Here is a 52197-nt window from a genome sequence, read left to right as displayed (position 1 = left end):
TAATTTGCTTCAATATCCATATATATAATCCACCACTGCCAAAGTATGGTTAAAAATTACTTTGCATTTATAATGTTCGTTGTACAATGTAGAAATTAGCTAACTGAACTTCTAAAGTGAAACTTGTGATGGTAGTTTCGTTTCGTTGATTATATCATTGACCTTATCTCGGGCAGCGCTATATGAACCTGTAACGCTCAGTTTTAGCCGACAACTCGAAACCAATGCTCGCTATTACTTAGAAGGTGGAACAATGAGGTTTGCGAGCGGTAGACGTGCAGTGTGCCCGCGCCCGTGAGGTGAGCTCTGAGGTCACTGCTCTGACCTGCGCGTGGGCGCGCCCGTTTCCGCCCGCGAAACCAAATCATGGAGCCTCACAATCCTAATCTTCGATATAAAGTACTCATCTCACGAACTCTTAACTATTAACCGCTACCGTTTACACTCGACGATAATAAGCTTAAGCAAGTAGATAGGTAGGGTTTTGATTATTATCTTATACGAGCCTCTTGGTACACAGTGGATGAAGAAAGTAGGAGTATTATAAATGCCTTAGAATTTAATACCAGAAATTTTCATTGCATTCTTGATTAATACATTTTTTGTGTTGAGAGTTGAGACAAGATACATGAAAATAAAATTTTCCAGGAAGATTAAATAGCCTATTAGGAAAAAGCCTTCTGACGGGTCGTTAAAAGTTTTACATACCTATAGTGATTATTTAACTGCTCCTTTTTAGGGTTCCGTAGCCAAAATGGCAAAAACGGAACCCTTATAGTTTCGTCATGTCCGTCTGTCCGTCTGTCCGTCTGTCCGTCTGTCACAGCCGATTTACTCGGAAACTATAAGTACTACAGTGATGAAATTTGATGGGAATATGTGTTGTATGAACCGCTACAAAAATATGACACTAAATAGTAAAAAAAAGAATTGGGGGTGGGGCCCCCCATACATGTAACTGAGGGATGAAATTTTTTTTTTCGATGTACATACCCGTGTGGGGTATCAATGGAAAGGTCTTTTAAAATGATATAAAGTTTTCTAAAAAACATTTTTCTTAAAGTGAACGGTTTTTGAGATATCAGCTCTCAAAGTCGTAAAAAGTATGTCCCCCCCCTCTATTTTTATAACTACGGGGTATAAAATTCTAAAAAAAATAGAGGTGATGCATGCTAATTAACTCTTTCAACGATTTTTGGTTTGATCAAAGTATCTCTTATAGTTTTTGAGATAGGTTGATTTAACTGTAATTTATTATATTTGCTGCTACGGAACCCTTTGTGCGCGAGCCCGACTCGCACTTGGCCGGTTTTTCTAAAAAAGGTTCACAAATTATCAATTGTTTTCAAACAAAGTACTTTGTTACAATAAATAGTTCATGGGTTATTTAATTATCTTCAGCTTAGATAAATAATAGCGTTAATATTATGAAGCGCTATAGGATTTTAATACGTTATAGCTGGTATACGACTGACTTTTTAGTAGATATTATTTTGCAACTCCCAATATCTAATACTAGCTGCTCCGCGCGGTTTCACCCTCATGGCTCCACTCCTGTTGGCCGTAGCGTGATGTTAATATAGACTATAACATTCCTCGATAAATGGGCTATCTAAACCGAAAGAATTTTTCAAATCGGACCAGTACCTAGTTCCCGAGATTAGCGCGTTCAAACAAACAAACAAACAAACAAACTCTTCAGCTTTATAATATTATTATAGATTATTAAGAAAAACAGGTATAATAACCTAATCTGACTTATCAGTTACCTACATTAATAATAGGTCACGATGTCTTACATGAATCAAAATGATTTTTCCGGTTTCATTGTTAATGTATGCATTGTTCTTAGTGGTACAATTAATAGTTTAAAACAATTGACTTGAGAAGCGCCGTTAGTCCATTTTATCTGCGTCAAGACCACGCCGAAATTTTATCAAATTCATTAAGGTTTAAATGGTTTGGTCCAATTTTATGCAATGTTTTAAATAATTAAGGTGACATCAAGCTACTAAAAGGAATTGAAGACAAAGGGGAAAGGAAACTGGTGCAAATATTATTCATATTATCATAGTTATTTCATAAATTATAATACAGAACTCTTTCTAATTATGCAAATTTATCGCAATATATATTCAGTTACATCAGCGATGAATCCACATAATATAAAATGAGTACATATATTGCAATTTATAAAGAATCTCTTAAACATTGTATTTGCATTTCCGTCCTATAAATAAATAAACCCTCCGTGAACTGCAAAGGTGGTATGAGCTTATAGCTTAAAAGAACTTTCATATGCCTTCACAGTAAGCGTTTATACTCCCAATATTTTTTGGCACCGGACTATTGTATGCAAATGAAGAAATGAATGTTTTCACTGCAACAAATCACGAGTAACGGTTCCTTAAGTGAAGATTTGTCGGCCAATAATAATTATCAGTCTCCTCGGTACTTACGGCCATGAAATATTTACGAAATGTTGGTACTGTAAGCTCTATCGATAAAAAATATGTACAGTAAATATACAATTATACAGCCCATACAATATAAGTCCCATTATTTGGAAATTGTAAGAGAAATTACGTGAAAATTATATTTAGGGAGTTTCATTATCACAGTGTTACTAATTTTATATATTAGAGGGTAGAAATGATTATCAAACGTGCTGATTTTTTTATTTGTTTCATGCGAATTTGTAATCCCGAGACTTTTACGAACTCAGCAGATATAATGTAATTTAAAATGTGATATTTGAGAAAGAACGTTATCTACATATTAAAATTGATACAACTGTATTACTAATATAGATGTAAGATGTAAATAGCAAATCCATATTATGTAGGTATATAAATAATCACCGATAATGTTGAACAGTTACAGCTAAAGCACTCCAATCTGAAGCTTAAAATTTGCTGCCTTTAAAAATACAGATAAAGATATTCTTTGCAAGTAATTGATTGATACTCCCGTATCGCGGTTTCATCAGAGATTCTTTAGCGTCAGATGGGGCGATAGCGTGGAGGAAACCATAATTTCGTCAACGAAAAGTGATGTTATGGAGGCGGTATTCTGGTAGCAGTGAGACAGTGACTAGCAACTGATTCAATTAGCGATTGTGCTCACTTGTCGCCGGTCGGAGCGGAGAAGAGCCGACTGTCCCTGTCACGCCACTCTGCGCCACTCACCTCTCGAGATGATATGATCTACTTCACAGTCGACACAATGTCACGATGCTTTAAGCTGCGATCTAAAAACTAAATGGAAGCTGTTTAGGAATCCATTAGTTGGTTTTATTGTTTAGGCTCTGCGGTTACGAGAATGTCTCTATTGTGGCCTGTGTTTTTCATGTTACCTCGTAAATTACCGGCACGACCTTACCGAGAATGGTAAAAGTATGTACATTATCAACTTACGCCTTAAATTTTTCGTTTTTGTTTTACATTTAAACAGTAGGTAATGTTTTGAACCTAATACTTATTTTATTAAAAAAACAAAATACAAACGAGACTTAACAAAAAACATCCGTATAACCTGACACCATGTTACCATTCTGATTTCGTGTGGCATTTAATAGAGTTTAATCGTTCTTTGTGTATTTATATAATGCTTAGAATATTTAACGGTTTTGAGATTATAAGGCATCTGTCGCTATTATCCGATTAAATGTTCACTCTTTGTGATGGAGTGGTACAGTGCGGCCGGTGAATGTAAAATGGTCTACTCATTACAGTTACAGTTAATTGCATGAAGCTTTAAACAAAGCTATAAATAGCAACGAAGCTTTATTCCCTTTTGCTAAAATAGACTTTTAGCAAGTTAGTTCCTAATGTTTCAAGGCAAAAATCCTTATTTTTACTACCTTTAATATTAAAGTGAACGAATAAAAAATGAATTTATTGTCCTAAAAATACAAAGCTTTCGATGCCACATCTTATATTTAAAAATGCAGATAATTGTATGTTGTTAATTTGAAGATCCATCTTTCCTCGTAGAAAAAAATACACTACATATAAATACTGTACAAATATAAGATCACAACCAACATACAAGTTGATATTTATAAAATATAAACACGAGTCGTTAAATCTCCGACACACACAATTCAAAGTAGGTAATGTCTTTATTGATTGATTACCTTTCTAACCATTTGAACGTTTATTACCAATACTGACAAAAATAAGTTATTACAAACCTATAATAAAGATAATAGCTGAAGAGTACAACACAAAGAATGATCGTGTAATTTAGTTTTGTATGCAGGTTGCTGGAGACTGATACCACGCAAGAGCACTCGTGGGCGGGACTGCTCTGACTTTTGGTAATTACATTCGGACACCTTAGACGAACATTTAGACGAAATAGGCAATTATGTTTCATCATAGTTTGTACAAATTTCACATATGACTGGTGTTGCTTTTTTATTGTTCTGACTAAACCAACTAAACGTTACTATTGTATTTATTTTTACATTACAACTTCAAAATACCGTTTCTGATGATCAAACAGCCTTATACTCAATAACAAAGTAATGAAAACCAATTATTTTCATATAACGTATCGTTATGTAGTGTTAATAGGGCAATAAAGTAGTTAAATATGATAATTATCAATTCAATGTGTTCGGCAACGGTGAGGCATGTGGCCAGATGTTGATGAAATCAGACTCGAACAGTAGCTCAAAAGCATAAAGCCGGTTTACGGTGATTACTTTGCTACCGGTTGCTTCGATAATTCTTTCAGCTCAAAATACACTAAGTTCGAAAAAGTTTAAATTATCGCGAAATATTGGCATTGATTTAATGTCTATTATAGGTACCTATTAATTGCACGTATTGGAAGAAACATATTCTGAGAATGAGAATTTAAGATAGCATCGCAACACAAATATAACAAAATTTATTGCATGTGTAAGGGTTCCGAAATTCCAATTCCAATATAATTTTAAAAAGTAGTCGGCGGGAATTCGGGTCACGATAAAGCTTTTGTTTGATTCAATAATGATCTCTTTGTTGAGCGATATGAGCATAGAAAGGTCATTGGGTAAGAATTTTTAGATTTTTTGATACACTTTCACTCAGAACAATGTCGTAAGACAAAAAAAAACTAGGGATTTATTGTTTTCAAGACATAAACAAGATTCAATGGAAAATAATTATTAAATTATAGGTTGATAATGTACGAAGAAGAGTGTCATAAACAGGTAGGTATACATAATTTCGTATTTTTTATTTAAATTAATGACAATATTAGCGCAAAGGCTTTACCATAAGTGCAATATTTACGAGCAAATAATAGATTACAATTTACACGATGATTACAAGTTAACTTCATTATGGCGCGGCGCGGCGCGCTGTCGGCATCTGATAGAGGTAGGTCTATTAGAAACTAGTTTCTTCATTTTTCCAAGAACTGAAATTGGATCTAACGAAACACATATATCTTTTTTACTAATTTGGTATCTTAGAGACATTAGAAACGGGTTACATTGTAAAACACATCGTCTACAAATAGCGAAAACAATATATTACTAAGTTTTACGTAATGATTAATATATTAAAATTCTTAAAGCGGACCGCCGTCACATGGCTTTGTCGGCTCTAGTACTATATAACGTAATATTTTATTAATGACTAATATATTCCAAAATACTCCGAATGTCTTTGTTAAAAATTATTACTATCTACGTTATGTGTGGTTATTTTAATGAAGGAGTTAATTTAATATTTCCTATCAAATGCAGTCATTTGTATTGAAGATCATTTATTTTACAGAGCCAAAGCTCATGTTGAAATATTAAATGAATATATTTACAATCTAATGAACGAATATATGATTTCGTGGTTATGATTTCGTAAATTAAAAATAAATATAAATCAACAGCTTTTAGCGGGATTTTATTCAACTACCTATCTTTTTAGAGAATTTTACAGGGCATCTGTCACCGTCCACCGATTAAAAGGAAGGAAGGAAACAACAATAATATTAAAACACGTTTTACCTTATAAATATTTTTGCATAAATCGAGATGAATAAGCTAAGCTTTTAATCGTTACCCATCGTAAGTCCCAAGCTCTCCTCTTTAGCTAGCTATTTTTGCCAATAAATAATGGAAAGACGTATTTATTGAAGGGCTATGAATTTACGAGGCATGTAAGCAATACAAGCAATGGTCAGTTATCACATTACGTTCCGGCTTCGGCCGCAGGTAACCGTTGCAGATTGCGGTCGCGAGCGCGCTGCCGGTGCCCGGTGCCCGGTGCCCGCAGTCCGCTAGCTCATACGACACCCTACACTAATTGAACAAACGACACGTGTCGGGTTCGCGGCGAACGCACAGCTTTCTCCTGCCGCCTTACTTCCACTCCGTTTTCTTGTTAAATTATATAATAAATAGTTCCTGCTACTTCAGGGAATATTGGACTGCTGAAGAATCGCGATGAATGTGGATTCTATTGAAAATACGAGTAAATTACGAAAGAAAGGCCGAAGTTATAATTAAATTATATTTATAATGTATAATTTTCAAATTCCATTACCAGTAAATTTCCATTACCAATTTCACAGGGCCTACGTCTACAGCCAGCAGCGGGCAGCCGTTTCAAGGCTTTTGATCTAAATCTTCGATTAGATTAAATGTTGAATAGAGCTCTTACTTTCGGGTCTAATTCACATATTTATATTATTAAATTATTAAATATCGCACAAACCCTAGTAGGTAGATATATTAGTGAATAATTATAACCATTAAATAGCACATTTTTAGGCATCCACAAAAGAAAAATTGTTAAGAAGTAAGAAATTGAGAACTTTCCGTCGTTTATGGAAATGTTACTTTAATGCAAGAGCAGCCGCACGGATACAGTTAGTAATTAATAAAAGTTAGTAACAATATGCATTTAAAAAGTTGCTGTAGACTTTATTGTGTCAAGTGAACACCTACAAAAACGACATGGAACTACCGGTTCATCAATTAAAAAAATCAGATGAGCTGTCTCATTAAATCTGGAATTAGCTTCTTAAAGTTCGAAACGCTGTGATATAACTGACCCATCGATCACAGTGTCAGGCGCAATTACGTTATGGGGGAAATATGTACATCAGTTCATTTACATGAAATATTTTATTCTCAGAAAATAAAGCTACGCATTCATTGATATTTAAAAGATGGCCGTTACATCACGGCAATTTCGTTGTTATTATAAACAGGACACGAGGAAAATATTGCAATACTAACAAGTATGTAGGTATCAATATTCTTGCGTGCTTGTTGAACACATTTTAACAAATAATATTATAATGTAGGTAGGCACAATATACCTGTATATTCTCATAAAAGTTTACAATGTAAATACCTACCTAAGTCGAAAGTGAATTATGATAATGTATCTAGGTTCATATTTTCCGAGACATAAAAACGACGCTTCATTGAAATACGTATACCTACGGTAGGTAGCTAACCGGGGAAGGCAATAAAAACTTAAGAATTAAAGTATAAAGACGTACAATCGTTATCTTTCATATGAATATCAAATACATAATTTATTCTCTACTCTCTATTAATGCAAAACATAATTAAAGAAAAAGTCAATAAAGTAGAACTTTATACAAAAACACATTTAAATAATTTTTAAATTAGATTTAGAATCTACATCAAATCAAAATTTCCGATTCTTGATTTTATGGTTATCATTTTTTTACGTCTTTGGATATTACATACTTTAATTAATGTTTTATCAAATAATGATTTAACGGTAATAATAATGTTACACATAAAATATTGTGTGGTCGCATAATGTCAATAAACGTAACATTACATTATAAAATACCTGTTTCAGTATCGTTTACGATTATCGTAGGTCGTATCGATATAAAATACGATTCGAAAAAGTATGTTTTACCAATAAATCACAGCCATAAATAACATCATACCAACAGATGTATTACGTCGTATCAACTCACATTCAAAAAGATAGAGGTAGGATTTTTATGTTTACATCTGTGTTACCAATCTGTACCACCCAAGATTTAATCTTAAATGCAACATAGTATGCTTTTATACGAGGAAAATATTGTAGTGAAAAGTTAATATTAAATCTATAGCCAGGATTCAACACATAACTATTTAATATTCAATAGATATTATGCTGTTTCCACAATTTACGTTAAAAGCATCAACTTGTAACCCTTTAATCTGTATGCAGTGAGTAACAACACCCATAATTAATCTTATTTAAGCCTATAATTTTGTGGTTTAGCGAAATGTTCCGGTCAGTTTAACAGCGGAATTAATACTCTACAAATCTTGATTGTGTTCAGTAAATCATGGTGTTTATGAGTCATTCAAGTCAACGCTGCAAGACTGCGACCTGCACATTGATTTGCTATCTCTAGTGCAAATATCGAACGTTAATAATTTTATTTTTATCAACATTAAAAATTATAGTGTGAATAAATAATTAAAAAGCGCGAAACACATCATATATTATTTAAACATACATTTATCGACTATCACATGTTATTGACTTAAAATAATTAACATTCTATTCCATCGGCGATTTTTTTACAGCTTCTTTCAGTTTTTTTTTAAGAACAATTCGCAAGTGTTGATATATATAAAGAATTTGATGTGTAATGCTTCCAGTCAAGAATCGAGCAAGCACGTTGATTTACTTCATGAATATTTAGATGGGCCGGGCTTTATTATTCACTTGTTCGTTGTAGGAAACAGGCGTGTTCGAATAATATATTTTACCACATGCTGTATAAGAATGATGACCGAAATTAATAATTTCATAATAATTTATTTCACTCAAATTAACAATGAACACTTCAAAGGAACTTATATTTTAAAATATAAAAATTTAGAAAAATGAATACTTCTAGTCTTCTAGTTAATTATGATAACTTACGGAGTTTTTTCCAGTCATCAATTATTATTACTCATATGAACTTTCACACTATTAAAATTCATCATCTGCCGCTAATAGGCAAACCCCCACGAAATCAGCACCATTGTTCCGGCATCGAAATGAAAGTTCTTTATTTGCATATTCGGTATTCAGTACTTGCACTATCTTGATCCATATTATGTGTGGTATCACCTTAGATTACAAAATAAAAGACAGATGGAGCGTTGCCGAACTAAACCGAATAATTTATCGTCATTTTCAATAAAGCTATGTGTGCTGTCATTTCGCCGCTGCACAGTACGTACACGGTGCTTCTGTGTGCGTGTAATGTTACCGGATATTGAAAAATTTCCCAAATTTTTCCCCGACTACGCAAAAAAGAGGGTTATGTTTTTCGAGTTTATGGATGTATGTATAATATTTCTTTGACACGCCCTGCAGTATAAACCGTTGGACCGATTTTGAGTTGCGAGGTTTCATTGCAATGATCTGAATTATTATGTTAGTGGCGGTAGTTACGTAGGCTATATACATAAATGAGAAGTCAAGTTTTAATTTTTATTTAAATTCTTTTATTACATAAAGTACCTGCCTACTAAAGTTATATATGTACAAAAAAATTGTATTCAATTTTTTATTAAATAAATTATATAAAAAAAGTTTCAATATTAACTATAATAAATAATAATTATATTATTTTTTATTTTTCATAATATATGAATACGAATAGCGGTAGTTTTTAGTCGAGAATACGGGACACTTTATTTTCATCATATCCATCATGGAGTTCACATAAATTAAATCGCTAGCGAAAACGACGTTTTTAAGCTTAAAAGCAAAATAATGTAGTATGCTTATTAAAATAATCTAATAATTATTATCATGAACCTTTGGTGCACTTTACAAATAATCACATTCACGATCGAAAAATCCAACAGAATTACCCTGAAGATCCTTTAACCATTTTACCAATAAAAATGGCAAATTCATTTTCAAAATACTGGCAACATACGTTGAAGTTTTGTATTCCTTCATATCTGTAAAATTATTATTCGTATTAAAGAAATAAATCAGCCAAATAATCTACAGAAAACCTGTGAAACGATGTTTTATCTTTTTTTTTGTTTTCGGGAACAAATTTTACAGCGTTTTATTATCACAAGACGGCATTTTTTTACTAAAATTGCAAACCCTTTTTGACGTATTGCATGACACTATATGCGCTATAGCACTGGTGCAGCGACGTATTTGTTTTTGATTTCGTATTTTCTTTGACAAGGGCGACGGGCGGTTGTCATGCTCCATCTGTACTTTATTTTGTAATCTAAGGGTATCACGAATAGATCGCTTCTACGAACCTACATTTTTAATGTCATGTTGCGTCTTAGTTTTTATATAAAGTTTCTAAAAATATGATACGGTTTACAAGTTACATATGGGTAGCGCAGCAAACACTGTGATCTTTTACAGAAAAACACACTCATATATGTTTTGATTATAGAAGTTGGCAAAAATAATACATGATCCCGCAAGCGATTTTACAATTTCAATTTTCAGCTCTACATTGTAAAATGTAATCACATTATGTAGGCCTCATGTAGAAATATAAAATAATGTCTCTAACATAAGAATCTTGACTACACAAATGGCTATGGAGTATTTGATAATAGTCTAAATTATTTGAAAGCGACATTCTCTAAGATGGCTATAATTAAAACATTTCCGTGAGTAATTTAACAGTTTTTCTATCGACCAGAACTATAAAAAGTGTGTACAAATAATTTGTTTATTTCAACAATTACAAAAATATGTCTGTTATATTCGATCATCACTATGGAGAATAGAAATTTAATTAATAAACACGTATTGCGCTCGGTACAGCGACGCGTGCCTTATTGTTGTTGAACATGATGAGCTCTTGACGTTTGCTTATTACAATTGTGAAAGTAAGATATTTAAACGGCTGTATGTTGTACTGTTGACATGGACAAGACGCGAAGAGATGCGTGGGCGCGCGGCTCCCGAACGCCGCCCCGACGATAGCCGACCGCGCCTTACGCGAGTCGCGACTGCTGCTTGCCATTGCCCACTTAACATTGATTAACTTTGTTATTTCTGAATTATTTTTATAGAACAAAAAAAATATTAATTTAAAAAAATGTGGAATAAAGTAATTGATTTTCATTGAAATCTCTCTACTCTACTACTCGCGTAGGTCACTACAGTAAATTTATGAAAAATGTGTATGAATCGTTAATTACAAAGCTAATATCTATTGCTTCTAATTATTATACGTAATGTAAAGAAACGTAAGGTAAAGAATTTAAATAAAATAGCACCAAAGAGTATAAGTTGCAATACAAAGCGTAGGTATGGTTCATCAGACGCGGAGCCATAAAAAGAGCCCTAAAATATTGAACGACTGCTCAGAATTGGTGGTAAAAAGAAATTACAAAATAAAAGAATGGGATTACGGTACCTTGAATGATTTTTCTGAGAGAGTCCGTCTTAACCTATATTTCACTTTATTGGTGAACGATTTTACAGCCTCCTTTCGTACAATCCAAATGTACGCTGTAGAAAGTTGAGATAATTTTGCAATGATCAATCAATGCACTAAACCTACTTTTTCTTTAACAATACCTCTTAAGTTGTATGCACACAATAAGCGGTTGTTAATAATCTGTCCCTTTCACATATTATTGTCTAATCAAATGTCAGATTCGAGCGTATTAATGAAAGCTAGTCGTAGGAGGCACCGACTCCTATGTCATATTGCATCTCGATACGCATCTGATTCTAGTTCATATGGAGCGTTTAAAAGCTATCGCAGGTATGTGGAGCAATTGATTGGAAGGTACACAAATCGGGGCTACGTTTGACAAAGCGTGTCGGTCGGTGATCGACGCGTTGTCGTCTTGTCGCGGCTCTATGACAAACGCCACGCTATGAGTGATTGTGTCCGTCGGTCGCGGCACTCGCTCTCTTTGTGCTCTCAAATAATCCGCCGAGTCGTGATCTGGAGTCTAACGGTGCAGGTCTCTGTGTCTATTGAAACTGCTTTCTGTAATAGGCACAATTTTTCAAGCTTTCACATAGGAACTCATCTCTTGTTAATATTTAATGTATCAATAATATAACACGCATCCAAACCTGTAACGTATTATTGAAATCAAAGTAAAAGAAGAACTTTACTTATCGTTCCGATTATTATTAGTATGAGCTTTGATATCTATAGAGATTATAGAGACAGTAATGGAAGGCTCCATCAAAATGTATGAAAATCCTAATGTCTTTACTGAGAGCTTATATATTTTCTGTAATGTATAATGCATAATTTAAATATATAAATATTGAATATATTTCATTAGTATACATACAGTATACACGCAGCTTCAATGTAAAATCAGCTCTTTATTATTGTTGAGCTCCACCAAAACAAATATACGGTCTAAAATTTTAGTGATTGTTACTTTTAATGTATAGGTACTAAAGGTTTACACTTTACCTATACCATTAAACCGCATTTAATAAATGTTGAGATAACAAACACACTCTATTAATTAGGTTATCGTTATTTATAGGTCTGTCTACCTGCTCTACGATTTTTTTTAGCTGGATCCTGCAACCATTTGTAAACATTTGATCTTATCCTATATCTCTTAGATTATTTGTGTTACAAGTAGCACGCGTGAATTTCCCACTGAGGTTAACTTAATTTAAATCTCAGGTCTCACCTGCACACAGCCAGCCACCTGTTAACTGCAACTTGGCAATATAAAAAAAAAGAAAAGGATCGAGCGCCAGTCAATGCAAAAAACAAGAATCCAAGACGACACGTTTGGAAAATAAAAAAAAAAATTCTCGCCCACCAGATGGTTGCCCCGACGCGGACGCGCCGAGAAACTCGCTTTTGAGCAGGTTGTGCTTTACCACGCACATATTCATATGTGATTTTTTCAGAAAATTGATTGAGGAAACTTATTTAGGTGTTTTATTTTGGATGGTTTTTTTTTACATTTCATTTTATTTAACTAAACGATGCTGTTCTAACTCTGGAATATTGTGCTATTCAAGCTAGACAGATACGCTTTAGTAGCCTAAAGGGATAACAAAAGGTCAGCAAACACAAGGACCACAGCGTTACGCTCCTTAAATTAGTTATCTGATTAAAAAAGCTCCACAAAAAATGCGGAGAATCAACAAGGATCTAACGTTTTATTACACCTTTCGAAACTCATTTAGCAAAGCTAGCAGAAAATAATTGGCCATATGTTTTCGTTACAATATCATTAAACAGTCTTTTATAAGATATGATACCCCATATGGTGCAATATTTTTTGTGTTGCAAAAACAAGTTGGAAATGTTCAAGCCGACAAAACAATTAAATTACGAAAAAAAGGATCGGACGTACGAACCTGTTTTAAATTTAAATAATGTGTCAAGTCATCTCATCACCTTAGTTCCTGTTGATTCTTTTATCTTATAACTGCATGTTTATATGTCGTTTATTTTAGTCATAATTCATAAAGGTTAGTGTTGTATTCCAAAATATAATCAGAAAATTAATGATATTAATTCAAAATATTGACTAGTTTATAATCTCGGAAACTGTACGTCTTTTTTTGGGAATTAAATCAATAACATTTCACTCTAGTATTTGAAATGATTCTTAACTGAAAATATATGAACTTTAACCTCTTTTTGAAGTATTTATTCCTTGCTGATTAATCTAAAGAGGTTTTTACGGTTAAATTTTTACCTTTGAAAAATAATGTTATTCAAACTACTACAAGTGAACCATTAAAGCCTACAACTGTGCTACAATGCTGTCAAATACTCGTATCTAAATAATGACTATAGCTAAGCTAAGACAATTCTAACTATTTGATTTAATCATGTTGTGACAATTAATAGCTTCAGCACTGTCTGGGAAATTGGACCGCCTCCGCAATTAGTTCCTAGCTTTACTAATGCCGGTGTAACTTATGGCCGGCGATAGCGCGCGTCTCATGTCGCTCATTAATGGATTGTTTCCATTTATAATCGACATTAAACATTTCATTCTGTGATTTAGTGACTAATAGCCGTGTTTACAAAGGTTACAGTACAATAAATTTGCAGATTAAATATTATAGTATCTATCATTTAAAAATGTAGGTAATTCCGATGAAAAAAAGATTGATTATATATGTCAAGCCAGTTTAACTAAATACAGGTGATACGTGCCAGTTTGTTAGATACCTGCGTGCTTGTACTCACCTGTGCCCGCATGATTCTTAACGTAAATGGAGACACACATCCACCCACTACGATTACATCCTTGTGGCATTTCAGAGATTTCTAGATAAGGTTCATTTCAACTCGGCTGCATAAATAAACCCGTCGATATTGCAATTACTAACCCATGATTCTATTTTTGCGACGCCTATAAAAACAACTCTACATATAAGTCACTAGCATATTTAATTGAAATCATGCACGCTCAATAACGAGTATACTCAGATTATTTAAAAGTTGTACTGTGACTGCATGGAACGCATCAAAAAACAAGATTTAATCATATGATAAAATAATAAATGATCCCACTCGAACATATCAACACTTAAGTCGTTAAGAGCACTTCGCATAATACTGCGCACGCGCTATTGACATACACTTACGTATCACAGTGGAATCGCAATATTTTTTCTCAGGAATGTTCAGGCACTAATTGATTTCAACGATTTACAATTAAGTGTAAGCTTATACAGTTTGCGGAGACTCTATTTGCATTTCCAATCCTTTTCTCGATTAGTCTGTTGGTATAGTTTAGATAGGTAGAGAATAATATGTAGTGCGATGAAGACATCGTTTGTAAAGTTAGCCCGAGGCGCGGCGTGGCGCGTTCCGGCAGAGATGGCGACGAGGTTCCGATGGATCTTATCGCATTATCTGCTATATTGATTGCGCCCGTGTCGAAAGCTTCGCTCGGTCAAAAGCGACGTAAACGCAGATTGAAACCTGTACATAAGCGATGATTGATTGCTGCGTAATGGACACTGACACTCGGCAGCACGATTCACTTGGAATATCAATGTGACACCATAATATACAAAGTAGAACTTATTTGAGAACTTTCTTAATGTGTCATATCATAATTGCTACGCTGGTTTATGTATTAATATCCTTTTAATACTGCCATTGGCCTACTTAAAGATTATTTTTCAAAATGGAAAAATATTTTAGGGTTTCTATATTTTCCACGAATTAAATGCGCATCAATAATTAATTATCGTTTTAATTTTGGAACCTTTCCGACACCTCCTATAAAATTACCAATTACCAAAATTTCACGCCCTTATTGACCCATAACGGAGATGTAATGAGCTTTAAAAAGTCTGATCCAAGAAAAAAAGATGAGATTTCAGTTTATAAACGCGAAAATGGAATCTCTTAATATTACCTATATACTGTTCTATATAAAAATCAATCATTATTAATTTGTTTATTCCTGAAACATACATAAAAAAATTAAGTACAATCGTACTTAAAAAAGATTATATTTAAATATCACTTATTTCAAACAGCTAAAATTATTCCAACATCAAATTATGAATAATGATAATGCTCGTGAAAGGCTCGTCGTTTTCGCTAAGAGGATTGTGTAGTAGAAAGAATATTCAAAAATCAGTTATCACATTTTAAACTTTTAAGTTGCATTAAAATTTATAAAAATCAGAGAATTTTGATGAGGTTTAATGCGTCGTTGGAGAGAGCGTGTTATTAAGAATAATAACGGGTGATAAAGATGTAAATTGCGAGTGCGTGAGGTCGAAGCTCTCAAACGTCTCCGCGGCTCCCGGGTGCCGCTGAACACCAATTGATTGATAATGCAGCCCATCAAATCGCTAAAATACTTCCCGCAAATGTACTTGTCAGAAAAATTCACGATTTATTTCACGCCCATATTCATATTATATTTATATACCGAGTTATTTGTGCTCATTTTGCGAGGTTAATGGATCCTTCTTTATGCACCTAAAGATGTGCAGTTTTGTATTGATTTATCGTTTTTCGTAGAAGTACAGTTAATGTTTTAAATGTTGTGAATATTTTCGATTCTTATTGTACTTAAATACGATTTTACCAACACAGCATTTTTCATGTGTTTTCTCAATGTATTATTTATCTTAAATCTGAACAGGAATATGTAGATAAAGACGATGTAACTTGAAAGTGTTGGATTTCCATAATAATTGGACCAAAATGCAATTCAGTTGGATTCATTGCGAGTGGGTGGTTAATTCGAGGAAATATCACTCTCCTCTAGATGATCGGTAAATAATATCGTAAATGCAAAGAGATCTATCATACTTAGGCGTTTATTTTATGCTATTAATTTACAAGTATCTGAATATCGGAAATGTACATTATGGTTGATCCATTCCGATTTAACCATTAACTAATTTATTTGCCGAAAAAGCTCGTATTGCGGTTTGTGTGAGTAGACTACTCAATAAAATGGGAATTGGGAAATACTATATTGTTTTGATTGTATCTATTAGGAAATTATTATGATGTCTTAGAATAGACATACACGGGTGTAAAGTAACGGCGCGTGACGTCCACCTGTCGCTCGTGCGGGCGCGTGCGCAGCAACTGCCAACCGCTTGCACGGTCAACCGTGGCCGCACTTGCTTGAGGAACCACGGAGCGTGGCTGCCCACCTGACGCCCACACCATAGTGTTCGGTTGCTATGACAACGTCACCCCGCTGTGGACGGAAGCTATATGCGAATACACGGTACCTACCATACGTTTAATGGTCAATTCTATAAATTTTGATAGCTACTCGGGCTATGCAGTTCCACTAACTTCCAGACAAGTATAGTACAAAGGCACGAGGTAAAAGGTGATAGTTCATAAAGTTATAATTAAAATGGAGATACTGATGAATTCAAAAATAAATAAATAATCATCTAAAGCACAATTCACTTCGTTTCATTCGGACATTTCGCAATTCAAGCATTGGAATTTTCCAAGATAAGGTTGACACATTTCTTTATTTATTACATTTATGTATTTATCAAAATAAAACAGGAATTTAATAAATGATCATATGGATTTCAAAATAACGAATAGACCATAGGCATATTTCAAGTATATAGTTAAGGAAGTCAATGAGTGTATATTGTCCCTATTGGGATAGATCATGTAAGACATAAAAGTATTAGTTCAACGTTTAATAATAACAAATTGAAACTGATATAAAAATATAGGATAATATAAACCTTCTGGGTGGCCGCAGTGAACAAACAACTAGATCGCCTACGCGGAGTGCAGGCAAAGGTTATCATAGACCTCGACAGATTATACGCAAGTCACTGTTTAGGATGTCTATGTCTATGACTTTTGTCTGTGAGAATGGCACAGAATATATACGGCACGTGCAGTAAGTGTGTCGGTACGTTGGCAGAGCACTCGAGCTGGCACCCGCCACGCTCTGCTGCATACCACCCTCTACCCCTATCAATTCAACATTACCACTTTTTACAATAATGCTACTAACACGCTTCTAACCGTCATGTGCACGCGACAGTTGGCCCAAAAGAGATAAGACAATTGGATGGTCATGTTGATAATTAAAATTTAAATAAGTACAAACATTTTAATGACCAATTTGTGGAGACATGTGTACGAGTATATGGATGTACTTCCTTGTTTAGGAGTTCGAGCATTGTCGTAGGAATAAGTGAAAAGTATATCTCAATCTAGTAAAGTCCCAATTAGTAGATGTTACTCAATCACGCCTAAACTACTGAACCAATTTGCATGAAATTTGGTATGGAGATATTTTGATACTCGAGAAAGGACATAGGCTACCTTTTATTGCAAAATATGTACCACGAGCGAAGCCGGGGCGGACCACTAGTAATTTTATAAAAAATACGACCTGCTCTCGATCAGCTCTGTTGTATTAACCGGCTGAAAATTTGTGAATAATTTCTAAAAGAGAAGAAAGTGTGTATTATTTTGATAAATTCTAAAGTCGACATTAAAAACTATATATCCAAACTATTTTTAAGTAAAAAAAAAATACGTCGATATCAACCTATCATTTTTCTTCAGCGAATAAAAATTCTTAGTAAAATAAAAACAAATACTTACGCTCATATATTATGTATTTGTTTTTATTTAGAATACCGTCTTACCTTCGACTAAAGCAAAAAACGGGTTTCAAATAAAATAAAATGTATTAAAAACATAACTTAGTGTTATGAATAGCTATTTAGCAGCAAGCATGCGGGTAGTGAGCAGCTATGTAACGCGAGGACGCCGTGAATACGCACGCGGACGTTCTGCGTAGTCGCCGTATTTTATTTATAATTACGGACGACGACCCGAGACCCGGACCTGTCGCGATTTCACCTGCTATTATTGCCATTTTTATTCATTGTTATTGCATTTATTACGTAGCTTGTTACAGATTTTACTGTCTGTAGGCTTTAACGAATGACTTTAACGACAGGCGCTGATTTCTCCTAATAAACACGACTCGGTAACGATCGCATCTCTGCGCGCTGGTGGCGATTTAATTGATATGATTAAGTCTTAAAACTTCTACTGGTACACAATATGAAAAGAAAGTAAAACGGAATGTAACATAACGCGTAACTTTCATGTAATAAACGCTGCACTCGTTTAATTCGGTCATATCCTTCGTTGTTGATGAGCGCGGGCAATCGAATCAATCGTTGTTATATTAAAATTTAAAACAAAGTAAATGAACAGGTTTCTTTTTGTATAATCATAATCACAATGTTATACAACATTAAATAAAACACACACCTATTGCAAAACATTGGAAATCGCTAACAATAAAATCTTACTTCAAAATTGGATAAACACAATACCTAAGTCGAACAAGCACTTAATATCCAATTCCATTTACAAGAAAACACTGACAGGAATTCGTAATTATAAAATACCTTTTATATCAATAATTGATTCCTCATAATCGTCTGAAATGTAATAAATATACTGTTATTGTAATGTAGCACTGGGTGATCGGTCGGAGGTGAGGGTCGGAGCACACGAGGCATGCCTCCTACGCCATGCACCGTTATACCGGTTAATTTTTATACTCGAGGATTATTGTATTAACGCCCGCGCCCGTCGCTCAACAGGTAACAATTCTTGTACGAATACCGATATGGTAAGTAACGAGAATTTAATTTTATTACCCTCAGCTTTTGTAAGACATTGACTCTTACGTTACAGAGGAGATCATAAATAACGCGAGTTTTATATTAATTTTATTTCCAATGGCTAAGGTTTAACGAAGATGAAAGTTTTTTAATGTTCAATTTAATAATCCTACCAAAGAAAGCTTCATTTTATATGTAATTAAATTTCCACTCTTCCTTTAACATATAATTTTTCATTTAAAAATAATATAGAAGCTTATGTGCATAAGTTGAATATATTGCCAGTATTTATGTTCACCTTTATGCTTTAACGAACCCGAACTACAAAGACAACATAAACAATCTTCATCATAACTTACAATGCTTAGAATACAAAACCTTTAATTGAAAATTGTGTCCAACATTTTGCCTTGTATTTTCAATGAAAACTCGGTACATAGTTCGTTGAAGTCTTTTCTATGTAGTGTTTATAATGAGACGCGGTTATCGTGAAGCTATTATTTCTTTAATCTCGGTAGCTGCTATTAAAGTACAGCAATAAAGTATTCGCCGGTAAGTTTATTGAAACATAGCAAGAAGCTTAGACGCATAAAGTATCGAAATCCATTTACGCGATCCTGCAAACCATCGCTACTAGTGAATAATCTTTTCAAAGGCGTTGAAGCGCGTCCTGCGTCGCCCACGCAGCATCGAGCGCCCCATACCTTACTCAGTTGCTGTAGTTATTGGCGCAGGATTATGCGATTTATCTGACCGAGTCCAGACGCCGTCGCGGTGCCCGGGCCACTCTCCCATTGACCAAAGTCAACTTGGTCCAGAGTGAAGTGGGCAGAACTAAACTGTCGGTTGATAATAATGGTAATGATTTGTCAAAAGCTAGTGATAAGTTTATAAAGAAAGGCCCCTACATTGTATATATTTTAAATTTAAATACATTTATCTTATACTTCTACAGAAATTTATTTCGTTCTCAATTCTCATTTTATGCACACAGATAAATTGAGATGGTAAAATTATTATTATAAAATATAACAAGGAAATTTAGAAATTTAAATCACTTTCACAAACAGAAATTTCAATAAATTTATAAGTTGGCAGTACTACTTGCTATGTGCTGCTAAACGTCATAGTATCTTAAGGTGTAGGTGAACGGTAAAGTTAAGAACATTTGGGAACTTCATGTGTATTTTGGAATACTAACGTAGCCACGTAGTAGGTGCCAACATTTTTTTTTATTGCGCTTGGCGCTTGGCCCCGAACTCGTCTGCTGGTAAATTGGTAAATTCTGGGAATATGTATTTATGAGGAATGTATAAAATAAGATATTATACAGTAGGTATGTCTCGTAAGTCGTAAATATAGGTAGCCGTGTACTGATATCACGTTTAGGATGTTCACTGATGTAAGTAATGAGCACACGTGACTATAAGTTCTCTTGTAATTGGCTTCTTGGCACTAACTTGTCAAAAACAAATAGTGAAACATAGTTTACATTTATATATTATTCTATTTATTTTTTTATTTAAATGTTTATTAAAAATCACACATTGGAGCTCAAAAGAAGACCAATATTTACAGAACGCAAACAATGGTTTTCTTTTTAAGAAGAATTGTTACATTGTCATAATATCAAGAGTGGGTTAGGTAATATATTGAAAGGTGCGCATTGAAATCACGTTTATTTGTGCGCACGCGCCGACGTGCGACGTTACAAATCATGCTTATCGACCGGGCTCGACTCGGTCCATTGCTGCTGCCGGTCCTAAATCTAGATATAGGTACCTCACGTCACAAATCATAATAGGTACGTATATGTACGCGTTGACATGAGCTTTTTAATTTTGCAAACAATACAATTGGAACTCAACCCATTAAATATTGCTAATCTTAGACTAATTTTAAAGACAGGTAATAATTAAATATAACAATAACAAAGCTATTTGCGATCGAGGTCGAATTAGTGTCGAAATCCGTTCATATTATCTCGATGTCGATCGATAATACGTAATAGAAAAGTTCAAAGTTCTATTAGGCTGAAGTGTGAATTCTAATTGGTACGGCATATCGGTGGTCAATCTCGGATAAGATAATCACGATGCAAATAGAAACAGAATTAATTAATGAGAATACATTGGATTGGCCGCAGTGTTGGGACGCAGCGCACGCGTTGCGCCGCTGGCGGTGGTCCGCGGAGACCAATCGCGGCGAGCGCAGACGCGGCCGCTCTGCGCAACAACTTCACTGGCTATTTCTAATTGGCACTCGTGTAGGCTGATGTGGATATTCAGTCTGTTAGCACGTTTACAAGCTAACGTAATCTCACAACGCATTAGTAACACCTTCCGCGTCTGCCGATGAATTACTAATGGCTTTGCTTTAATTAGTGATTAATATAGATATCTTTGAAGATAAACATCGTTAGTGGATTTGTATTAGATGTGATGAATATTGAGATAACTAATTGTGTTTTTTTTTCTAAACGATAGTAAATAAACAATACTGAGAGAATTTAGTAAAGTAAGGTATCCCTTATACCTAAGTACTTTTCGTCTCTGACTATAATGAAGGATTTAGGTAAATTTCAGCAAATATAAACGCGTATAATCAATCGCCTGCCTTGATATACTGTTGATGAAAGTTTTATTTTTTACATTATAGAAGATTTTCAGAACTTAGTAGGCAAGTATACATTTACATCAATCTCTTGCTTGTCATGGAGTAGCACTTCTGCGGTGAAATCAGATTGCATACCATATTGCTTTACCCGAGTTATCTAATTGGACCCTTGTTAAATTATAGATCGTATAGGTATATTAAGCAACTTGTAGGTACGTTAAAAGAGATAACATCTAATTGCGGCACATTTCGATTAAGTATTATTGAACTGGGTATATCTTAAGCTTAGAAAAACGTGCACTTGCCTGACAGGGTCAGAGGTTAATACAGACCAGATCCTTATCTTATTGGACCACTTTCTTATTAGTCAATGATATTTTAAAGTAGAAGTTCACGTTCCTGAACTAACTGACGATAAAAACGTTTAAGTGTGCAACTGTTTAAAAAAGATCACATATCCATAATCAGAAAAAATAATAATATTCTTGAATTGAAATTTCTTCGCAGACATTTTACGTGCTTTGTAATATCGTAATATGAGGAGTGCAATTTAAAGCATTATTGTATATTATATCTGTTCGGCCTTTTAAGTCTTACTTATATTAATTATTTATTTTTGATCTTAGTTCCTAACTAGGTACTTTGATTTGATCTATTCACTTTGATAACTTTGAATCACTAAAACTGTGATGTGAGTATGAGGGTGAATAATTTTTTCATCTTTTGTATGTTCAATCCTACTTTCACTTATTTTTGTCGTGTCATTAGGTATAGAATTAAAATGAAATACATATGTGTAAAATAACTTTTTTTAATTTTCTGCTGGCGGAGGTAACAGAAAGGAACAAATCGGCAACAATTTACATCATTATAGCCTCATAAGTTTTCAATAAATCTTATAAATTAATAGCATCTAACACAAACAAACTTTTTAATATATTAATAATTTATAATTAAGGCACTTTGTACACGGCTTAGGATACAAATATAGGTATACATCTAATTTTGTGTATGACACTTGGCAAATGCCATATGACTAGCGACGTCGCTAATATGCGACACAAAGACTGTACAATTACTTAATCTTAATTAAATCTTATTTTACATTGGTCCCTGAAACACACATTCTTACCAATACTACATTAGTTGCACACAATTATATCTAGATGGTTATTCATTTACAAAAATAATTTAAGCTTAAATTAGCGGTAGTTTAAACAGCAGTTCTTGTTCATTCAGCTAGTAATAATTCGAGATCAAGGACTAATTGAACTCAGTCTTCTCAATAGGCGTGGACAGCGGCTGTGGGTGATAGCGTCGGGTGTCCCGTAGGAAGTGTTTCAGGGCGGTATTCATACGGAGAGGAGCCGGGCGCTCCACAACCACTCTCCAAGTGCTTACTCAGGAGGGACATACGGGAAAATGTCTTACCGCAGCCCGAACATGAATACTTCTTAACATCTGAGTGCGTTTGCAGATGCGCTCTTAGATTTGAACGGTCGGCAAACGCACGACGGCAATGATGGCACGAAAAAGGTTTCTCGCCGGTGTGAGTGCGAATATGTCCTTGCAATAGCCATGGTCGGGAGAATGCTTTTCCACACAGGTGACATTTGCAGGGTAGTGTGTGAGTTCTTATGTGCATCTTCAGTGCACCGAGAGATGTGTATACTTTTGCACAGTACTTGCAGCTAAACGACTTTCTGGCTAAACTTCCTTCAGCTGCAGCACAATGATACTGTTGATGTTTCGAGAGCCCAGAATAGGTCGAATATGACTTTGCACAATCTGGGCATTGGTAACGTGGCCGACGTGGTGCGGATACTGAGACGCCTGAGTCAGATGAGACGGATCCAGGCGAACGTAAATCTTCCGGGCAGGGTGGTGGTGAACAAGAGGAAGGCGGAGAGGCTGGCGAGTAACGGGCGTACATTTGAGGATGCGTAGGGGGTGATAGTGCCGGCGCCGCAGGATAAAATTCTTCCAAAGGGTATGATGGATAAAGTGTGGGCAGATAAGCGTACTGTGGCGTGGGTCGAGCGAGTTCAGTGGTAGGTTCGAGGCGGGCGCGACACGCAGCGAGATAGTCTAGCTGTTGTTGAGGCCATTCCCTTGGTTCTATTTTCACCGCGGCAGTTGCTACTGGCGATGAAGCTTTGTTTGGGTAATTTCCGGTTTTTGACAGATCTTCGGGTTTCGTACTGAGGTTTTCTGGTTCGTCATGTTCCATATCACCTGTAGACAACAGAAGCAGATATTTAATACATTGAATTTTAAAATAAGTTTTTTTCATGTGATTTTGTAGGAAAAATAGAAAATTTTCTTTTATATTTATTATTGTAGTGGCTTTGGAGAGATGTTATGTACTATGTATTTGAAATTTACATGTAACGAAAATATAGGTATATCATTGGTATCTATAATTAAAAAAAATTATTTAAAATATTAACTTACAATTAAAATCAGAATAAAATCGTGTAGACATGTGGGCGGGATGAGGCGGCGTAGTGGGCGGTGTCGCTGGTCGCTCCTCCCGCACCAGTACGGGCCGCTTCTTCAACGGACAATGTGCGTACTTCTTCGTTATCATCGCACGAGCGGTCTGAGAGTCTTCTACAAGCATCTTCACACAATATTCACTGACACTTAACTTCAATAAATAATAAAGAAAGTTCGATACGATCAAATCACAAGTTCACAATAGTTCATAAATAGTCCAATCATCACAATGTTGCGCGGGAGTCGTGAACGGTTCCGAGTTCGAAACGCGAGTGACGTACATGCACTGTTCAGTGTTGAACACGAAGTGATGCGGTGAGGGAAGGACCGCCGCTTATATGCGCTCCCCGTCAGCGTCGACCAGGTGGCAGCGGGTAGGCTGCGCACGTGCGCCGTACCCAATCGGCGGAGGGCGCGGGGCCCGGCCAATGGGGGCGCGGCGCGGCGCGGGGCGGCGGCGGCACCTGCGCCTCCGCACCCGGCGCGGGCACCCGGCAACATCGCTCTTCTGTGCGATATGCCCAGCTTCACCAACTTTCCGGTCGGAGCCGTAGTCGCAGCGATCGCGATCTAATTTTTTGCGCAATTCTTGGGGTTAAGCACCTTTGAACTGAGCTATGCGTCTTTATGAAACGGTCCCGTCAGCATAATAATACCGACGCAAGAGCCGCAGCGCTGCATTTATTATTCAAAACGATTTCAATTCATTTAACGAATGACGTATTACATCCGTACATGCAATTATTATTTAAAATTAAGAACTATTCTATTCATTCATAATCATACCATAGGTAGGTATACAAAGCTAGTTGATATACTTTAAGTAAAAATATTAGTCAATTATGAGTAAACTTATATAAAGTTTACTCATAATTGACCTACTCAACAAAAAAGGTAACTTCTCAAATAACAGTGATGACACATGAATATAGGACATGATGATAATAATAACATATCTTAGACTTAAAAGAAAGTAGCATTATGGTAAATGACCTTGACTTAAGAAAAAACATAATTTAATAGATTTTTAACCGTGAATTATAATTACTGTATAGATAACAACATGCCCATCGTTGATTTGCATTTAATTTAAACAACATTTATTGTCCGTGACCGTGACAAGTGATCAAGTACAGTTATTTGACAAGTCGCACTATAAATTAGCTGAATCTGCAATAAACTCTACGCCTCATATGTCATACAGACGTGTCAGTTGAATGTTGGGATCGTGTGCTACATTCCAAGTTTATTGTGCCTAAGTATGTGTTACAATTAGAAATTATTATCGTACGTAGGTACCTAATCATAATTATAAAATCGATCTTCATTCATCTGTCAAGTCATAAAACATGCGGATCTTAGATGCGGATTTTTACTTTATATTTTTCATACTTTTTCATTTTCCTATCCAAAAAGTCTGTTTTTGAAATCAGGAAATAAAAACTAGTTTCGTGGGGAACGTTTGAAAGCTTCCTTGTGTGCAGGTTTGTATAATGAAGGAAGGAACATTCGCAACCCCTTTCCAACGCGGAAGTATACCTAACGTCCAGAATGCTTTGTTATTATTCACTCTGTGACCAGTGTTAATTCCCACAGAGCTTGTTGTTCCGTGGGTTATTTGTGGATTCTCATTGAAACAAGTTTTGGTTTCTTCTCAACTTATAGTAAGGGTTGCAAAATAAAAAATGCATACGAAGACATTATGCATTCAATTTCATAAAGTGGATATTCACTTGTATTTAGGTACCTACATACAAATAAGGAAGATCCTATCCTAAAATTAAAAAGACATCATAATTTAGACATTGGAAGAAATTGTGTAATTTTGATTGAACTATCCATTTCTAGTTTAAAATGGTTTTCTTTGTTAACATTCACAACACGACAAACGCTGCATCGGTTACATTGTGTTAGTAAGTTGCCAACATTGCAAGAACAAGGTCCAAGCTGATAATCCACATCACGATGACGAGGGCCATATGTGGTGAAATGCATGTAATGACTCAGCCTATATATGTGTCAAGGGATCGACATGGACATCAAATGCTCGATTAATACACAACTGTGACTAATCGCGTTGATCGGCGCTCAATAACAATACCTTAAACCACTATGTCATTACTTGATTATGATGTTATTCTTAGCTTTCATCACTCGGGGAGACATCGAATGTAATGTAATCAGTGAGGCAAATGCCAGTCATTACTTAATTATTATCTTCGGATGTTATGAATGAACTGTTATCGCTTTCGCGCTTGGGAAACGTAAACATTTTAGTGTAATGTAAATAAACTAATATAAACATTTAGTTATTTGTTGAAATAAATGATATGGTGATAAAAGGCATGTTTATCACTTTCAATTAATTGCGTATTTCTAATTGAAATTGGAATCACAGTTGGAATTTATTCCAGAAACCATTCCTGATCTCGAATGTGTGTAATTCGTTTGCCTATTTTAAACAAATATCCTCAATTTCGGAATTGGCTCAAATAAATAAATTTTAGGTAGGTAATTGTATTTTTTTAATGTGTTGAGAAAATGTTCTTGTGATAATAATTATTACAGTCGACATAATAGTAGTCTAATTGAATAGGTACCTACTTAACACACTTATTTTTTTACATTAAAAAATTTAAAATTTCAGTACCTACAATAAAATTAGACAAAAATATATACATAAGTATAAATGTTTGGTTTGTGTACGATTATTTATCTATACCCACTATCAGGATATGTAGACCATACGAGCAGAGACGAGTACATATACTAAAATAAAATAAAAATCTTGAATTGATTCAAATTATGTAGCTATTACTGAAGTATATAAAATGGCAAACCGTGAATTGCGACATATAATTAAAGTTTGACAGGTGTCAAATGGAGTGTCATCAAAGCGGCGGCTGTGTCGGGGTGTGTCGGGTGTGTCGGCCAGGTGTGATGCGCGGGGGCCGGGGCGCGTGCGTAACGGTTCGGCACGAGCGCCTGCTAGGGGACGTGCGCTATGGCGGAAATACCGATGGACAGGGGCGCCGCGGGCAGGTGGTGCGCTATGCCCGGGCCCGCTCAATGTCACACGATTGGCGGTTAATTCCGCGCACTGTAATCACAGCTATAATTTATAACGTGATTTAACAACATTTTGATTTTCTTCAGTTACTGTATGAAGTTTGTGGGTATTTATCGATGTATCAGTGTCGAAAGTTTGGAACGCTCTTTTATAGTTTATATTTTATAATCAAATTATAAGCCATATTGATTATTCCTATAAAATAATTTATTTGCGTTTTATATTTTAGTTACACAACATAATATATCTAATAGGTAGTTTAAAAATATATTTACACTTCGATGCAAAAAATATTTGAAATAAATGTGATTAAATTGAGATTTAACTTCATATTAAAAACTGAAATTCAAAATTACTTTTAGAAGAAGCAGTGTCAATTCAATATTTTAAATAATAATTAAAACGAATATAAATTACTCACACAATAAATTCTTGAACACAAACTATGAAATAGCACTTTCTTTTTTTACGTCCTACAAAGATATTAATATGTTACCTAGTACCTACCTACCTACATTCAGACAGTATTGATAATGATAATCGCGAACTATAATCAACCAAGTTACTTATTAATTTTATAAGATACTATATTTTTTTTAATTTATTAGGTCAGACTTGTGGTCAGACTGATATACAAGATGAAAACGTATCATCTTCCTAAAACAATTGAGTTACCTAACATTTTATGTTTAGAGTTGAGTTGTTGTTAGGTGAAATTTGGAAAGGTGGGAGGAATTCATCATGATACAATATGCACTAATAAAGGTAAATTAAAGACATTCAGTAGGTACAGGAATTCTTTGAGTTTATACCTATACGTCGGTACATTGCATGAATAATAATTTCTTATCTGCAACCGGATATTGTTACGAGTAAATTGGTACATATTTAACAAATAAGTAGGTACTTAGTTCGACGTTGAACAGTACTTACGACGTTTTAGTAGGTATGTATATTTAACAATGAATGAGGGAGACTCTCGTTCTTGCACATTCGAGAAAGGCACAAGCGTTTAGGATTTGTTTGAGTTTGGTAAGGGTTTGTTTGGCGCTTACGCCATTTCGTTCAGAGGGGGTAGCGTGATGCAGATGTGCGATTCGAGTAGAGTAAACTTATTGAACTAACTTTTTTTTTTTGTAAAATCATATTATGTAGTAAGTTACAAGTAATGTGGCACAAGAACCTTGCAAGATTTATTAAGCTTACAGTTTTGAAAAAAATGTCACTAATAGCTTAAAAACATAACGATCAGCTAAACTGTTTATAATTACGAATTACGATACACCTAGTGATTAGCATTATTTGATAAATCGGCACCTACAATTATGGTTTATGAATATAATCAGTTTTTTTTTTCTGAAATAATATTTTAATATAAAATCTGATTCTGTCATATTATACACAATATATTCGTCAGTATATTTCTAAGAAAAAGCTATCCGAAGCCAAAAGTCGTAAAAATATCTATAATTTTTTACTTTGATACGTTACGAACCAACCTTTGCACACCTGAGCTGTATCTGCCATTGTTATTGTATCTATATCATTGTTTGTTGAGCTTACCTTCATATATAAAACTACACAAAGCGGTAGGTACGCGACCGTAGACCCTGCAATGAATTGAATCAGTGCACAGCTATGCCAGCAGCTGGTTGCGCGTGCAGAATCACATGTCTCTACTCGAATCGCACATCTGCATCACGCTACCCCCTCTGAACGAAATGGCGTAAGCGCCAAACAAACCCTTACCAAACTCAAACAAATCCTAAACGCTTGTGCCTTTCTCGAATGTGCAAGAACGAGAGTCTCCCTCATTCATTGTTAAATATACATACCTACTAAAACGTCGTAAGTACTGTTCAACGTCGAACTAAGTGTGTTCAGTAAAATTAACTTTAAATGAGGGTGATAAGTCTCGTTCTGAGTTATCAACCAAAAATACACAGTGAAATAGAGTCTCTTTTCGTTTAAATAAATTAATTTGTAGATATTTCATTTTCATTCAACAACCCCAAGCTTGCAGGTAGGTGAGTAGTTTAATTTTGAATAATGGCATTGCTGTAGAGTTCTATATAAAGCGCACAGCGCCATTCAACGCTTTTATAAACACTTTTAATACAGACGGATTGAATATTTTATACAGGGTGTTTGAATTTTCTTTAACATATGCAATCTCATATATTTTCTCCAAAAGATACACCTGAAGAAAGAGATATGTTTAATCAAGCTAATTATTTTGCATTATACTTATTTATATTTTAAGTTCAAAATGAGTTTTACCCAAGTGTCCTAGTTGCAAAAAAAAATCTTCCGCATTAACATTATTTTTATAACATATTTCGTTTGACCCATTTAGACCCATTAACTATAAACCTTAATGTTTATCTATATCGAAAGCTTGTAAGAATTTATGTTATTTTTAATTGTTCAACGTAACAAAATAGAACACTCTGTATACACAGCGAGAACGGAGAAACAGCTGAGATTTCGGCACACGCTATAGAGCGCGGCCGGTGCGTCACCGCGCCACCGGCCACCTTTCACCCTCACGAATTCCCTAAGAGCTTTTTCATATTGCCCAGCTATGTATAGACACTTATAAATACATTCGACGGTTATGTTATATATTTAGACGGTGGGTACACAATGCTGCGTATTTATTTATGCTAATGTTTAATTGTAAATACAACTTTAATGACAACACCAAATACAAATATACCTATGGTTATAGGTAGTGGTTGTACAAAGAATAATATATTTTTTTCTCTATAACTATGAAACCTTATAAAATTATTAATTAAAACAAATGGTGGTCTTATCGTTAAATAGAAATTTCATCCAGACAAACACTAACCAGACGTACAGAAAGAAATTAGGTGGAGAATAGGAGTAGAGCAGAGCATAAAATATTTAATACGCGAAGAGTGTATGTTATTTAATTACGCATTAACTTAATAACTTTGATTCTAAGTTATTAGCTATCCGCTCGCGACTTCGCCTGTTCTCTAAAACTTAAAAATTATACAAACTATAAGCCTTTCCTCTTAGGTCTAGTCAATCATGCCTCGCATTCAAGAAATCATAATCAAAATCGGTGCATAGTTCATAAGTTTATCAGACGCACGGCCGGGAAAAATTTCTTTTCTAATAAAATGTTGTGTTGCCTTATAATTTTATAAGCAATCGGTACATGTTGGTCTTTCTGTAATTTTGATAGTAATATTTTCATTTCGTACCTATCGCATAAAATAAATAATTAATGCGTCTTTGTGATATAATTACGTGACATACAGACAGATTAGTTATTATTTTCTTTATATTTATTGACTAGATAGGTATGATTATATCCTATTTTTTTTTATAAATTTACCAAATATCAACACGTATATTCTACAAAAGAGTAGAGACACTTACGTATCGAAAATAATAATTATAATTTTACTCCTCTTATATTGGGTGTTTATTTAATTTATAAACTGCAAGAATTCATAAACTCATTGCGCTTTTCGTTTCTTTAGTAGGTAATATTATAATTTTTTACATTCTATATAACTTTAAATTATCTAATAGATAGCAAATCCCATCGAAAAAGATTCTATTCATGCAGAATTTTGATAAAAACACAAAAAACTGCATTGCAAAAAATTTATAGATACAGTACAAATTTACCGTAGGGAAACGGAAAAAAGATTGTTCCCACATTTAAATGTATTTTTTCCGAAACTAACCGTTATTTGGATTTTTTGCTTTTCTTAGCCAAAGGTATTTACCTATAGTGTACTGGGACGAAGGGGAAAGTCCTGGGGTCGGAGCGGGGCAGCTGCATCCAATGAAGCCCTTACAGATCTCTCGCCAACGGATTATCACAAGCATAAATGAGTAACGGTTCCGTTACTATTTAAACCCAATTGTTTATCTAATGAAATCCTATCCATAATGTTTGCGTAGACATTAAAGTTTGTTGCAGGTTGCGTCGTTCAGAATGTGTAACAGAAGCATAATATTGAATATTGATAAGTTGGCAAGTCTAGCTATTTTTAACAGTTCATAAAACACTTGTCGTTTATAATAATTCAAACTATCACTTCACTCCCTTATTAATTTTAATTTCGTTATTTCCATGAGATTTTAATTTTTATTTAGTGGCTATCACTTTGCACAATTTTCTTAGATATAGTTACTTACTCATTTTATATTTTGCAATATTATGATGATGATTATTATTTTTAATACGTTTTCATTATTTTATTAAAATTTGAATATTAATAATATAGATACTTAAGATTCATGCAAGAATACAGTTTGTTAATTATAAATTTCAACAAAAGTAAAATTGATACATTGCATCAAATCTGTGTACCGCCTATTTCCTATCTAACCCCATGTCGCCGGTAAACCCAACCACTCATTTGAATATTAAAATTTAGTTATTGAATAAATCGTAATTACTTAGAGCAACTGGCGGACACACCCGTTGGGACACCTTTAAATTTAATTGAAACTTGTTTGCACACCCAACAAACGGTGTTTTGTTCGCCGCGACCTATCCGCGCTAGAAGAGCAACGCGCTGCACCCGAACACCAACACCGGTTTATTTTGCGTCGCCAGCTTTTGATAGATCTTTTTTATGTGTATTGAAATTTATTAAAAGCACAGTGAGGGTGCGCGTGCCCGACGTCGAATGTACAGATTGCTGCACCTGGCCCACGCGCACACCGGAGCTCTTGCCGCCTGCGTGTAATGATAATACGTTCAAATTATTTCTACATATGAAATGATCTATTGTTGCTTAAATTATATACATGGTACCTACTTTAAATATACAATTTCGTTTGGGGTTTCATTTTATTACTATGAATGGAACTTGCAAGTTTTTCAAACAAAATGTAATTTTATACTAAGCTTCTTCCACTTTCGTTTCATACTTTGCGAAATTTTTAAATTTCTATTTTTACAAACGAACATCATAAAAGCTCTAAGTTCGATAGTCAGTCATTTGTACAATAATATCGCATGAGATATCCATATAAACCTGCCAATGATCGGCTGCAATGAATAACATGTAGTTAGCGGTGATTAGCAATATTGGTCGCAACGCCGAGACCACACGGCCGAGCATCTAGACCACGACATGTAAGCGGTAAATCTGAACAACGTCGGAGTGCTCAGTGGATCGCGTGCGTGAACAGTGAGGCTGCGTTGCTGTGGTCCCCGTGTAACACAACTTTGATACGTGTCACACTATCGACCGCCCACTGTGACCGCTACAGCCATATACCTACTAACAACCTGTATTTCAGATCAATTTTTAGCCCAAACATTTCGCTCAAATCCTTTGTCAACATCCGCGTCTGTATCTATCCTGTATGTTTAGATAACTGTGGCTTTCATTGTATGGTCATGATTGATGTCTATAATTTCATTATAACCAACACACACAAAACACTTTGTAGCAATAATTGTTGATATCTACGGATTCGTATATTTTGTAGTAATTAATATTCCTATTTCCTCAAAATAATTTTATTAAAAAAAAATCCTTAAACACGTTTTTCATACATTTCATTGAGACACTCAACGTACCAGAAAAGTGAGATGTTTTTATAAATTGGATCTTAGAAAAAATACGAAAATCATTGCTGCATCGTTTAATCACTTTCGTTTTATTGAACTTACATCTGGGGAATATTACCTGCAAACAGGAAGTAAAGCGATTGCCGGCAAACGAATCGGTTCTAAGAATCAAATCGAATGTCAGATAAGGTCGCCATCGGCAAATCGACTGTTGCAGGGACCTTTGTCCGCGAAACATCAATGTCGCTCTCGATGGCGCAGCATAATGCGGAAACAATGCAGACCACATTCGTGCATCGCGACCGCGCCGCGTCGTGTTCTCGCAGTTCGATGTTTGCGCTCGTAAAGTGTCATTATGGTAACAGTACTTCATTGTTGTTTTCGGCAATGCCCGTCTCCCTATATTTCTTGATGACTCGCGCTTTGTTAAACCTGAACGTCACGGTTATAACTAAAATGGGTTACGACCGATGTTGCGAAATTTTTACGGGCCCGCGTCTCGAACAAAATCTTGTTTCGTTTAATAATGCCCGACTGTAAAGAACTAAAGAAAAGTAAATCATTTCGACGTATTTTAACTCTCAAGAATTTATTTTCATAACTTATTTCGTAAAAATATAGTACAAATGTCAGAATCTTATTCAATTAGTACTGGTCCGCTTTATATTGCTATTGATAATCTTATTAAATAAAGCTGAGGCTAGATTTTACTGAATCTGATTGAATGTGGCGAAATAAAAAAGTTAAGTTCCTCAAGTTTGAAATAATCATCCTAATCACATCCATCCACAACTTATCGTTAGAATAGAATATAAGTACAAAGCGGTGTGTGCTCGACGTTATAGTGCTCACATTAGAATAAAAATAAATATTAATTTCTGCTCATCGAGATATATGTAAGTAGGTACATATATCTCGATGTTTCTGCTATGATATGTTTCGGAAGTATTTTCTGAGTGACAGCATACACAACAAATAAGTTAAAAAAACAAGTATGTAACAAACATTAAACTATGTGTCGCTGACACCTTCAGTAGGTACCTACACATGCATACCTATAGGATATTGTTTCTCATAGTCATGTAACGAAGTCAAACTTGTGCGAGGATGAGTGTCCTATGTCTGCCTCATTGCATAAAAATTATGTCAATAATGTGCGACAAAATATTACATATACGTGTTTACTAAATTATGCAATAAAAATATTTTACGTCGGAGAAAACTCGTAGCGCTGACGTAGTCTATTTTTATAAATAAGTTTGAAATTTTAAAAATATAGAATATATCGTTATTTCAAAAAATATAACTAAGTACATAATATGTATATATATTATATTCAGTAAGTTGTTACTTCTTGATTAACTCAGATAATATAAATAGATCCGTAGAAAGTGCACAAGTACTTCCCTGCTACCTACGTTTAACAATTTGTATCGCTTTCAGTTTAGTTTGGATTATTATGGACTGTTTTCATTAACATTATAATTATTATGCTATTGTTTGTGACTCACGATTATAACAAAGATGTCAGACAGTGATCAAAGTTTAATATGAACATAGTATAATGAATGTACGCTTCAATAAGCAAGTATAATGGCTCTAATGATAATATGAAGACAATACCAATATCCTTTGGGTGCAGCACTAAGTGGAACCCAAGCATGTTACACGCCACCACCGCTTCCATTCGATACGCTTTGATGAAATCTTATTATTCAAGAATTCATTGTCTTCAACTCAAAATATATTGTACTGTCTATTTTATTCATATTTATTTACTATCAAAGAACAAAATCAAAGTTTAACCAAATAACTATAAGTTTATATTTTGCATCACTGTTGTATAATCTCTGTGACTCTTTTAAAGCAACAACAAAAACAAAATGTTTTCTTTCTAGTTATTTAAACCCTTTGTTAAAACGGATTGAGCAGGTTGACCAGTTTGTGAACAATGATGTTGAATAGAATTTTGAAGTGTAATCAGCGCCATTGATTCGTTGTCACCTGCAGAACTCGTTAATTTGTACAACGCTAGGTTTTGAATGACGCCCAGTCTCGTTGAGCCATTCAATCCGTGAAAAGTAAACTCGAATAACGAATTGCTTCGATCTAAAGCAACCGGTTTTTGAATTCTTCAGCTAATGAAAAAGCTACCGGTACTGTATGTATTCATTTTTTATGTATCGGCAATATCATCAATATTCACTAGTCAGTCGCAAAAAAAAAAAACTTAGACTGGTTATTATAGATGTTAAAGTGCTAATATCATTAAAATACGTTTTTCTATATTAAAAATTTTCACACTTAGCGATTAATGTTAATTAGGTCCACATTAGGTCAGCAATCAGCACTGATTGAATACAGCTGTGCTATTCTTAGTTACCCATATATTATTATGTATAAAAATTATAGGGCTATTTATGAAAATATCGAAAAGGTGTTTGTACATGGTACCCCCTAAGCTACCAGATTTCGTCGCTGTATACACCGGATATAGTTGTATGACCGGAAACACTTGTTTGAGCGCAATTGCAGGTACGTTCCCATCGGTAGGTACAATACAAACGCATAACTTCAGAGGCCCGCGGGACCATCTCAGCGCACGTGCAAGTCCGCGGGCCCGCTCTATATAATCTTTAAGGCATTCATCCGGATTTTATTGCGTCGTTCATCTTTCGATGACCTCAATTTTGTGGCGAACACTGCAAAACAATTTTATGGTGTAATCTCATGACTATTTTGATTTTATAAGTAAAGCTCTGATGAGTTACAGACGTATTATTGTTTTTTTCCTTTATATCAATTTTTTACACTGATAATGGACTCGATAGTTTGTTAGTATAACTACATACCTATTGTTTACGTTTCTTTTACGAAGACGATTGACTTTGTAAATATAAGTTATAATAATTGGAAACGTAACCAACAACACCGGTCGGAATTGTTCCAAATAGTTCACAGTCAGAAGTGCGGGGTCGTTAATCAAACAATAGGCATTCCGTGAAACAGTGTGTCGGCAAGATGCTCGATAAGGGTCCGGTAGCAGCGATACAAACGACTTTCGGGCACTGACTCAGACACGAAGCAATAAGCGATACGTGTTTATAGTTCAACGGTTTTGAATAATTGAACGAGTTATTTATAAGTTTCCTTTAGAAAAGAATTGTGTGCGCCATCGTAGCCGGATGCCACCTCGCTTTGGAGAGCATGCCTTCATAAAGGCATTTAGTCTATTTTAAGACATCCTGCTTAGTACGGGGGCCCGAGTCTTCTCGCACGTGCGTCAAGTCACAAGTGTCCTATGCCCGCCGACCTGTCAATTACTGTCACCCTCACCTATCTCCGGGCGCACACGGCACAACGTCTGAACAGATAAACGGAGTGTATGTTGCATATTGCATCAGGATACATCTTGCAAAGAACAAATCAACATCACGGTACTTGTATTGATCTACTTTTATGTTACCCGCGCTGTTCATAAAAAAAGCTAAAGTATGTAAGTTTATACGATATATCCAACAATATAGGTATGTACTTGCCCTTCTGCGTAGAAAATTGTAATATAGAGCAAATAATTTAACGTATTTTTATGCCGCTCTACATGTTTATTATATAATCGCTTACATAATTCAATTTGAATATGTGATTAAAATCTTTTGTTCTGTAAAACAAAAGATTAAATGCATTGATTTTGAATTGATTTAAAAACGTTTCATATCAGTTGAGAGCATCGACAATACTGTTCTTCCAAGTAGGTGGAAACAATGCGTGGCGATTATAAAAAGCAGTGATGCGGACATTATCGTTTGCATGAGACAAATGCAGGCGCGGCCGCTGTCAACCACGGCAGCTAATGGCTCGGAGCCACTTGTGTTCCTTCAGAAATTGAACGAAACATAAGATAGAACTCATCAAATTCAAGAACATGATTTCAATTATTCGACTGGAAAAAAGTAAATAAGCAGGACATAAAGATCGACAATAATGCAAATGATGAACAAGGTACAACTTGATAGAGGTCAGTCATCTCAATAATTAAATGTTTAAACTTTTCGAAATCTCTTTATTTTAATAGAGATGAGGGACCGGAACTACGCCGCTCCTAACCCCTCACCTGCGCATACGCTTTCCGGGGTCCACAATGCGACAAAACCCTCCCTACACCCAGCACCTCATCTAAAGACAGTTTACCTACACCGGTAACGACCCTCTTTTTGTCGATCAGATCAATGACCCCATCATCTCCCCTCACAGCTTCAGAAACTATATGTGTACCATATGTTATTCATAATTCTTTTTTTATTCTTCCTTAGCGTATAGTCCAATTATTCAATTCTAAAATATTTAAATTAATTAAATCATCTCATCAACAACCAGATTAGGATAGACATTAGGGTAGGTACTTAACAAGTACTTGATAAAGTTTGAGCAAAACAATCTAAATTCCAAAGATTACTTATAAATAGTTCGATTCTAAGAATTCACAACGACTCTGTTCCGGCACAGATTACGTAAGTAAATCAATCGAGTTCAAATATCGCACAGGCCATCTCATTTTCTAGTCGAGACACTTGCATAATTGGACCGATTTGCACAGAGTGGCCGCATTGGGCATCGAAGTAAGAGAGTAAGTTGCGCAAACTAACAATCATCGTTTGCTTTGCCGATGAAACAATGAAATCGATGCCATGCCGGTTACCGCATCACTTGTTCCATATTTAATGGTGTATTTTATCGTAATGAGCCTCTTCCATCACTTGTTGTGACACATGTAATGTCTTGTTACATATACTGATGATATCAAAGGGACAGGACACAGGTAGCAATAAATAAAGTTGATGTATTCATTCACCTATTGCATCAAAAATGTGCAATTTATTACTCCTTTTATTTATAAAACAGTTACCAATAAGTTAAAGCTTTCAAAAATAATGCTTATTCGGATAACAATAGTTGCTTGGACATAATTTCCCGCCGCCCAATGGCTACACCTACATGCAAGCCATAGTATTCGCATTCGCATGTCATATTCAATCATTTCAGAGCGCCACCGACCGGTCTCTTGCTTGTAATATGCTATTAGAAGTAATTAGATCAGTACCATTACAAGAGGCCATAAATTTCTAAGCTAAATAGGTTCTTAAGTTAAAACTAAGTACTCTTTCATAAACGTACCATAAATTCTTAATTGTATACTTAAAGTAACTGAAGTCACCTAATTAATATTTAGAATTACTTGATTGAATTTGAATTTAGACACGGTAAAAGATGGTTTATTTTAATAATAAAATTTAACTGGGCTTCTATTTATGTACATATAATTATAAAGATCCACCAACTACATGACTCTGCGCAAAGTAGATATAGAGAGAGTATATCTTCGTGATCTCCAGCGAAGTGTGTTATGGTATTCTGAAAATCTTATATCTCCTTTATCATTTCGATATTCATATCAAAAAAATGTATAATTTATATTCATGTTAAATATGTGTTTCTGCTAGTAGGATAATGACAATATTGTGTACCTACCTAAAATCTACATCCTACCTGCAGTTTACTAAACATATCCATTTCTTACCTTTCTTCCCTTGTAAATGAAAAACATAAGACACATTTAAACATAATTTCAGTTAGGTACACTGATCCCTCTTCTGTACCTACATAATTCGTTTAAAACGCGAAAATTGAAAGCGCAACAAATAGCGTATCTTGTATAGTAATTATAATATTATTCAATAGTCCAAGTTTCATAATTATACAAACACGGTAAGAATCAGGTGTATAAACTATTGTCAATTGATTTTCGATTACCGGCTAGATGCAGCCATGAATCAACAATGATATATAGCTCTCCAATAAATTTAAACAATTTCAAATTGTTCTATCGCAGCGACATGGCGCTTTGTCTGCGAAATAAACTAGACAAAGATAATTTCTGTTGTCTTTATAGCCAACTGGTATTATGAGTCAGCCGTGATTGTTTAATTCAGTGCCAGTGTAAAGTTGTCTCGAAACACGCGTACAATCACAACAATTTAAACTTTGTTCATTTGCATCAATTGAGACTTCAATTTAAGTTGGTTAGCTTTGTACGATATTAATCATAACAAACAAGATAATTATCAAATTATCAAAAAGTGTAGATAGAGATAGATAGCTTGATGTATTTTTTTTCGAAGAATATATGAATTAATATACGAATATACGAATGGGTCTTCTCATGAACTCAATCTCCGTTCCTCCGACAATCTTACGCTTCGTATGCCTGTTCACACCTTCAAATTCTACGATTGCTCTTTTACCGTACAAGCCGTAAGATTGAGGAACTCTCTCCCGACAACGATCAGGCAAGCCCAATCTTTATATAGTTTTAAAACTCTTGTTAAGAACTACTATCTATCTCGTTAATGCTGTTTGTCTATGTTCTTTGCTGATTTAGTTATCTATTTATGTAAATTTATTTTCCTCTCTTCTAATATTTGTATTCCTATACTGCTCATTTCTCCTTTGTTTTTGTATAATATTATTTGATTCTTAAGTTATCTATCTATGTATACAGTTCCTTGTATATGTATGTATTTATGCACTGTCTACCTTTTTACTGATTTATTTTTCCTATATCCCAAGGTTGCCTGGAAGAAATCGCTTTTAAGCGATAAGGCCGCCAAATTGTACATTTATTATAAGTTGCATGTCGTTTCTGTAAATTTTGTTTTTGTGTGCATTGTACAATAAAGTGTTTTCTATCTATCTAAAAAAGTTTGCTATCTTGAGAAAAAAGTATTAAACAGTCATATACTTATGTACTGTTCCGAAATAACAAAATGGATACCTACATAGAATTATAATGCTTATTGCTTATGTGCTTTATAAATAATATGATAATTGTGAGTTGAAATACAAAAGAAGCGACCGCACGTCACCTAAACTAGATAATCGCGGGAGCATGTACCTGTTGCGTTGCGCGCTCCTTTCATGGAATATTCTTCTTGTTATAGAGAGCACACGACACAATACGAGTTTATCTGAACGCATTATGAGTGACATCTCCGCTCCCAGATCTGGAGATAGTGCTCGTCGTCTTCGAGTCACAAAAGTGTATAGTAGGGCACGCTGGCTCACGAGTGAGGAACGCACGGCTTCGGCGTGCGGGCGGCTGCGAAAGATGTAAGGTGATCTCGAACCACGCTGACCTTTGTGCGCTACGGGTACCGCCGACGATCCTCTTTGTTTCGCGGTTCGCTTGTCAGCGTACAAGAAGGAACTGTGTTGTCTTTCTCCAAAAGAAAGTAGGTAGAGATATCGAAGTATTGTTCTCGCTTCAAGTTAATTCAATAACGTGCTGCTGTCTATCGAGCGCCATGTTTTTGTTCGACGTTGAATAGCCTTTATTGTATTTACCTTTAAAATTCTTGACATTGGAACAGGTGTGCCTGGAAATTTTTATCTATTGTATAAGGTCTGATTTTTATATAATACCTATCAGAGAAAGTAGAAACAAATATGTAAAAGATTACGTTGCTTCTTTATAGATGGATTAGGTACAATAATATTGAGTAACGTACCTACCTTACCTTACTTATAATATTTTTGTTCATAACTACTAATGAATATCTTTTACTCTACTAAATTAAAAATATAATATGTGTTGCATCCGTTTTATAAATATATATAGAAAGTCGAGTCATAACATTGAATATACCTAACTATACATTTTTATAAAGTACCTACCTATAATTATTTACAATCATGTGTTAAAAAGACAGTTTCACATAACCTGTCAAAGCGATCATCATCACCCTGGCGTCAATTACCGGTATAATTATCACAGAACCTGAAAGCATTTCAACGACTACTTAAATGCAGTTAGCGAGCTATTGTGAACAATAAAAAGTTAAAATTCCAAAGGCCGATTATAGTTTTGGTCACCCGATTCAAATAAGAGTTGAAAAGAGAGATGTGTCATCGGAAATAGGAACAGAGGGCATATGTAAAGCGACACTTTGTGGCAGCGTGTGATCGTCGCCTTGATTCGTGGACACGCATCAGAATAGATGCTTATTAATCTTATTCAAATGCTTATGAGTAAAGGCTTTATGCATAACAGAATAACCAATAGGTACTGTATATTATAATACGAAAGGTTCTTCCGTTTCTTTTATATAAATACTTCAAATCATACCTCGTTGGAGACGTCTTGAATTTTTTTCGGGCTAGTTTTCTCTGTATATAAATTTAATTAATTTATGTTAATTTATATCTAATTTGCCCATCTAACTTTGTTATTGTTTACTTCATGATCGCACCTTCACACTAATCTCCTATCGTTCTACACAAAAATTTCTTGTTATAACAATTTTAATTTAGGCATATCGACCTATACATTGAATAGAAATAAAATAGGTACACAACAATTTAAGAATAATAATCACACGTTACTATTAAACAAAGCTTATGTATTTTAATAAGATAGGCAAAAATAACCCTTAAGAATTTCACTTTTAATAAATTATACCAAAATATGTCTTATACAAATAATATCGTGACTCGATCTTCATTATGAAAATCATAAAATATACCGTTTACTATCGTTAAATAGAAACAAAGTTTTAGTGGACAGAATTAATGGGCGGAATAGTAATAAAATTAAATCGCTAAATCCTCAAATACCAAACAGGTATCACACATGGCGTTTATAACCAACGGCTAGACAGACGATCCAGACAGATGCGCCAATTTCATTCGTGTCACCTAGTCCGGCCTTCCCGTTACCAATTATTACATTTGACTGTAGAAACGGTCAGCTGGTATAGTTTTTTTCATATGAGTCTGTTCGCCTTTTATGCGTCTGCTGACCCATATGTCTCCGAACGAATATTTCACTCGAGCTTTGCTAGATAAAACAATAATCCCTCCATCTGCGTTTAATTTTACTGAAGATTAACTTCTTTAAACTTAACTGGAACAAAAATATAACAGCGAGATAGTGGTTAAAAAACAATTTATAATACGTTTCGTGAAAGCACAAAATGTGAGGGAATAATTCTTTCGTAGTGTGATAAACGGCGACATTAATAAAGGCGAAAAAAAATTAATTCGTGAATTCCTTAAGTTATTGGCACAAAAAGGGAAAATTTAAGACGTGCCAAGTCAGACAATGCGAAGTGGTGTTAATCTTGCCGCGATCAATAAACTCTCTGATTACACATTCATGTAATACCTCGTACTTCACAAAGATGCTGTTGTCCTGCTCCACTCGTTAGTGGTTAGCGATGTACCGCCACTTAACTTTTACACTACAACCAACTGCTTTTTACACAGTCGATATAAGGTGATACTAGGCTGCTGCTGTTACTTTTGCTACTTTTGTTACTTTTGCTGTCGACTTTTTTTTTATGAAGAGGAATGGAAATTAATTAATTGTAATTTAATTTACATACAAAATCATTAATGTAGCATTAAAAAATCTTTGTATTATGTCATTTTAAATTTATCACAAAACAAAAACAATAATTTATAGCCATAAATCACCACCGTCACATACAAAAGTCAAACAATGGTTCAAGTACATAAACACTTATTATGTATTACTTTACGTTTTATTGTGTATTCCTTAGTAATAGTCGGAAGGGGGTCGTCGCATGCGCAATCCCGCACCCCCGCACGTGCCAACCACGAGGCCGGAAACTGCCATCAGATATATTATCACGACCTTCGCGAATCCTCGATACACTCCCACATTCATTACTTTGAGTACATAATATTATTCGACGTTTCAATTAATTTATAGCATGAGAATAAATGATACAAGTTTTTACGGCGTTGTCGCTTTTAAACAGCTCTTGTAATATTTAGGTTCTTAATTTTGTGTTACAACAAAAGGATAATCATGTTTGTCTTGTATCAATAAAGATATATTATTATCAATAAATCTCTTCCATATTGTTTTATCTAATTTTTCTAAACTACTATAAGTAGGGAATTGCTATTTAATAACACATCAAATCAAGTTATCAAGTTATAAAATTACAGTCATATGTCATATTTATGTAATCATTTCTCATAAAAAGAGACTTAAAAGTAAGCCGCGCAGTTACGTGGTAGAGCTGAGTTTCGAGCACGATGCCTATCATCAGATCCATCGTATTTGCATAGGAACTGTTGACAAAACTTATGCAGATAAGGAAAGACAGGTTGAGCTTATCTCACTCCGAGGACATCCGCACGTTGCTCGGACCTCGGACGTGCGCTATCGAGCTAACACACATTCAAGCATCACATCCCATCGTAATCCAATTCAAATATCGACAGACGACAACCTTTTGATAAATGAGAATGATTATTTCAAATTTTTTGTGTAAGACCTATTCTATTGTATAAACGCTCCACATATTATTTTGGTTTTAATCTTTAATTCAAAACAATTTATATTTTATAAAAAAAGATTGTTCTTATAAATTGAGAAACATCGATAGCATCCTCCAATGAACTGTTGTATAATATAATATCACGTTTAAACAAACGTGCAAATTGAGGATTATTGATCCATTCTGAACGGTTCAACGAAACAGTAGCGAACGGGACGCCATAGAAAAAGCAACAGTAAGCAATGTTGTGAAATAGTATGCATGCTTTATAACACGTGACTATGTTTACCATAATTTGAGTTCAAGAGGACATTGACTTACCTAAATAACAAGTACGAACAAGCAACCTTAGCAAATGCCTCTCAATTTTTGCAATAACTGATTCGTTTCCTGAAATTTTTGTGATTGACTGAAATGAGGAACTTCCATCAATGAGGAGTTCAATAATGTTATCATTTACTACAAGACTAAATCAGCACAAATCAGTTAAAGATTTCATATTCTGAGTAGGTTGGCATTAGGAAATTCATAACAAACCATTTATTGTCTCATTTATGTATTTATAATTATTTTTTTTTTTATATCTGTAGCTACGCTAGAACTAATGATGTACTATGCTGTAAGTTTAATCTCATAGCGTGTTTCAATTGTTTTAAGGTATTTAGCATATTATTTGATTTGTAAATCTAATTTATCAATGACAACAAATATCATAACACTCCCTAGGTGTGTTATGCATGTATGATAGTTGTGTGAGCTCATGTAAGTGTTGTGTGGAATCCAATAACAAAGCAAATCCACAGGTACGTAAGCATCCCAGTTTGTCACGGTTAACTGGAAACACAACATCCCGATTGTTCCTCTTTAAAGCTTGAACAATAACCTGTTCGAAAACGACGACGGATTTTTTCCTAAATGTTCTTTCATTCGCATTCAAAAAGTTTAATGGAATTTTGCATTGCGCCATTCTGTGTATTGTAGAACGGCGTGGAATGTGAATAAAATCAACAACGCACTAAATCACATACCCGATTATTCAATAGCGGTATTAAAAGATGTACGATATCGTTATAAAAAGTATCGAAGATAAAATCTCGCCTTTCATAATAAATACTCTATTGATATCGGTAACCGAATAACCAAAGAAATGATAATTAATTTATACTTATGCTGATTTCATTATCATGTATTCAATAATTTCACGTTGTCGAAGACAATCAGTGGATTATATTTTAATGTATAAATTATAATATTGGCCTGTCCCGCTTCTTACACTTAAGCGGTGATCTTTCGATCGATTAGCTTCAGTAGCATGAAGGTAAGTTTTAAATTGATGTATGTAATGGATATGCAATGCGGTCATAAATCTGTGGCTTAAAGCGTGAGCGGTGGCGAAATGCGACATATACGCCTACACCGCACGCGGCGCCCGCAACACTACTCCGCGCGCGTACGCCTGTACCGCACGTTCTTAGCATATCTGAATCTGTACATGCGGCGGCACAACACTATTGCCTGATATGGGCAAAAATTGAAACACGGAAAGTACAATTATCTGAGTAGGCCTCTACCTACACATAAAGCGTTTCATGCTTTCTTTATGTTTCGCCTTCACATGGTAAGGAAATAAAATCTCGCCAGCGATCTGAATTCCTTTGACCTCAACGGTTTTAAGAAAGCTTTTTGGTCATGTTATGAAGCATATTCAAGGACTTTTAAAATATTTATTTTGTCTCGAAAAATGGATCCTCGAAACTATTTCCAATATCAAAATCAGCCGGATAATAAACATAAATAAAATAAAATAAAAAGCCTTTATTGTTGATCTTAATTTAAATTACAAAACTTTTCTAAGTACCTATGCCTCAGAACTAATTACTACTAACATTTACTAACTAATTATACTTTATAAACTCAACTCACTCAAGATTTTAGTTCGGCAAACGGTAGTTACTCCTCAACTTGTCTTCCGACAAAGGCCTCCTCTATCGCCATTCTGTTCTGTCCCTACTCCGTAGCCTTAAGAGTCCACGTTGGACCTGCTGTTTTCCGAATACTTCTTCCCACTTCTTCCCACCTTGTAATTTGTCTTCTATATATATACAGGATAATAAATACTAAATAGCAAATACCAATTTAACCTATCGAGTACCTAAATAGGTACCAGATTAAATTTTCACTTCAAATAAATGCAATCAGAAGGTAAAAATTATAATTGTGTCTAATTATAATTAAAATTATAATTCAAAAACAATAATTTTGATAAGAAGAAAACGTAAAAATGTATACGTAGGTAACATATGGAGACATTTGCAGATAACGTACATATTACACAATCATACCTAGCTTCAAATAGTAATGCGTATATTTGTAATGAAATAAGGGTATTTTGCGCATCTTTACCTGATGTAATCCCACGGTCTCGGCGCCTGAACAGGTGTGCACCTGAGAGTTAGAGCACTTTTTCATAAAGTACCAACATACAAGCAAACAAAATGATCGACGTGCTCACATGAGAATGATGGTCGCCCCATTCAGAGTTGGACATGGAATTCCTTTATGTTTATTGATCGCGTTTGGTGTCGTTTTTTTAAACGATTCATTACTATAATATGTATGTTGATTAAAAATAAGATGTAAATCGATGTCCGTTGTAAAATTATTGAACCATGATATTTATATTAACCGGTACTCATGTTTCATTGTGTAAAAGTAACTTCATTGTTGTCATTTGAAATTTGATGCGCTATGTTTGTGTAGGTATCGATTAATTATATCACAATTTGACCTAATAAAATTCCTGAGTCATTTGGCACGTGACTTTAATAATGGGTAATGGAGCTACTAAAAATCACGTGTATGACATTGTTTCATTTTCACGGACTTTTACCTATTGGGAAACATTTTTTCATCCTTCATTATTAATTTCTGACTGCTTAAAGTCCGACTTCTATTCTAACATACCCTCCTACCCACCTCTACTCAAATAATCTATCAGCTTCCGGCACTAACAATTTTAATTTCAAAATTTACTTCAGCGTAGTAACTTGGTAGTAACCTATTTCTAAGAACGTCACTTTCAGTTGTTGCATATGACAAATAACCTTGAAATATTTTAGCCGAGATAGGTTTAGCCCATTATTTATTTAACATATTTATATTTACTCGTGGATCTGTGTAATATCTTGAATAAACACGCAGACAAGTCGCACTATTAGCTTTATACCATTTTATCGATAAATTTGTTCTCGATTTACAGTCCCATAAAGATAAACGCATAACCTTGATCTACACTGCCTGGAAATTGAAGTAAGTATATGGAAATAAAGGTGTGTTATTGGGATATTTTCAAGGTCTTCACTCTGATACATTTTTTCATATCTTGTGGATATTTTCTGACAGTAAGGTACATTTCCCACAGGACTTACAAATAACTCCCACGGACTTTCAAACGAGCCGTATGAATGGATTGAATAATTTCTTACCTGGATCAGGTGGTTTTAATTCTTACCGTGTATGAAAGTGTCATGTTACAATGCTTTCTTCGTTTTCGCACAAAATTGCATGACCGTAGCATTAAAGGAAACAACGTATCTACTAATAGTGTGATAATAATTAGAACAATATGAGTACCTAATCAATTCAATAAATTTTAATTATGAATATACTACATTACTGATACGATGACAGGTGTAGTCAACGAACTCAATGTACTAAAGGGAAGTAACAGATTCGTTTTCAAATTAAAGTTGGTGTGTGGGTTGATTCAGGCACACATTGTGGTGTCGGTTGCGGGCGCAGCGTTTCGGGCCGCTATCGACATCGGCCGATCGCGTCGTGTTAATTACTTTCATTAAGGGCAATTGTCCTGCTTAATCAGGTTGATCAGTCAGTTTGCCGCCGTGTGATATTTCCAGTCATTGGCATTAGAAACTGTGAAGGAGGTGAATGTTAATAGACAAACGAAAACTGACTCGGACGATTTAGGTAAAATTATATGCAGTATGTATAATCAATTTACTTATAATTTAGGTTAAAATGGCACAATCGTGTTGCTATTTGTCCCCTAAATCTTTTGTATGGAATTTGAAAAAAATATATGGTATAGGTAAATATCAGCATATAAACTAAATAATTTTTATCCAAACTAAATCGGGCCGAGCCATTTGGTTTAGTCTATAATAGTAGGTTTTATGTGCTGAGCTGTATATACTTGGTATCTTTGATTATTTACAAGTAAATAATGAAAGACTAGTATATACCTATTACCTACCTATTTCCTATAGATCGGTATATTCTTAGACTCTAAGTAGGTAGCTACAATATTTTTTTTATCATTTCGATCTACCTACACATTTTTTAAATATGTAACATAGTACCTACGTATTTCACTATTTCGCTTGAAGACTTTCAACTATGTACATTAGGCAGGTAAGTAGGTACTTATATTATATTATAAACTATTTATTAAAAATATTGGGCATAATACTGTATTATCAGTTAGAGCTGTTTAGGTATAAATTTAACTGCCGATAATGTTTTTGTCCTTCAATCCGTAAACCACAATGAACTCATCATACTTCACATATTAATGCGGATGACGTCAGCTCTAGTACGTCGGACTGTTAGATACGTAGGGCGCAGGCGGCAGAGGGGAAGGGGGGATCGACGGAACAGATATCATAATTTCGAACCCTAGCTCGTCGCTCCAGTGGCGCAATTGGTTAGCGCACGGTACTTATAAGACAGTGTTCGTGAGCAATGCCGGGGTTGTGAGTTCGAGCCTCACCTGGAGCATATTTTTGGTATTTTTAATTTTATTGGTTTTTAAAATACAGTTTTAATTTTTTAGTTCTGAATTCTGCGTAATTATAAAACAATTCAAAGATACCAATTTCCAAAATTTAAAAATATGTACAAAGTTTTGAGTTTTGACCTATAAAAAATGTAGTTACCTATATTTATTTAAAAGTTAAAAAACTATCGTCCTCTCTTCGACTTCTCTTGCAAGAGCTTGAGAATATCCCTAGTCTTTGATATCACTCAGTAAACGTTCTTCGTTCCTCTACACAATATTTTTTAATTTGTTCCCAAAAAGTATCTCTAAATCAAAACTGATCCAAATCAGATTTAAAAGAAAAAAAGGAAAATAAATTTCGCATTTATAACAAGATAACAACAACATGAAAATGTTATTATTATTCATTAGTATTAAATATTAATATCATATTCCATGAAATTTTTTTAAACAAAAATCAAAATTAAATCCAAGTTCGAATAAGTAACCCCGAGGTCACGTTCGTATTGTCTGTGCTTTTACATTATTCCCTACCAAAAGTGATCGCGGTGCTCGCTAATTTACAAGTATAACAAGGAAGTCAGGAGCAGCAACACGCAAGCGCCTGGCTCTATTTGGAAGCAATATTATGAGTCTTAATTACAGATAGTCGTGTCTGGCATTGTTTCGGAGTGCCGTAGCTTCATTCGGTAGTCGGGAGGGTGCTCCGGGCACGACATCGGTAACTAATCTGCCCGCAGCACGCCGCTCGACCTCATGATCCTGACCTGCGCGACCCTCCAGCCCGCTCCCGCGCTTCACACCGCTCCCTGCTCCCTTTACACTACCAACCTATTTGTTTATTCTTGCCCTCATCTGATTAGTGCGGCCTTTATTTTATGGCACTTTTTATGTCTTATTGTTAATCTCTTTCTTCAGACCAGATAATATTTACGGTATTCTATATAACAATCCATTATTTACATAAACGTAAGCAAAAAATGTATTAATATTATGTGTGATAATTTTTATTTACTTTTACGAAGTACAAAAGATGCAAAATAAAACATCACGCATCATTTTAAAACTTTATAAAATTAGATAGATTTTCAATCATTCAGGAGGGTCCACTGTGATACAGTTCAATTATTTTCATTCGTTTGACACGGCATTTGCACGCATTCCTAAAATTTATAGGTTTTTTTAATTCAATATATTTAAAATCGACCCGACCAAACCCACCGACCCTTGAAGTCGTGAGGAATGTAAATCGGTGACCGTGCGCGAACATCCTTTGACCACAAACTTTATTATTTTTTCTCTATCGTCTATTCGTACGAGAAACTATTTGGGTTCAGTAGATGGATACGTGCGTAACCGTAAAGAATGTCAGCATGCATGCAGCTTCCACCGACTGATTCTACTTTCAATAATCACGACCTTTACCTGACTCATGTTTGTCACTTTTTTGTTACTTATTTGATACAGAATGTTAATCGGTATACCCAAGCTAGTCCATCTTTCAATATAAATTATATTCAATGTATGTCGGTTTATTATATTTAATCACAATCAATTTACTTTGACTTCGATGACCCGCGAGGAAATAGTGTAATAAAAAGTTATATTTGTGTATTTGCAGTGATATAAATTTGAGATTAAAATTGATATAGAGTAGAAAGCAAACAGAACAAAGCTAGAAAGGCTATAAAGATAAAGACCCAGCCAAGATATCACATGATCAGCAATAATGTAGTCTATGGCGCAGTGCAATACTTTGACAATAATATATAGTGCAAGCATAAACACACAAAGTGGGTATGTACCATATGCCACAAATAAAATTATTTGTAATTTTTATTCCTTATAAGTACTCACTATACATGAAACAAGTGACTTTTAAAATTTAAATGTATTTTTAAAGCTCCTGGTGAATATACAAATATGCATCACGATGTGCTCCGCTTTCGCTCCCTAAATGCCGAATGACTTAAGATAAAAGTACAAGATTGATATTTATTGTACCACTATATAAATAAATGTAAGGCATTTTGTTTTTTATTTCTAACATAAGTAATTTTATACATGTCGAGATAGCCCATTGATGACAAAAATTGTGTTCCACTCAAATCGGATAATTTTCTACTTTAATACCATTAGTAATATTGAGTATTTGAAGAATTCATGTAAAAATGTATGAAAAATTTACATCTATCGTTGGTACCGATGAGAAAAAAATAAAAGTACCCAATATGTGCAATAAGTAATTTCTCAGATCTAGAAGTAAATTTTATGGTCTAAGATATTATCAATCATTTATTTTGAATACGAATTGAGAACGTTTATATTTATTAAACTAGACACACACAATTACCTTCCGTATATTGGCGAACGCATAAAATATATCTAATTTCTGTTTACAACCTACAACACACAGTTTACAAACAATATCTGAATGATTCTACAAGCCGAATTGAAACGTATAGTATTCTAGGTTAACAGTTAGGTGCACCTGACTAATTAGGGCCCGTACCAGTCTTATCCTCCATCAACTTTATGTTACCACTTTGTCCTATTGACTCACTGCCAATACCGCATGCCAAGTTATAATCGATAGCGATTTCGAGTGTCTACTATTTAATTAAACATTTTTAAGTAATACTGGATTTGATATCAGTATAACAAGTAAGATAATTATTAAAGATCTGTTTAACATTTCTGCCTTAATTTCTACATAAATTTTAACCCAGCTCCCGAGCGGCCCGATCGGGCCACGACACAATAGATTTTCTATTGTGTCTGTGATTCCGGGGGCTGAGTTAATAAAATTTTAATTTACTTACGGCAAACATTTCTATATACTTGAAACACTAAAATACAAATAAAAAGATACATGTTCGAACAAACAAACACTAACATAAGTTCTCAATTAAGTAAGACTATAAAATATTATCGTCAAAACTTTTCATATATTTTTCACTTCCAGATTAAGAAATGTTTTCATTCTTTAGTAGGTACTTACACCAAATATTATTAATGATCGAACAAGAGCGATAGAAAAAAATTAACTAGGCTTGTGAAAAGTAAACAAAATATTTTAATATTTTAAGACTCAGTTAACAATATTTTACACAAAGCCTGTCGTAAGTGACACAGCTTACCATAATTGGCTTTCGCAACGTAGTTGTTTATTCGTAGAAAATTAGCGTATTTAAATCAACGTTGACGTTTATCGTCGAACAGTAAGTTCAAAGACAATGCGTTGGCAGATCATTTGGGCATAATGTTACAGAGATACTACAGTTGTAGTAGGTAGTAAACAGGAATCCATAAGCGTGAGTCAGTCTCGGGTCTGACGGCGCCGGAGTGCGGTGGCGCAACATTCAGTCGCCACTTCGGCACCTCCAGCTTGCGAGTTGCGCCGGACCACTCCATCTCCGCATTATACTGCATGACTGACCATTGTTACCGCAGAATGGAGAAAGTCACCCATACGTAACAACTTGACGATATCCTTTCTGGCTAATCTGACAACTCGTCTAGAAACTAAGTGCACTATCATGATAAGCGTGATCCTTATTAGAATAATAAACGCATGGATTAGATTTGAAATAAAAAATATTGCGAAATTATATTCTTAAATCCTGGACATTATGAAGCATCTTAGCCACACCTAAATTTTAAAGCCTATAGTACAATCTAATAAGAATCATTTGCAGTACATTAGGTACTTTAAAAAAAATCATTCATCCCATATTATATGGAGTTTCGGAAAAAAGAGACAATCATCAAAACACAACTCAAATTGTTTACTTTTACCAATAACAAAAAATACAGTCTTCCAATGCAGAAAGTAAATATTTTACATAATGAGAATTTACTTAAATCATTTTAATACTCAACACATTCATTAACTCACGTAATGAATATTATTTAAAAAAACTGATTATCAAAAATCGTTCGAATTAATCTACAGTAACCGGTATTGTGCGTTCATGGCTAGCCGACCGTAATACGATATTTATTGATTTCTGGCGGAGCGTCGCTTAATGAATGCGGAGCACATTTCATGATTTCTCACGATACGTTTGGGAACGAGATTTTTTTTCGTTTCATTTCTCTTGGCAAACAATACGTCAGTGAACGCGGATGGAGGGTTGGAAGTGCGTCGCCGGTGCGACTGCCTCCGT

The 52197-nt window shown here is 34.6% G+C and overlaps 1 protein-coding gene and 1 non-coding gene across 2 annotated transcripts; one reads left to right on the top strand and one right to left on the bottom strand.

Annotated features, from left to right (window-relative positions):
• Positions 1-22514: 22514 nt before the first annotated feature.
• Positions 22515-24533, bottom strand: LOC123706109 (zinc finger protein SNAI2-like). Its single transcript, XM_045655263.1, has 2 exons — positions 24174-24533; positions 22515-23954 (listed from the first exon to the last, which is right to left on the bottom strand). The coding sequence occupies exons 1-2, from the start codon at positions 24340-24342 to the stop codon at positions 23002-23004; spliced, it is 1122 nt and encodes a 373-aa protein (XP_045511219.1). The 5' UTR covers positions 24343-24533; the 3' UTR covers positions 22515-23001.
• A 23402-nt stretch (positions 24534-47935) lies between these two features.
• Trnai-uau lies at positions 47936-48027 on the top strand. Its single transcript is given in 2 exon segments — positions 47936-47973; positions 47992-48027. It is a non-coding gene; the product is annotated as a tRNA-Ile (tRNA).
• The last annotated feature ends 4170 nt before the right edge of the window (positions 48028-52197 follow it).

The sequence above is a fragment of the Colias croceus genome, chromosome 3 (genome assembly GCF_905220415.1).
Source record: "Colias croceus chromosome 3, ilColCroc2.1".
Lineage (NCBI taxonomy): Eukaryota > Metazoa > Arthropoda > Insecta > Lepidoptera > Pieridae > Colias > Colias croceus.
The sequence above is the reverse complement of the archived record's forward strand: the minus strand, read 5'-3'. Positions and strand labels throughout refer to the sequence as shown.

Bases quoted from the DNA above. Each gene is read 5' to 3' on its own strand.
- LOC123706109 (XM_045655263.1), bottom strand. From the start codon at position 24,342: ATGCTTGTAGAAGACTCTCAGACCGCTCGTGCGATGATAACGAAGAAG. The intron at 23,955-24,173 runs GTAAGTTAATAT...TGTTGTCTACAG, and splicing joins ATTTTATTCTGATTTTAATT to GTGATATGGAACATGACGAA.